A 72089-nucleotide genomic window follows, 5' to 3' on the forward strand; every position below is an offset into this window, starting at 1 on the left:
CCTGCCTGCCTGCACCCGCAAGCCCCTAACAGAATGACAGCACCAAGTTTGGACCCAGCGGACGCTCTGTTTTTCCGTGAGTTGGAGGATTTGTTGGTGACGATAATCCTAGCTATGGATGGCTGGGAGAACATTCCCAGCAGGAAGGAGCAGGAGGCTGTGTTGGGGCGTATGTGCAGGGCTGTTGCGTCAAGGCCAGAGTTGGAGGACGCCTTACCCGAGTGGGCAGTCGAGCTGCTCAACCCCACAACCTTTTGGCCGGAGAGCTACATGCCACTGCCACCGGACTTTGGTGACCGGCCTAAGCCTCCACGCTCCTACTCTCAGCCTCTGCCCCCGGTTCCCCGCTACCAGCCTCTGCCTCCGGTTCCCCGCTACCAGCCTCTGCCCCCGGTTCCCTGCTCTCAGCCTCTGATCCCCAGCTACCTGCCTCTGCCCCCGGTTCCCCGCTACCAGCCTCTGCCCCCGGTTCCCAGCTACCAGCCTCCTCCCTTACGGACAATCAGAGTGGGGGTGGTGAGTTTGGGGTACCACCCGGTTCCTCCTGGCACTCCAGCTCCCGCACTGACTCTGGTCCCTGAGCCCTGTCCGGTTCCTGAGCCCACTCCTAGCCTTCCAGAGGGGGACCGGCCTCTTCGCCTGCTTGAGGTGGTCCGCCCCCCGCTCCTGCCTGAGGGGGACCGGCCTCCGCACCTGCCTGAGGGGGCCCGCCCCCTGCTCCTTCCAGAGGGGGACCGGTCTCTGCTCCTGCCTGAGGGGGCCCGCCCCCTGCTCCTTCCAGAGGGGGACCGGTCTCTGCTCCTGCCTGAGGGGGCCCGCCCCCTGCTCCTTCCAGAGGGGGACCGGCCTCTGCTCCTGCCTGAGGGGGCCCGCCCCCTGCTCCTTCCTGAGGGAGACCGGCCTCTGCTCCTGCCGGAGGGGGTCCGCCCTCCAGACCGTCCAGGGGAGGCACGCCCTCCGTTCCTGCCTGTGGGGGCCCTCCTCCACACCTTGCCGAGGGGGGGTCCCCTTCAAGGCCTTCCACCAGAGGGGACCCGCCCTCTGCCTGGCCTTCCACCAGAGGGGACCCGCCCTCTACCTTGCCTTCCTGAGGGGTCCCGCCTTCCAGAGGGGGTCCGCCCTCTACCTGGCCTTCCTCCAGAGGGGACCCGCCCTCTACCTGGCCTTCCTCCTGAGGGGACCCGCCCTCTACCTGGCCTGCCTCCTGTGGGGACCCGCCCTCTACCTGGCCTTCCTCCTGTGGGGACCCGCCCTCTACCTGGCCTGCCTCCTGAGGGGACCCGCCCTCTACCTGGCCTTCCTCCTGAGGGGACCCGCCCTCTACCTGGCCTCCCTCTTGAGGGGACCCGCCCTCTACCTCGCCTTCGCCGGCCTCCTGAAGGGTTCCGCCTTCACCGCTGCCAGCCTTCTGAGGGGGTTCTGTGCCACTGCAGGTCTCCTGAGGGACTGAGCCCTCTTCGTCCTTGCCGCCGGCCTCCTGAAGGGTTCCGCCTTCACTCTGCCTCTGCTTGCCCCCCAGGCCGTCCGCCTGAGGCTCCCTGCCTTGCCCTGGGGCAGTTTTCTGGCCGCCCGCCTGACGTCCCTCGGCTCTGCCCCAGTCCATTTTTTTTTTTGATTCCCCCCTCCTGGCGCCCCTCCACCCACCCGTTTTGGGTTTGACTTTCTTTGTTTTTTGCTTGTCGTGGGTCGCCTGGGAGTCGACCCTTAAGGGGGGGGTACTGTCAGGGTGTGTGTGTTTCCCTGTGTTTCCCTCCTGTGTTGATTACTGTTCCCTCCCCTAATGTGTCTCAGCTGTTCCTCGTTCCTCGTTCATCGTTATTTAAGCCCTCGTCTTTCCATTGTTCCTTGCTGTCATTGTGGTTGCTTGTGGTTTGCTGTGGTTGTTAGTTGTGGTTTGCTGTGGTTAGTTGTGGTTGTTAGTCCTGCGTGTTCCGTGTTCCCTGTCGTCTCCCGAGTTCCTTGTTCCCTCTCGAGTTCCCTGTTGTCTCCCGAGTTCCCTGATTCCTGTGCCTTAGCCTTTAGGCGTGAATAAAGTGCCGTTTCCTCAATACCGTCTGCGTTTGGGTCCTACCTGCCTGCCTGCACCCGCAAGCCCCTAACACTAATAACACAAAAAGATCCTTCTGTCCCTTCATTCACAAATAACTTTTCACTTTATTATATATAACTTAATACTGCTCCCCCTTTCCAAATTTCTATATACACAAAACTAGAAGCTGACCACCGAAATTGGTACAGGCCTCGTCAGGCCGAACCAAAACACCCTCACAGGTTCTAACTTCCATACAATTCTAGGGAGGGGAACTACAACATGAGGTGGAGTAGAGGACTTCAAATATGGTGGACGGGGACCTCAAATGGGAGGACTACACATATGGGAAAGGGGATTACACTCTGGGCCTGAAAACCATACAGAGTCCCTTCTCTTGGTCCTGAAACAACCGTTCATTGTTAGAAAAACACGCACTCTATCGCTACCTCCAACTGTCTAGAGGGAAAATGGTCCCTCTCGATCGTCCTCCGACTTTAGCTCTCCTTGCTATCTCTCCTCCTTGAGGGTGTTCTTTCACCACGCAACGAGCCTAGTTTATCTTATTCTCTCTGTGTGTCACTCATGCCCGAGGCATACCGTTTCCTCTGCAAAGGGACTCTAACCCTGATAAAGGACTCTAACCTTCTTACCACATAGAATTATTTAATACACAAACGCCGGTGGGGATCACAACCCTCTTTAAAACGCCGGTGGGGATACTAAACCCTCTTTAACACGCCGGTGGGGATATTAAACCCTCTTTAACACGCCGGTGGGGATCCTAAACCCTCTTTCACAAGCCGGTGGGGATACTAAACCCTCTTTAACACGCCGGTGGGGATACTAACTTCTTTAAAACGCCGGTGGGGATACTAAACCCTCTTTAACACGCCGGTGGGGATCCTAAACCCTCTTTCACAAGCCGGTGGGGATACTAAACCCTCTTTAACATGCCGGTGGGGATACTAACTTCTTTAAAACGCCGGTGGGGATACTAAACCCTCTTTAACACGCCGGTGGGGATCCTAAACCCTCTTTCACAAGCCGGTGGGGATACTAAACCCTCTTTAACACGCCGGTGGGGATACTAACTTCTTTAAAACGCCGGTGGGGATACTAAACCCTCTTTAACACGCCGGTGGGGATCCTAAACCCTCTTTCACAAGCCGGTGGGGATACTAAACCCTCTTTAACACGCCAGTGGGGATACTAACTTCTTTAAAACGCCGGTGGGGATACTAAACCCTCTTTAACACGCCGGTGGGGATCCTAAACCCTCTTTCACAAGCCGGTGGGGATACTAAACCCTCTTTAACACGCCGGTGGGGATACTAACTTCTTTAAAACGCCGGTGGGGATACTAAACCCTCTTTAACACGCCGGTGGGGATCCTAAACCCTCTTTCACAAGCCGGTGGGGATACTAAACCCTCTTTAACACGCCGGTGGGGATACTAACTTCTTTAAAACGCCGGTGGGGATACTAAACCCTCTTTAACACGCCGGTGGGGATCCTAAACCCTCTTTCACAAGCCGGTGGGGATACTAAACCCTCTTTAACACGCCGGTGGGGATACTAACTTCTTTAAAACGCCGGTGGGGATACTAAACCCTCTTTAACACGCCGGTGGGGATACTAAACCCTCTTTCACAAGCCGGTGGGGATACTAAACCCTCTTTAACACGCCGGTGGGGATCACAACCTTCTTTAAAACGCCGGTGGGGATACTAAACCCTCTTTAACACGCCGGTGGGGATCCTAAACCCTCTTTCACAAGCCGGTGGGGATACTAAACCCTCTTTAACACGCCGGTGGGGATCACAAACTTCTTTAAAACGCCGGTGGGGATACTAAACCCTCTTTAACACGCCGGTGGGGATCCTAAACCCTCTTTCACAAGCCGGTGGGGATACTAAACCCTCTTTAACACGCCGGTGGGGATACTAACTTCTTTAAAACGCCGGTGGGGATACTAAACCCTCTTTAACACGCCGGTGGGGATACTAAACCCTCTTTCACAAGCCGGTGGGGATACTAAACCCTCTTTAACACGCCGGTGGGGATCACAACCTTCTTTAAAACGCCGGTGGGGATACTAAACCCTCTTTAACACGCCGGTGGGGATACTAAACCCTATTTCACAAGCCGGTGGGGATACTAAACCCTCTTTAACACGCCGGTGGGGATCTCATACACATCCATTACTTGGCCATCGGTAGTCTTGTATCACTATGCCCGATTCTTATAGGCCCTATGGTCTCGTGGGTATTCTTTCACCATGCAACGAGCCGATATTCGATGTGTCACGCGTTCAGGGTCAATCGGGTTTATGGGGAAATGCTGGGATACAGTCCTATTCGTCCCCACGAGATATCCCGTAGCGAACCGCTCCCACAGTCTCACCTCCTAATGTGGTTCCTATATAACTATGCAGAGTTTGGATTTTATCAACAGGTTCTGCCTACCTTTTGTTGGGCGATCGCGAGGTGAGACTGCAGGAATCGGTCCGGTGCTCCGGGGTCCCGAGGTCGTGCCGCTCTCCGTCTCTCGTTTCCCAGTTGCGGTTCAATTCAACGAAAGATCACGTCCGGGGTCACCAAATTGTTGGGAAAAACGGTCTGTCTAGTTACTGGACCAGATGAAATGAGACGGAGAGGTAATAAAGTCTGTCGGCACGAGGACCTTGGATTTATTAAGTAAAGTGGCAACGGTTATACAGAGTCATAAAGCGTGAGAGATCGAATATGTCTAAGTCCCTAATCAGCGCTGATGGTTCGTCCGGAGCTTCGCCTCCGTGGAAGGTCTGCTTCAGAAGAAGGTGAAGAGTCCCTGTGTGATGCAGTCTTATGCTGTATCCTCCTCACGATGAGGTGTGTGCGTTTGAGGTGTGTGCGGTTCTGTGTGTTTTGGCTCCCAGGCCCTGAGAGAGCTTCGTAACGGGGAGAGTTCCTCGTGTCTCCGGTGTGATAAATTAAAACAGGGAGTGCCCCCCTGAAATGTCTCGTGTGTGATAATTTAATGTGGCTCTCAGGCCCCTGGTGTGGGCAGAGGTATCTCTTGGTTCCTCCTAACGGGGAAGAGCTCTCAAAATGTCTCCTGTGTGATAAATTAATGTGGCTCTCCCGTTCTGGAGATGATACTGGTGCATTGTCTGAGTGTCCACCATCTGCCTGCCTGGGAGATGGGGCCTTCAGCTCCGGCCTTGACCTGACTATATATTATCATGTTTGTGTTGTTGGGTTAGAGCAAGAGTTGACTATATTATAATGTGTCCATGTGATGTGCTCATCAGGCTAGGGTAGGAGTTAGCTATATTTATAATGTACATGTGATGTACTCAGCAGGTTATTTTTCCCAACACAAGTGCATCTAAAACAAATGTAATATCATAATACCATTCAAAAAGTGAAACTTTTATTTATTCTATATTAATTTCATTATTCTTGACACTATCTGTCATGCATCTAGAATATGAATTGTAATTTATAACTTAACAATGATCCGGACCATAACCCCAGTAAAGGTTTTAGCCCAGCATAGACCTTTTAAGATGGCTCTTTTAAATGTAAGATCTCTCTCTAATAAGACTTATTTTAAATGATTTTATTTTTTTTATTTCATGTTTTTAACCGAATCCTGGTTACAACCCGGTGATCACTGCAAGCTCGTTGAACTGTGCCCCCCAGACTTTGACTGTATTAGCCAGCCTAGGGTTTGTGGCCGTGGTGGCGGCCTTGTAACAGTCTATAAAAAACAACATAAATGCACTCAAATTCCTTGGAATGATTTTTCCTCTTTTGAGGTGCTGTTGTGATATATTTGTATATGTTAGGCTATATATTGAGATGGCAGTGTGCGAAATACCCGACAATATTCGGGGATGTCCTCATCCCCAGATTGTTCTCGATATGCAGTAGCCAGCTAGGCCATAACATTACATAACATGAACATGAACTGAATAAATGCCAGGTATATAGCATATCAGAGACGGGCACACAATCAGTGCATTTGCAAATGAGAGCCTGCAGTATGACCGATCTTGTGACATGTGGTCGGAGAGAGTCGTGCGTGTGTGTGTGTGTGTGTGTGTGTGTGTGTGTGTGTGTGTGTGTGTGTGTGTGTGTGTGTGTGTGTGTGTAGAGCAAGTTGTTGAAGGAAGTGTTTCTATTTGACGTTACAATATTTCATGGATGCAAGCAAGCCAAGACAATCAATCTATATCTATAGCCTACATGACAACACACACACACACACACACACACACACACACACACACACACACACACACACACACACACACACACACACACACACACACACACACACACACACACACACACACACACACACGACACGCACACACTTTAAACACACTGGTAAAGCAATAGGAGCCTGCATTGGCTAAAGTTGTTGCGATGCGCGTTATTTTATAACAGGGAGGGGCAAAGTTGTGCATTACAATGCAAACACGACAATAATTGGCACCGTTCTTGCGCACTCAGAAGAACATGAACTGAATAAATGCCAGGTATATAGCATATCGGAGACGGGCACACAATCAGTGCATTTGCAAATGAGAGCCTGCAGTATGACCGATCTTGTGACATTATTTAACCATCCATCTACAGCTAATACGATCAGACAGATACATCATTGATCACATATAAGCCCATTACAAGCCCAACATCACCACGGCAGCGCTCTCTCTCGCACATTCACACAATCACTCCAACTTCTCCAACTCCAAGGCAAGACTGTTTCACTAAGACCACAAACAACCACAACTAAACAGCCTACATATCCACAACAATGCACAAAAATCAGTTCATTGCGTCGATCTTCTGTTTGCCGCACATGGCTAATTTGCATACTTGCACATGACTGTCGGCTCCGCTTGTCAAAAAAATAGAACGTATTTGTGAATAAATGCTTTTCATTCTTAATATTGGACTTGGTGAGCTTAAATATGCTACATTTAAGTGACCTTTAGTGAGATGGCCTAAAACGGAAATTCATTATTCTAGGACATAGGCTTTCAGGATCAATGTAATGCACAACTTTGCCCCTCCCTGTTAAAATAACGCGCATCGCAACAACTTTAGCCAATGCAGGCTCCTATTGCTTTACCAGTGTGTGTGTGTGTGTGTGTGTGTGTGTGTGTGTGTGTGTGTGTGTGTGTGTGTGTGTGTGTGTGTGTGTGTGTGTGTGTGTGTGTGTGTGTGTGTGTGTGTGTTGTCATGTAGGCTATAGATATAGATTGATTGTCTTGGCTCGCTTGCATCCATGAAATATTGTAACGTCAAGTAGAAACACTTCCTTCAACAACTTGCTCTACCCACACACACACACACACACACACACACACACACACACACACACACACACACACACACACACACACACACACACACACACACACACACACACACACACACACACACACACACACACACACACACACACACACACGACTCTCTCCGACCACATGTCACAAGATCGGTCATACTGCAGGCTCTCATTTGCAAATGCACTGATTGTGTGCCAGTCTCCGATATGCACCTGGCATTTATTCAGTTCATGTTCATGTTATGTAATGTTATGGCCTAGCTGGCTACTGCATATCGAGAACAATCTGGGGATGAGGACATCCCCGAATATTGTCGGGTATTTCGCACACTGCCATCTCAATATATAGCCTAACACAGTGGTTCCCAAACTTTTTTGCAGGGGACCCCCTTTTGGACTTGAGACTGTTTTCGCGACCCCCCGCCCCGCGCGACAGCACCCCCCCCCCCCCCCCCAACTTAGTGCACTATGTAGTAACTAACTATGTAACTATGTGTTACTATGCATAATAATAATATTCAAAATCATTATTATTATTGTTGTTATTATTATCATTATTATTATGCAGTAGTAATCATCACCATTATTATTATTATTATTATTATTTATTTATTTTTCAAAGGTGGATTTCTCTCTGCAAAGTGGCTGTGCATTAAAAGCCTATTCTGACGCCAGTATTTTATTATAATGTTTCATATAATTATTCGTATATATATATACATATATTATTATTATTATTATTTTATTTTTTTTTAATATGCAAACTGGCCCATCTCTCCGCGACCCCCAGTTTGGGAACCGCTGGCCTAACATATACAAATATATCGCTGTACTAGACACAAATGTATTTTCCACTAGCTAGTGGTGGTCATTACATTGTAGTGAAACTAGTAAAGACAACACAGCTTTATGTTACAGCGAAACATCGAGGCACTGCAGCTCTGATTGGTTAGACAGCCTTCAAACTTAGTGGTCAAGCAAAGAAGAGGGAGGGGCTCGTTCTGCATACCTAATAGCCGGAGTGAATAACTAATAGCCGGAGTGAATGACTAATAGCCGGAGTGAATGACTAATAGCCGCGGCTATTAGTCATTCAAAACCGTACGGAATTCTTGCCAAACCGTACGGATTCCGTGCGGTTTTGCACTTTTACCGCGCCATTCTAGGTCCGGATTGTGGCCTTCTTGGCTTTCCATACGCAGACGGAGCCCACATGGAGGGGGCGGGCACTCAGTCCACATGGAGGGGGCCGGCACTCCGCCCACATGGAGGGGGCGGACACTCAGTCCACATCGAGGGGGCGGGCACTCCGACCACATTGACGATTGAGCAGATTTCCGCTGCTCTTGTTAATGCAAGAGTAAACGGTAATAGCCTACTATGTTAAGCTAGCGGGAGCCCATGCTGTTAATTAAATTATGCAAACAGATGGTACGGGAGTATTGTGACTGGGTATCTTTCTTGCTGCGTACCATGGAACTATTATAAAGTTAAGCATAGCCTAAACGACTTGCAATTACATTTACTCTTGTTTTTTTTTTTTTTTCGCTTAGCTGTTCCACTCATGGACCTATTTAGGTTCCACTTAAGAGTTCACGTTACAACCGTTTGCCGTTGCTCCATGTTTAAATCACAGTGCCTTGTTCGTGACCAGTCTCAAATTCACTAACTGAAATAGTGCCCCCTAGTGATCTTTTTTTTTTTTTTTTACTCAGTATTAATAGGCCTACTATTGCTGTTTTCGCTTGAATTTTTGTATTTCTCTACTGATTGCTTCGACAATGCAACATTAAAAGTGACTTCACACAGAAGCTCTGGCTTAGGGCCCCCCACCGCCCTTGGGCCCCTGGGCATGTGCCCGGTGTGCCCGTGCGGTAATCCACCCTTGCCTGTAAACAATGCAACGTGTGCGAACTCCTGTACCCGTCTGTCTGTGAGAGTTACAGGCCCAGTAAGAGCCAAAATAAGATTGGAGGAACTATGAAGAATGGGACCCAAAGGTATGACCTTAACAGATGTAATGTGAGGAATAACGAAGTGACCACATCTAAGGGCAAAAAATTTACCTCAATAGACATAATGAAAAGCTACATGTGTGAAGCACATTCATTTACACCAATCACAGGAGCACTAACAACAGTCTTTTTATTCAACAAAACAATTAAAAAATAACAACTACAAAAAATAGATTGTAAACTATTAACATAAAAGATAAATCAATAAAGAGTAGAACAAACAAAGTCTCAACGGGGGGGGGGGGGGAACACACTGACGCCTTCCTCAGTGAGGTGGACGCCACTCTCGCTTCACGCTCTGTCGCCCGACATCGCCGTCACCGCTGCCAAGCGCCGCCATTATGCTGCATCATCAGACTACATTGGAGTCGTGTGGCGCAGGCGTCACGGGGAGGGGGACGGGGAGGGGGTACGGGGAGAGGTGTTTGACTCAAAAGAGGCAAACACCTTCAGGTTTCTCCTGTCCATCATCTCCACACAGAACAGTTCATAGTCAGTATGTAATCTGAATGAGAATTGGAATGGTTTCCACGTTTCTTCCTCATCCCCGCCGTCATGGGATTTGCGCTGTGTTGATGCTGCCATCTGCTCCCAACCTTCCATCCCAATGACCTCTGGGAGAGAAACGCTGTCCTTGAAAGACTGTAACTGGCACCATGCTGCTGCCTGAATTGTGTCCTTCAGGACAACATCATCTTCCTTGAAGAAGAAAGAAAAATTATTTGTGTCTGTACTTGACACCCTACTCTCCCAAAACCACAAAATGGTATGCAAACAAAGGCTACTACTACTGATGAGTTTTCAGTGATAAAAAACACTATTCAACTAGTCATCAGACAATTTCATCTGGCTATACATACAACCTCCAGCATTACACACATATTACATACCAGGTTCCCAGGTTCCAGTTCCTGGTCTTCAGTTTTGTCTGGAAATAAAACGGAATTTTTGCCAAACCGTACGGATTCCGTACGGTTTCCGTACGGATTCCGTACGGATTCCGTGCGGTTTTGCACTTTTACCGCGCCATTCTAGGTCCGGATTGTGGCCTTCTTGGCTTTCCATATCTGCGGGCTGCAGTCAGGGGTACTTGGAATGAGCAGCACGCGAGTACATTCTCGCGAGCGAGGCAAAACTAAACTAAGGCACGTAGGGTGCGATACCAGGGTACACCAGTAGGTGTCCTTCTTTTACAAGTTTAAAAAGCAAAGAGGAGCAAATTGATTATGTCAGAACAGCGGGGATTACACATTTTTCAGTGCTACGGCCCTACGGCTCACGCCTAGGGAAAACCCAAGAGCGATAGCCTTAAAAGGCGAAGACTATACGATATAGAACAGAAATATCAACTTTCCCAGTTTTTATGAGTGCAAATTGCTTTTCAGAGGGACAGAATCACTTTTTGACCAACCATGTGATTCTGACTCTAAAATGTTGATTGTGCTCCAAACTAATGTACTTCACTTCCAAATGGTGGCTGCTGAAATTAATGGACTTAAAGGCCCACTATGCAACTTCGGGCATTTCTTCGCTGTTTTCTTGGTTTTGGCACGCACATTTCTCTACACAGCGCCCCCTACAGCTTCGTAGTAGATATTTCACAACACTGTCGTAACAACTCGTTGACGACCCTTCCCCATGCACTTCTACGCGAGCCATGTTCATTTGTTTTCAAAGAAGCTGGCAAATGCGTGGAGCCATGTCCGAAGTAGATGTTCATAAAGTGTAGGCAAGGTTATACATTTTTAAAAGGGTGTATTTGTATTGCAATAAACATAAATCCATCCTTTTTTATAGTTGACGGGGAGAATTTATATCCTAGATTATAATTGTTTTATCTTAGGTTGAACAGAACAATCAGTGTAAGAGGTTTGGCCAACATAATAATCTAAATAAACAAGAACCTGGATTCGGGGATTCAGTCTGTATCTGGGGGACGAGACAGACGAACAGCAAAACACCCATGGAAACAAAGGTGTTTATATGGTTGCAACCAAGCAAGCTAGAAACATACAGGGCTCACAACAAAACGGTCGAGAAAACAATTTTTACAGGGCTCACAACAAAATGGTTGAGCAAACACATTTGTACAGAGACTATCAACATCAAGAATACCACGAAGACAAAGGCCACCCAAGGGTACTTTCAATTTCAAAAGCAACACGGCCGAGTCGGCGTCTGATTTGCAGTCTTCTTTTTCTTTCAGTTCACGCTATTCCTGAACAGCTTGCCCAACGTTTACTCGTGTCTGGCCTCTCTGCCGGTCAGTCTCCCTTTTCTCTTCTTCTGTTCCTCCGACATTGGGTTTCTCTGTCTCTTTTTAGTCGGCTGATCTATGATAAATATAACAATCCCTTAGTGACTTGTGTTTATATCGAGCCGGTTCCGTGTTTGGGGGTCTGTGCCGTAAAGCAATTCGTTACTTCGCGAGACCCAAGACTCCCGCGAGAGTGGGCGGCGGGTCGCCGGCAGAAACATATTCCTTTTCTCCGCCAAGATGCGCAAGGGTGAGTCGAAACAACGAACAATCTAACAAAAATGTATAATAGAACCATCGCAATGACTCGTTCCCCTTTCACTCGTGTCTGATCTCTTTTCTGGTCCATTCTTCTTTTGTTCCACTGACGGTCGCCTCTTGGGTCCCTTATCAGTCGATTGATCCATGATGAATGCAACAATTGCCTCGCAACTGGCTGTTTATATCTAGCCAGTGCCATGTTTGGGTGTGTGTCTGTGCCGTAAAGCATTTTCGAAACTACAATCTGACTACATTTTCAAGGATACTTCCGCTGCGTCACATCCGGATTGTGTCGGTCCGAACAGAGCAAGTTGCATATGCGCTTTTTCACTGGAGAGGCGACATGGGTAAATGACACACCCACCAATCGACCCAGAAATGGATGCAGAACCTGCATACTTAATGTAATTTTGGCTAAAAAAGTTGCATAGTGGGCCTTTAACTTTCAAATGGGGGCATATGGCTTATACAACCCTTTTGTAAGCCTGGTAAACACGTTTGCATTGAAAGGAACAGAAATATCAACGTTTCTAATTTGTATGTGGGCAAAATGCTTTTCAGGGCGAGAGAATCACTTTTTGACCACCAATGTTTCTGACCTTAAAATGTTGATTGAGCTCAAAACTAATATATTTCACTTCAAAATTGTGGTTGCTGAAGACTAATGGACTTCAATTCCAAATGGTGGTATATGGCTTAAACAACGCTTTGTAAGCCTAATAATGCGTTTGCATTGAAAAGAACATGCAACTTTCCTAATATTTATTTATTAGAGCTGTCAGTTAAACGCGTTATTAACGGCGTTAACGCAAACCAATTTTAACGGCGTTAAAAATTTTATCGCGCGATTAACGCAATTATTTTATTTAAATATATTTATTTATAATAATCTTTGGCTCAAAACAAAGAAGCAGTAGCCTGACTGCTATGTTCAAATGACATTTGTTCAAAGCAGTCGTTTAATTGCACTATAGAATTTTTTTTTTATATCGTCCTGTTTTGATCAGTATATGCCAATGTTGTTATCAATAAAAAATCATTTGCACAAGGCAAGCCGATGCACTTCACCATGTTGATAAGAGAATTAAAATGAGAAGAATTATGGGACAAAGAAATCAAGGGATATTTAGCATAGAAAAAGAATTTGCGATTAATCGTGAGTTAACTATGACGTCAATGCGATTAATCACGATTAAATATTTTAATCGCTTGACAGCTCTAGTTTTTACCAAAGAGCAGGCTTCTGACCATTCTTCCTCTGATACATTTTCATCTAAATCCATATTCCATGCCCGTAAAATATTATTTGAAGACTCCTTAGATTCACTAACAAACAAAGTGACAAGTTCCAAGTGACATCTTCCAAAATGGACAAGGGGGGGGGGGGGGGGGGGGGGCGCCAGGCTATTACACTGCTTGGATAGAACAAAATTTCTGATTTGAAGATATTTAAAGAAATGTTTTGTAGGAATGCCATATTTGGATTTAAGATCTTCAAATGACATAAATACAGTTCCATTGTACAAATCAGATATTTTAGCTAGACCTTTGGAGGACCAAAGTTTAAAACCCGGGTCTGCCCTACCTGGGTGAAAGTCATCATTACCAAAAATGGGTGAGAATTTGGAAAGCCTTTTTGTCATACCCCAGTAATCAATGGCAATATGCCACATCTTTATCGTATTTTTCCAAAAAATTGTTTTGGTATTTTGAAGAAGCCTTTTTTTATCTGCCGAATACATGTATAAATGCAATGGCACTGTGATATTCTGGGATTCCATTGCAACCCAAGCTGGGGGGTGGTCATTCACAAAATAAAACATACCAGCCCTAATTTGCGCTGCCCAAAAGTACCAAAGGAAATTCGGAAATTGCAGCCCACCTCTGTCATATGGCAAATACAACAAGGAAAGTCTGAGTCTAGGCCGTTTGTTATTCCAAATGAAGTTTGTGAAAATTTTGTTAAGCAATTTAAAGAAGGAAGGAGCAGGAGAGAGTGGAATTGACTGGAAGAGGAATAAAAATTTACTCAAAATCGAAATCTTCAGTACATTAATGCGTCTGATTAAGGATATGGGTAATTTTGTCCATCTATTTATCAATTGTGTGACGTGATCCACAAGGGGGTTATAATTAGCTGAAATAATTTTGTCAATAGTAGGACTAATTTTGACACCTAAATAAGTAAATGCCTGTTTTGACACAGTAAATGGTGTAGCGATCGGAGGACTATTTCTCTCATTTTCTGTCAAAAACATTATCACTGATTTACTATTGTTTATTTTATAGCCTGAAAAGGTACCAAATGTTCTCATCAAATCCAGCAGGCTAGGTAGTGTTTTCTCCAATCTGGAACAAAATAAAATTACGTCATCCGCGTACAACGAGATACGATGTTCTATGTCTCCAACTTTAATTCCTGTAATGTCAGCTTGCCAATTGCCATGGCAAGTGGCTCAATAGCCAGGACGAAGAGTAAGGGAGAGAGGGGGCAGCCCTGTCTCGTTCCACGGTTAAGCCTAAATGGCGTTGACACAAGTCTATGGCAAGCCGAATTGACATTTATTAACTAAGTTTGACTATCCGGAATTTACATTGTAGATATCAACAACTTCATTCAAGATATCTGTTACGTAGTTGTGACTAGTCGAAACGACAGTTAGAGATATCTGTGACGTAGTTTTGACTAGTCGAAACGATAGTTAGAGATATCTGTAATTCAGTTTTGACTAGGCGAAACTGAATTACAGATATCTGCAATGACTTCACGGAAAACGACATTCAACTCGTCACACATCTTAAATGACAATTGCAGATATCTGTAATTCAGTTTCGCCTAGGCAGAATGAAAGTTAAAGATATCTCAAACGTCATTTGAGTGTTGGGCATTACGTTTTAGATATCCAGAAATACGTAATTTCCCCTTGCCGCCATAATCAAAGAAGAAGTGGGTTCATTTCCGAATGGAATAAGAAAGGAGCAGTCATGGCGTTGGCTGTGATCGAAAAGATCACGAGAAAATGCCATGAAATTGAACAAGCCCACACACAGGGGATGTGTGGAGAGAGAGAACGTCGTTCTATTGAAAGCTGTCAAAGAAATCTCAGAAGAATTGAATATTTGATATCACCGGAGACCAACAACGAACTCAAACGCTGTTTGGCTGAAGTGAAAAATCTAGTTGGCACACATTTCCAGGCTGGGGAAGACCGAAGTTTCTCTGTCGGTCGCATTCGTTCAGGTATGTCCGTTTTTCACTGCATCCATAGGCCTATATGTAAGGGAACGCCGGTCATTATCGGGAAAATAAGCCCCGACAGGGCAAACAGGACACCGACGCGCAGCAGAGATAATTGCTTCGCCCTGAGGCCCAGTGCTCTTACTGTCTTGTCGAATAAAGGCAACTTGTTTAAAATAAAATAAATAAGTTGCCTCCAATTCTTATGAAAGTATACTAAATATAGCCTATATTAAAGCTAAAGCTATAATGTCATATTGTCATAATGTCATATTACAGTGATAAAACGATATTTTACCTAGGCTAACTAAAACGCTATAACTATGAAAAGCCTGTCTGTTGCAAGATGTATATCCTCACACAAATGTATTAACCTATGTTTAGCAATAATTGTTTATATTTATTAATTTACTGTATGTATCCATGTGCTTATTAGAGCAATCATTAAATGTATTGGTCTTACTGTTATGTCCACTGGTCACAGCAATAAATACAGTATTTTTGCAAACCCTAAAGCCTCTCCACACCCAGGGTAGCCTATTGGCCTATTCATTAACAATATGCAATTTCAATGCATGTTTGAGAATTGGTATGCTGATATATAGGCCTACTTTAAATTACAATTAATAAACAGTCCAATGCTGCCTCAACCCTTAAACCTTGTTGACTTTTTATTTTGTGTAGGGAGAGCAGGCCGTCCAGCCATTGATGTTACCAGAGAACAGATAGAATTTCTGCTAGCGCAAGGCCATACAATTGCAAAAACTGCTGAAATACTTGGATTTTCCTCATAATTTCTGTACAAGAAGTCAAAGTTGATGGGTATACCTGTCAGAAGTATGCGGCCTGCAATAGATGATGGTGAACTAGAACAACATGTGAGGCAACTTCAGGGCCAATATCCTAATTCTGGAAATGAGGTAATTGGTGGTCTTAATTTTTAGCCTGTATTTAATTCACATTTGTGTGCCATTGTTTTTTGATTTTTTTTTTACTTTTCCAAAATCTGTTTCAGATTATTCGAGCCCTGTTGCGCACACAGGGTGTCTTTGTTACACGGTCCAGAGTGCGTGAGATGTTGACACGGGTGAATCCTACTGCTGCTGCAAGGAGATGGAGCAGGACAGTTGCAAGACGTGTTTATCATGTACCTTACCCCAACAGTTTGTGGCACATTGATGGGAACATGCGTCTGATAAGGTTATTATTACCAGACTTGTCATACTTACTACCAGACTTGTCAATATATTCTTTTATATTTTTAAAAGAACTTCAGCAAGTGAAAAACTGGAGTTCACAGCTATATTGTTTCAAGACTACTGTCAATAGTATTAGAATTTCAAGTAATCATTTTATTTGTTTTTCAACCTTTCTAGATGGGGCTTTGTGACTCATGGTGCAATTGATGGATACTCCCGTCTGATTACTTACCTCAGCTGCAGCACAGACAATCGTTCCACAACAGTGCTTTCTCAGTTTTTGAAAGCAACATGCCTCTACGCCCTACCATCAAGAGTCAGATCTGATCATGGTGGTGAAAACATCCTTGTGGCTTTGTTCATGCATCTAGTTCAAGGACTTGAACACAGAGGTTTCATAACCGGACGATCAGTTCACAATCAGAGAATTGAACGCCTTTGGCGTGATGTATTTTTGCATGTGTTGCAGCACTTTTACCTAATGTTCTACTCCTTAGAGGATTCAGAGGTTCTAAACCCAGATAATGATGTCCACAGACTATCACTGCATATTGTTTATCTTCCGGAGATTCAAAACAGACTGGAGCAGTTTAGACAGGCCTGGAACCTCCATCCGTTGCGAACAGAAAATAATCGCACACCAACTCAACTCTGGACAGAGGGCATGCTCAGAAATATTGCCACAGACAGCACAGCGGTCAACAATGTGTTTGGGGAGAATCCCTACAGCGACCAAAACATTGAGGCCATCCTAGCGCAGTACGGAATTCAAACACTGCCTACACTTGATGAGGAAGAGTTCCCAGCTGTAAGGGTAGAGCCACCTCAACTCATCCTCACTCAGCAACAACAGACATCTGTGCACAATGCAATCCAACACATTTCTGATTTGAAGATAAGATATCAGGCTTGCTGTACCGCAATTGTCAGTATTTTGCAAACTGATCAGGTATAGTCCAATTCCAAGCCCAGAGACAACATTTTATTGGTTGCATATATTATCCAGGCTTCAAGAAAGGACTCCACCCCCTCCTCCCTTGGAGACTGGACTCCACCCCCTCTCCTCCCTTGGAGACAGGACTCCACCCCCTCTCCTCCCTTGGAGACAGGACTCCACCCCTCCTCCCTTGGAGACAGGACTCCACCCCCTCTCCTCCCGTGGAGACAGGACTCCACCCCCTCTCCTCCCTTGGAGACAGGACTCCACCCCCTCTCCTCCCTTGGAGACAGGACTCCACCCCCTCTCCTCCCTTGGAGACAGGACTACACATATTATATTGACATTTTATCGTATTTGTCTAAATGCATACTTGACTGTAGATAGATTTATGAGTGAAGTTACCAACACAATCCATTGGCCAAATCAGGCCTCAACTGTGTGCGTATTTGAAAATGTGTCGCAGGGACTACAGTCAACAGCTATGCAATTATCTTTTCTGTTCCCTTTTCTCATATTTGTTGTGTGTGTGTGTGTGTGTGTGTGTGTGTGTGTGTGTGTGTGTGTGTGTGTGTGTGTGTGTGTGTGTGTGTGTGTGTGTGTGTGTGAGAGAGAGAGGGTGGTTCATTCTGTGTAATTCAGAAGGTAGAGACAGGTAAATTGCATGTTTCCTATTTTACTCTAGTACATGATGACCACTGTAGGAATGTAATTCATGCACTCTAACTTTGTCGTTGTAATGGCCACCCAGGTGGCGTGGCCAGCCTAATCTAATAAGCAGAGCCTATTGACACCTCAGAGTCAAAGACAAAGAAGTTATAGTTGTGATACTGAAATTATCTGCAAGTGTATTTATGAATGTAGCATACTGATATTTGGTCTTGAATTAATCCTTGTGGACAGTAGTCTTATGGTTGTTCTGGCAATCTTAAGCATATGCATAGTTGTGGCCTATGTATTATGTACATTGTGTTAAATTGAACTTCACACCTCAGTCACACATCTGAGGCCTGTTTCAGGTAGCTGGTTTAACAATACATACTCTGAGTTTAATCCTGCGCTCTGAGTTGGTTGACACAGAGTTCAGGGTTGAAAAGCAACTCTGGGTTTTCGGTTTCAGAACAGGTGATCAGCGTTGGGTTAATCAACTCTGAGTATGTTCACTCTGGGTTGAGGGCGTGCCTGTTGACTATGAAGAGCCATCATCATTGGATCTCTGATAACATGATCAAACATGGACCAAAAGCGTATATCCACTTACTTTTCCCCCACGGAATTGGAAATTCTAATGAACGTGTATGCCGAGCAGTTACCCATTTTAACAAAAAAAAGCAATACCGCCGCGGCAGCGAGAGCGCGAGAGAGCTTGGCAGGAAATAGCTGAACAAGTCAATGCGTGAGTCAAATAAATTAGTAAAATAAAATAAGAGGAAAGTTTAATATCTTCCACTTATTCAATATGTAAATTGTGTGTGTGTGTGTGTGTGTGTGTCTCAATTTACGCAACCCTGAGTTGCCCCACGAGGACTTGGCAGCAAATGAAGTACAAAAATATAGTTTAAACAGGTAAACTAATGTTTAATTGAAATCAAATCAATTGTGCTGTTTTGCCTGCTCTACCTAATTTAACAGCTATGTTCAACATGTATTATATATATGTATACTATATTTAAGCAGTAAATGTAAGTAGTACATTTCCCAGCCACCCCAACACTGCCAATATGTAATAGGATTTAGAAGGCTACACCTAGGCAAAAATGCATTATAAATATATATGTGTCTTCAAAATAGCGCTTACTGAATATTAGGGTAACATTTTCCTCCATGTTAGCAAATCGAAAAAATGCAGAGGCCCGGCAGACTGGAGGGGGTCCACCACCTGTAGCCCTCACAGAGGCTGAGGAGATGGCCCTCAGCCAACAGAGTATGCGTCCTGTGGCTGAGGGCATCCCTGGGGGGAGCTCCTCTGATCCCCCCCACCCCCCAAGATAGAAGTGCCTTTACAGTATAAGAGGTTGGTTATTCAAAATAATTAAATATGTACACGCAACCCAGCGCGTTGCAAATTAGATGGGGCAATATTCTGGCTCAAGTACTAATTGCACTGTCTAATCATCTTCTTCCAGTTACTGATGGCGTCATCGCCCTACTTGAACCAGATGCCCTCACCAACCTCCATGCAATTGTAACAATTCAAAAGATGTAAAAGGATGCTTTGGAGATCCAAATTTTGGAACATAAGTTAAAGGTGGGTGAGGTGCAAACTGGGATACTGTTCCCTGCTCTAAAAACATACCCAATAATAATGACTTTTTTTTTTTGTGCTTTCAGGAAATAAAAAAATCCTCATAATAAGTAGATTGTCTTTATTAGAACACGGGCTGTGGTGGGACAAGTTATTTTGTTGAACAGTTTACTCAAAGGGTTTTACTTCAGTGAACAATGCAGACGATTATGCTGAGCATGTGCATGTAGAGAAGAACAGCATCTGGTTAAAAGCAGTACCAGGGTCTCTTCTGCCTTGCATTCTTAAAATGAGTTTCTTGACTTGCAGCAGTTATAGGTCCGTGGTTAGTCAGCTACTCTGATCATGGGAAAGCCACAACGTTGAAGTGACTAGTAGGCCTACAGAGCGGGTGGGATGCACGGGGCGGATCATTCTGCACATTTTGCGATAAAAAATAAAACTTAAAGCATGCCCCCGGTGCGTTTGACAGTTAACATGGGGGCTGAGAAGGTGGTCTAAATAAATGATAGATTGCACTGAAAAACGATAGCGCTCGTGAAGAAAATTATCAGGAAAATAAAGTAGGCCTATATCCAACCGGGGTCTTAATAATCGTTCCTCACGGAGATTCCTTCTGAGGATCGCAGCCTCTACGTCCACAGGCTCTCGTAGAAAAGGACAGGCCATTTCTAACACTTCCTTCTGTCGGAGAGCTGCCTTCAGCCTTATAGACAACAAACTCAGAGTAGGTCTAACCACCTCCCGAGCAGGTTAGACCCACGGCGTATGTTGCCGCAGCAACTAACTCTCGGTTGCGCTGAACCTGCTACCTGAAACGGAAAACCCAGAGTTTCCACTAACTCAGAGCGAACAAACTCGAACAAACCTCATTATTGTATGGATGGACAACTTTTGAGGTCCGTGTCACAAATGTTAAGCTTGCTGGTAGTTCTACCAGGAGGACTCAAATCACGCGCGGCTGGCCGCCAATCACCAGCTACCAATCACCTGCCTACACCTGCTCTATAAAGAGTAGTCTAACATATGTCTTTGCTGCTCAGGTCTTCGTTCGACGCATGCTGCTGCTTTACTGTGCTTCTGATTATCTCGCATATCTCGTCGCTTAGTTGCTACGTCGGTTAATACACACCAAGAAGTCATAACTTCGGATTCGTGCTGGTCGGCCTACTACTTCTGGTCCCGGCAAGCGAGCGCAGAAAGCCGTTCTTTTCGGTCCCCGGTATCCTCAACAACACCACCAACAAGTTCCCAACACGGACATCCGCCTGGTTCTACAAACCCTCGCCGAGTTGGTGCAAAGCATTGGCGCCAGGATGGACGCCGTCGTAACGCCATGCGGAACTCCCGGACGGGTCCAGGCCCCCAACCCGCTGTCGTCGGTCGCCACGGCGCCTTTCTACTTCCAGCAACCATCAGGCTCGGCTTCCTCCGCCTTCACAGGCTACGCACCTGGCACGTGCCCTGCTACCATGGCTACTGCAGTCCCCGCGTTAGCCCCCGCAGCGTATTTTCTCTCACAGCTCTACCAGTCCAGCTTCAGGATGCGGCTCCCTCGGTTGGGTTAGGGGGTTTCTTCCAAGGGCAATGGTTTGCTGAGGGATGGCCAGTCGAAGCTGGTACGTTCGCCCTCGGGTCAGAGTCGTCTGCGCTGTTCGAGCTTTACCCTATCGCAGCAGCTAGCGTTCTGTGGGGCAAAGCATGGCGGCGTTAACGTATAACCATGTTTTGCGATAACAAAGCAGCGTCAAAACGGCTGGGAAGGTGGTCTTCCACAGCATACGGATTTTACATCCGGTTGAATTCGTTGAATTCGTTGCACACGTCGGTGTGGTACAACACAGAACTCTACGTTCGCAATCAAAGGTTCATAATTATCTTTATACCGTGCACTGTTTGGTTAACTCCTTGTGTCTGAGGTTTTTCCCTTCACTTTAACATGAATGAAGTTGATGGGTTTTAGGCACTGTGGTAACTGATTATTACTAAAAGGTTTTTATTGACGAAGGGCCTTTTAGATTGGTTCAGCTGCTGCTCACCAACTCTCACGTTCCTCTGCTCGCAATGCGATTCACATATCGTTCAATTTATTCAAAAGATCCAAAGACAAAGAACAGGTACATTATGGTATCATTTTATATGATTATTTATAGTCTTATTGTTAATAGCTTCAGTCGCGTTGGTATTTAATTTTTCATTTGCACGTTTAGCTACGTATGACAGTTAACAATGTTGGTGTAGGCCTATTACAATCATTTACGCGTGTAGGCCACTCCAACTCGCTCGATATTTCAAAAAGATTAGTGTGCTCTCAGAGCTGGGAGATTTCATCCTTATTTTAACATATTACTCGAGACGGTGTTTTCTCACAGTTCTACGGGTTCATGCGTTCTCGGGTTCATGCGTTCATGCGTCCACGTCTCCTACTCAGACTTTTCCCCTACACGGGGTATTTAATTTTTCATTTGCTTGTTTAGCCATGTATGTCAGTTAACAATTTTGGTGTATTACAATTATTTATGTGTGTTGGCCACTCCAACTCACTCGATATTTTGAATAGATTAGTGTGCTCTCTCTGGGAGTTTTCATCCTTATTTTAACATATTACTCGAGTCAGTGTTTCTCACAGCGTTCTACGGGTTCATGTGTTCTACGGGGTCATGCGTTCTACGGGTTCATGCGTTCTACGGGTTCATGCGTTTTACGGGTTTATGCGTTCTCGGGTTTATGCGTTGGGTTTATGCGTACACGTCTCCTACTCAGACTTTTTTCCCTACACGGGGCCTGACTTTCGCTGATGTCACCTCCTCTGCAAGGCATTTTTTCATCTAAAAGCGATAGCCTAGGAGCAGCTGTTACTATTATCATTTCAAGAATCAACAACTCTCTGTCCTTACGCTTCCATGTTCCTTTATCTCAAGCTTCGGCACGCACGTCCCCGAATCACCTGTTTATTTGCGGCCTGCCAATGACTAAAGGGTGGATCAGAGTCAATCTCGCGACGGTGGTAGAAGGGTGCGGCCCACCATCTCCCCCCTACATTGGCCACTCCTTCCGGATTGGAGCGGCAACCACAGCCGCTTAACAAGGGTTGCCGGTCGCGTCTATCAAACGGCTGGGAAGGCGGTCTTCCACAGCTTACGAATCCTACATCCGGTCGAATTCATGGTTCTTCCTTCAAGCGCACACGATGCTCTAACGTCGGTTAAGGCAGGTTTATCACGTTTGCTACTACAGCTGTTTTTGGCGGCCTGTTTCCATTCTAGTTTTAGTCTTTGTGTCAAGGTGTCACTTTTGTTTTTATTAGTTTTGTTTTTATTAGTTCATACTCTTTCTAGTGATGATTTCTAGTGAAGTATTTTAAGGAGCTGCATTTCCCTCACATAGCCACAAGGGGAGCAAGACCTTATTGAAGGCTGCTCCACCACAGAAGGAGCCGAAGCCTTTACGTCACCCCGGCCACGCCCACTAGGCCACGCCCACTTGACGTCCTCTCTAGCGGGTGGTTTCGAACTCGAGAGGCCAGAGATCAATAGGTAGACGGCAGAGAGCCACCCCGGGCCTAAGCCCGGGGGCTCGAAGTAGATCATGGTATTTTCCTCTCACACGCGTTAGATACAATTCCCTCCGTTAAGCTTCAGTTACCATACCGAAACATGCCGACTTTATAATAAATGAAGTCAGTTAAAAGCATCCCGGGATTGGACAACTTTCTTCAAGAATATGCAACATATTGAAATTCCGTTTAGGTATTATCAAAGATACAAGTGCGTAGATTTGTTAAATAAGGTAAACGGTCGAAAATTGATGTTGTTATGTCTTAAAGCTAGGGTGGGTAATTTCTTTACTGTAATATTTGGCAAAACTGTCCTAATAGCCAGTCAGCTATATGTAGGTGAAGTTCTCTGAGAATATCTGCTCATAACTTTGCTCTCCCCTGCCTCTGTGGGCCGCACCCAATAATTGCCACCGCTCATGTACACTTTGACCAATCAGAGCGAGGCTCCGATTCTCCGTTCTTATTGGCTGTGGGACTGTCCGGTCACCTTGGCAACGACGTTGGTGCGTCCCTGCGTGAGCGTTCACGAGCCTAGCGGTCTGACAGTTTTGTACTACTACGGCGGACAACAAATGAATAGCCGTGTCTTCATCAACGGCCCATAAATTTCCCATTCCCCGGATACCATCAACTAACACCACTAAGACAGAGAAAAAAAGAGGAAAGACACTTGTTGAAAGGACAGCTACTAAAAGGGAGGCGGAGAGAGCTCGAAATAAAACCAGAGTAAACATCGGCGTGGCTTATGAGCGATGGAGAGAGTTACGTGACCGGAGAAACTTAAAATCGGACGCTGAGATGGCTATATTTCTTATAGACAGGTAAGGAATTGTGCTATCCCTCCATGGTATATTGCGATGAATATGTAAAGTGTCGGCTGGTATGGTTTTTTACTAAGCAAAGCCACGATAACCGTTACATTACGGTTCTGTAATGTAACCATTTCAATACGGTTCTGTAGGATGTCTTGCATCAGCCGATGGTTCTTTTCCCGGTCCGTTTTATAGGTTAGTTATGGTCACACCAACCGTGGCTGTCGGAATAACACAGAGATTGTGCTAACACGTGGCCTAGGCTTCAACTCAACTGTGGATAATGTCCGAGTCACGTTTGTATAAAAGCTACGTTGACACAACTGCCAAGATAAGCACTGCGAGGGAAGTCTAGCATATGCTATTCCATGTATTGTTATAACGTTGTTGCAAGCTAGCAGCAGCCTAGCTCAGTTTCGCGATCGCTTTGAAGTGACGGTTTCCTTGTGTGTAATCTGGCTTTCTGTGTTATTTTATCAAATGTATATATTTTTTCAGCACAGTACTGTACATACACAATGATGGACAACGACAGTAAAGAGATCATATCGATTGTCAATATTGATAAGAGGGAGACCTAGAAGAATTCTGTTATCATGGAGAAGGAGGTTTTGTTTTTGTTTTTTGTTTTTTTTTGCTTTTGTTCTTATGCTAACGAACTACAGTTGCAATTAGTTTGCTATCTTGCTTGGCTGATACAGCTACCTTTCTTAGGCCTACCAGCGCAATGGCAATGATTTTAAGATAACATACATGGTATGTCTGTGAGTAAGATGTTGATGCTATATATGTACTTATGTAGCAATCAGCACTAATGTTTAATTACCTCGGAATCGGACATGGTGTTTCGTCTTCCTATCAATGTAACTGAATTCACATGAACGCGCATAACTGACGTTCGGTGGGAGGAGCTACAGCAGGTAGCGTGGCAGGGACGGGCCAGAGAGCACGCGACGGAATCTCAACGGCTGTTTTCTCCAAAATCGCCCACCCTAGCTTTAAACAGTTGAAGTTCCGTTTGGACAAAACGTTATTACAGTTTATCGCCTAGTTTAGGTCAACGGAAATGAAGACATTTTAGCAGTCTTATTTCGTAAAACACTTTCAGTCTCGTTTGTATTCGCCAACAACATCGCACTACGCATTTAATTATAGTTATTGTCATATGACCAGCATTGTTTTCCTCACGCGATAAAGGTTTGTCGATGACGACATTTAGTCATAATTTTCGGTGTCAAAAGCAACACTATTTGCAACTACTGGTGGTGGTGGTTATCAGGTACTAAACTCATAAAGCAAAATTCGGCTATATAACTCAAGGTTAACCTGCAGCAACTCCGGCAAGTTCGACCACGTCGGTGGATCATCTAGAAAACACTCTTTGAGTTTGGTGTCACGTTGGTGGCATATCATGGAAAAAATAAAACTCAAGGTTCGCTGCGGCGACCCCGGTGAGTGCGTTGACCAAAGCGCAGCGGTAACAACTCGGGCACTCGTGACTATGACCACGTCGGCGGCACGTTATCTATTACTCATGGTTGACTGCAGTAACCCCGGTGAGTGCGTTGACCACGTCAACGCACAACTGGGGCACAACTCAGGCACTAGTCGTGAGTTTGTTGCACACGTCTGTGCGGTACAACACAGAACTCGACGTCCTACATCCGGTCGAATTCAAGGTTCTTTCTTCAAGCGCACACGATGCTCTCTAACGTCGGTTAAGACAGGTTTTACACGTTTGCAACCATAGCTGTTTTTGGTGGCCTGTTTCCTTTCTAGTGTTGGTCTAGTCTTGTGTCAAGCTGTCATTTTAGTTTTTTTTAGTTTTAGTTACATTCATACTCTTTCCAGTGTTATCGTAATTCCATTTAGATATTATCGAAGTTACAAGTGCGTAGTTTTGTTAAATAAGGTAAATGGTTGAAAATTGATGTTATGTCTGGAACAGTTGAAGTTCCAGTCAAACAAAATAACGTTATAAGTCTTTATCGCCTAGTTTAGGTCAACGAAAATGAAGAGACATTTTAGCAGTCTTATTTTCGTAAAACACTTTTTAGTCTTGGTTTATTCGCCAACTATATTGTACTATGCATTTAATCACTGCTATTGTCACATGACCAGCATCCACGTTGCGTCCAGTCTCGTTTTTCTCACGCGATAAAGGTTTGTTGATGACGACTTAGTCATAATTTTCATTGCCAAAAGCAACACTATTTGCAACTACCGGCGGTGGTGGTTATCAGGTACTAAATTCATAAAGCAAAATTCGGTTTCATAACTCAGGTTAACCTGCAGCAACCCCGGCGAGTGTGACCACGTCGGTGGATCATCTAGAAAACACTCTTGAGTTCGCTGTCACGTCAGTGGCGTACATAGGAAAATAAAACTCAAGGTTGCAGCGGCAACCCCGGTGAGTGCGTTGACCACGTCGGTGGTAACAACTCGGGCACTCGTGAGTATGACCACGTCGGTGGCACGTTATCTAATACTCATGGTTTGACTGCAGTAACCCCGGTGAGTGCGTTGCTCACGTCGGTGGGAACAACTCAAGCACTCGTGAGTTCGTTGCGCACGTCGGTGCAGTACAACTCAGAACTCTAGTTCGTTGCAGTAACCCCGGTGAGTGCGTTGCCCACGTCGGTGGGAACAACTCAAGCACTCGTGAGTTCGTTGCGCACGTCGGTGCGGTACAACACAGAACTCCACGTTCGCTGCAGCAACCCTGGTAGTGCGTTGACCACGTCGGTGGGCACAACTCGGGCACATGCAAATTTAATTACCACGTCGGTGGCATAATATCAAACACTCAAGTGCAGGGCACTCGGAGTTCATTGAACACGTCGGTGTTCAACACGGAAGTACACAATATTTGCTGCAGCAACACCGGTGAGTGCGTGACCACGTCGGTGGCACATCAAGGGCACTCGTGATTTCGTTGACCACGTCGGTGTTCAACATGGAAGTTCACAATACTTGCTGCAACAACACCGGTGAGTGCGTGACCACGTCGGTGGCACATCAAGGGCACTCGTGAGTTCGTTGACCACGTCGGTGGTTCAACGCGAAAGCACTCAGGTCACGCAGCGACCCCGGAGAGTGAATCGACCACGGCAGTTGGTACAGCACGAAAGCACTCGTGGCTCACTGCGTAACAGCTGCAGAGTGCTCTAAATTTTAATTGATCTCGTTGAGGTATTTCATGTCAACTGCTTTTACGTGATTCATCGATCTCGCTGACGGTTTTAAGCTTATCGTTTTACGGTATGTATGATTGACTCTTAATATGTCGTATATTGGGTATGCCTTTTATCTTCCAGAAGCAGTATAGATCCTTGTCCACTTCTTCTACGCAGGTATGTATGGTCTCATTACCCCCTTTCGCTATTCTATTTTTGGGGTTGGCTCCGCCCCTGCCAGTCCCGGCAGGACATGCCGAGTTATCACCTATTTCAGGCGTAGGCCTACGTCCTCTCTTTTGGGGAAGGCTCCGCCCCTGCTAGTCCTGGCAGGATACGCCGAGTCCGCACGTCACCCTGGATCAGTGACGGGGCTCATGCCAAAGATTTACCATGCAAAATATTCCCATGTCGTTATTTAAATAAATCCTGTTCATACTTATCAGTGATTGAGTCTTTATGGGAGAAATGTTAAGCTTGCTGGTAGTTCTACCAGGAGGACTCAAATCACGCGCGGCTGGCCGCCAATCACCAGCTACCAATCACCTGCCTACACCTGCTCTATAAAGAGTAGTCTAACATATGTCTTTGCTGCTCAGGTCTTCGTTCGACGCACCTCCATCCACCCCACCACCACCAGGTTGGCCTCAGTCTACTTGTCCAGGGGAAGGCTCCGCCCCTGCTAGTCCTGGCAGGATACGCCGAGTCCGCACGTCACCCTGGATCAGTGACGGGGCTCATGCCAAAGATTTACCATGCAAAATATTCCCATGTCGTTATTTAAATAAATCCTGTTCATACTTATCAGTGATTGAGTCTTTATGGGAGAAATGTATCCATCTTGTGTTAATGTCCACACCAGCCTGCTAACCATCCCAACCATTGTTGCTAAGCAACGTCAATGTGTTTGGCGGACTATTTCATAAACCCAGACTAACAATGGTTGTACGCAAGAGACATACGCACGTATGCTTACCACTCTTGTAATTTCCATATAGTACATTCAGATTGCATGTTAGGAATAGATCTTTTCCGATTAGAAATCAATTCGGAGAAGTAAAGCCTCGATGTAAACACAGCTAGTGAAATTTCCTCCCGTTTGTCGCGCCCCACCTGTCACGTCTCTATTCCCCACCAATGGGGCGCGCCCCACACTTTGAGAACCGCTGATCTAAAGTGATAGTCTACTTCTGTTAATCTGAGTTTTGATCAAAAGTCCATGTTTGTTTGATAATATCTATTCTGCCTAGATCCCATTTGTTCTTATGGTTCTTCTGCTATTGAGAGGCTGATTTAATGGATTTGTTCAATTATAGGCCCTGCATATAAATACACTCAACAACTCACTTTATTGAGAGTGCAGCAAGTGGGGATGACCACAGTGGAGAACAAAAAGTGCCACAGAGCACTTGAACATAGAAAATATTTAAAAGTGCATGAAATTGGACATAACAGATTACCAGTACCACATCATTAAAAGTGAAGGTCAACTTAAAAGACCTGAACAAAGCCATTTGTCAAGTTGGGCAATACTAGAGCTAAATAAGATATTCAAAACCTAAATAAAATCTTTTCAAAATAATTTAACACATTTTAAACAAATTTAAAGAATGGATCAACGTTTCCCTGAGTGAGTGTGTACGAGTATGTGAGAGCGTATGTGAGAGAGTGTGTGAGAGAGTATGTATGAGTGTGAGCGTATGAGTGTGAGAGAGAGTGTGTATGAGTGAGAGCGTATGAATGTGTGAGAGAGTATGTATGAGTGAGAGCGTACAAGTGTGAGAGAGAGTGTGTATGAGTGAGAGCGTATGAGTGAGAGCGTATGAGTGTGAGAGAGAGAGTGTATGAGTGAGAGCGTATGAATGTGTGAGAGAGTATGTATGAGTGAGAGCGTACAAGTGTGAGAGAGAGAGTGTGTATGAGTGAGAGCGTATGAGTGAGAGCGTATGAGTGTGAGAGAGAGAGTGTGTATATATGTGAGAGCGTATGAGTGTGAGAGAGTATGTATGAGTGAGAGCGTATGAGTGTGAGAGAGAGAGTGTATGAGTGAGAGCGTATGAGTGTGTATGAGTTGATCAATTGGAACAATAGAGGCATGCCCTCCAACAACCTGCAATGAATGAAAAACAAACAACATTATGCAAGACCAAAGGTCGGCGCTTGCAGAATTCCCTCCATCATGTATTTTTTAAAACATTCATAGGAAGAATGCAGCGGCAGGCGTAATATAATAATACAGGTGTTTGCTTCAGGGAAGATTCAGTTGTCTTCATGAATGAACTGGATTTGAGGAGGGTATGGAAATCCCAGTGGAGGGACTTTAGAGGCTCCAGATGAAAATTCCAATACCCTCTCAAGGGTGACTGGACTGCATTCTCCTTCTGTAACACAAGAAAGTGGTGAGAAACAGTGATTAAGTGATGCCTTTCACACCTTGATGGAATTGGAGAAAAGTTCTTAATTTAAAATAAATAAATGTTTTCACATACAATATTGTAACTGGTAGAATAATTTGTATACCTTCTACGTCAATCAACCAGTCACGCCAGAAGCAGATGGTTGCATTTTCACGGTTTCTGCGGTTGCTGCCTTGCACTGAGAAGTCTACAACAAATAGCTTGCACAGGTCCTTTGCCTGAAGGGGAAATTCCTCATTTACAAAGAAATGGAAGAATACTGCCGGATTCTCCCTAATCTCTTGGAGTAATCCAAGGGTTTGTAACCCATCAGCAAACCTATGAAAACATGTGCCATAGTGTGAGTTGTCCTGGGCTATTGACAGTTTAATTTTTCGGACAGATAAGACAGGTGAGGCAATTACTTACTGGTCCAGGGCAGTCGCCAATCTGCCGTTTACAAAGAAGTCAGCAGCTGACTTGACAAGGGAGTCCTTCTCTTCAAGGGTGGACACATGTCTCAAGGCCCCTACAATATTGAGACTATCTGCTGCCTCTGTAATTGTGTCGTTTGCCTCTCCGACTGTTGTTGCTTCCTGTATCTAAAAAGAAAAGAAAGACAAATAGACAGAAAGAAGACAAAAATACAGAATGAAAGATAGTGAGTGGCACATAAATACAAGGATAATTAAAATGTGCAGGAGTCTACAATCCAAAATTGTCTTATAAGGACACCTTGCCTATATAAATTAAATGTCAATAGTTGTACGCTATGAAAGGAAGTGTTTCATAAATAGAAAGTTAATAGAAAGCAACTGGAGGGTTGTGTCACAGTAGACTGTACATTCAATGTATAACACCTTCCTCCTGCTTACTTTCATCAACTGCTGCCTAAAAGTATGGTCGCCAACTTCATCGACCGTGGCCGGGGTCGTTTCTACTCCACAGATTTGCTGGAAAAGCCTTTCCGAGAAGAAATGTGGACCAACTCCTCAATGACGCACACAGCAATCATTTTCCCCACCCAGGTGTACAGTTTACTCTGTAAAGCTAAAATGAACACAAAAAAAACAAACAGAGTAAACACAATAAATCAAGACCGGAGAAATAAGTGAGTGCAATAATTTTTAAATGGGTTACCGTGTATACATTTCTAGAATTCTGCCAGTTGAATGAAGACAGCCCTAAGAATTTGGGCTTCCTTACCTTGAGTATCAAGACGCAACTGCCGGTCTTTCTCATGTCCATCAAAGATGTTTGATTGGTGGACGGCCCTCATCAACAGCCTTAGGTACTCTCTGGTCGGGCCGCCTTCGTCAACTGCCCCTTCACCATTGTCATCTTCATCCACAAAGACAACATCCAGTTTTGCTTCAGGGTCGAAGGACTTCCGTTTAAACGCCCGCAGGCTGCATAGTAAAACATTGTCCCGGCACACATTTATTTGGTTGCTTGTTGGAGAGAAGTTGTGATCTACTTTGTTGACCAGTTTTTGCAATATGGTCTGTAGATCAATCCTGCAACCAAAGAAGTTCATACATTTTATTCATATGCCAAATATATACCATATTTTATAACAGTTTTAACCACCTGATTAAATGTTATAGGATATAAGCATCACACTGACTTTGGTTTAGTGCTAGTCCTTTATATGGTATAGAAAATGTAATATTTACATACACCAAAATCATCAATGTCAAGTTAATGCGAAAAACATACTCATCCACAGGTCCTCCAAGGTGATGTGTCGATACAGGAGACTGATTTTGTGAAACGGTCTCTTGTTCGTCAAGATGAATGATTGGTTCCTGGACAGGTGAAGGAGGGAGTGATGGTTCTTCAACAGTCAGGATTTCTTGCGGTTGTGAGATCAGAGTGAGCGATGGCTGGATAGAGTTCTCAGATGGCAGTGGCTGGAGAGAGGGCTCAGACAGCAGTGAGTGGGTGGAGGACACAGAGAGACTTGGCTGGGTGGAGGGCTCAGACAGCGACGACTGACCAGGAGATGTGTGGTTTAGGGCATGAGCGCCATCATTTCGTTGTCCCGAGAGAATTTCCTGAAGACAAACATGCATGAGCTTGCACAAAACAAAAACACAATCTTTTTCTCCGTATGAGACAAGAAATACAATATACATTTACCTGTACATGCTGAATTGAAAACCAAAGTACGTATAGCGTTGAGGATGGTTTTATGCCATGATCGATTATTGACCCGGCAGAACTGCTCTCAATTGATCTTGATGATGTGGCTTCTTGTACCACAAAGATTTCACTGGCACCATCATCTTGTCCCACAAAGTCAAACACGGCCTAAAAAGATGTGAAACAGTGTTACACCAGTGACATTTTACAACCCACTGCGAAGACACATATTTTCTCAAGCTGAACACACATCACCTGAATTGGCTCAGACAAGCTGAATTTCCTCAAGCTGATGTGTCCATCTGGATATTTAAATTTGATCCACACCCCATCAGAGGGTACCTCAGATGGGGATTCAGATAGACGCTGACGTCTTGCTTCAATAGCCTGAAATGTTATTGCTCTCATTAAAAAGAAAAATCAAATGAATCTTTGGCTAGCTCATTTATCAAACTAATATTACAAAAAAACCTTTTGACGCCTTTCCTCACAGGCCTGATAGGCTAGTTTCTTCCTCTCCTATTAAAAGACCACATTAAAAGTATTTATGCATTCTGTAATAGCATGTAAAACATACCAAATAATAACTTGGAATTATTACCCTCTCCTGATCCAACAACAGATTTTCATTATATTCCTGGTCTTGCTGGGAACGTATTGCTCGCCATTCTTGAAGAGTCTAAAGTAAAACATCAAAAATGGCATTTCTCACAAATCACCATCAAATAGTACATATTGAACAAATTCAACAAATACTTAGAATAGATTCTATAATGTCAAAATTTGTTACCTGATTTGCAACCACACTTTGAGCTTGGGTACTCTCAGCCAAAGGGGCGGTCTCATCTTGTACTGGAGCAATTGAGAGTGGTGGGAATGAATCCATGGATATGGCAGAGGATGTGGATGCCACCTGGTAGTACACAGAAAATCCAAATGATTTCTCCTTCAACACACACTTAGTGGAAACAAAATACATCATTACAAAAATATCCACAAGTAAAAAAAAATACATCAGTACAAAAACTGTTCGCCTAGGGAATGTAACTGCTCAAACATCACAATATAAATAAATACATTTTAATACATATTAGAAAAAGACAAAAAAACACTGTTTATATTTGACACTCATCACTACAAAGTGCATAGTGAACTTAGATGTGCAATCATTTAAATACGGAACTGATCTGAAACCACTTTTTCCTTAGTCACCTGTGTGGTCTCATCTGCTGCTGGAGCTGCAGAGAGTGGTGGGAATGAATTCTGGGACATGGCTGAGGGTGGTGAGGTTTCCTGAGGTCAGAGAGGGTAACTTCAGTTACAGGCAGACATTACAGTTAACACATTTGATTGTAGTATATTATTATTATAACTGTCGAGGTCAAAATCACAAACAGCCTATTTACAAGAACCTCCAAATAATAGGTTACGAACGTGAAACTAACTTCAGCACTGTAGTGTAGTATGATAAATCCCTGTGTATATAATTCCATACCTGAAAGACAGTGGCTCGTGGCACGATGTAAAGTCTGCTTTTGCCAACAGCTGTTTTTAGTTCCCTCACAGAACTAACATTCAATATCTGGATTTTGCGTCCTTTGCCTGTTCTTGCCAATTCAAACCCAACCAAATTTAAGCTTATGTGAGGGTAGCGACGACAAACAAAGCTGTTTAATTCCGCTAGACTCCAGTTTAACCCAATCTTCAAGTTTGTGCCGCTGTCTGCTGAATCGTGCACAGGTTCTCCTAAAAATGTAAATGTAAACATCAGTATAATCCGTTTCTAGTGGCAAAATAACAGCCATTCGTTGCCAATAATATACACAAGATATTTCAGGAATCCCAGCAAACTGTCCTTCGAGATCTTGCCCAGACTCCTACAATGTTCGAGAAGACAGTTTCAAAGACGATAAATTCCACAAACCAAGGCTTCCAAACTGTGTTGTCATATTTTCAGAGATAATCATAGTGTTCCCAACCACCAACATAGACCTGTATGACTGCCACAGTTAACCTATGATAAGTTGTGCTTCTACAAAGTTTAAAGCTAAACAAAATGTATACATGAAAAGAAAGCCTGGTTTCACTCCCAAGGGCATCACACAGCCTCTGAGCATAATATGTGAAAGAACATTAACATATGATGTAGCTGAGCCTCTGAATGCACCACCCAGATCCTCACACTAAGCATAACCACCATTGACTAACTTTAGATAGCAGATGCAAAATGATTCATTGGGTGATATTCCTAGACACTTTCAAAATGATGCCTTGGCATGAGAAAGTGTTGGAAGGGCATAGGTGTATATATTAAAATGGCTACATGGAAACTTTTATGAAAATGCATTAAAGAGTAAACAGCTCTACAATATTTCTTTAAAACAAATTAATGCTAAATGTATTTTAACAGTTCAATGTTTCCCAATGCATAGACAGTGTAACAAATGGGACCAGACAGGCTAAATATAAAATAGAATTCAAAAAAGCTTGTTCCATAGTTTTCTTGGCAAGAAGGTTGGATAATAAGGTGTTAAAGTAAATAACACTCAATTCTTATGTGCTTCAATCTTATATTACCTAATCCAAGTTCAGTCAGTTCAGCAAGTGTTTTTGTTGGGGGCAGAAGATCACTATCTGGCCCTGGAAGGAGGAAAAGTTTTGATTTCCAAAAAAGATTTTCCCTGCGGCCACCAGATCCTGTAAACACAAATACATAACTGTCATCAGTCACTCTTGGCTAAATTCGACATGAATAATATGGACAATAATATACTAAATAAAAATATCCACATGAATGTACTGAGGGGTGTATAGGCATGCAGGCAGGGAGGGACTGACCTGTGATTCATCAAAAGCCCGGGCCGGGTCGGGCCGGGCCTTTGATCGAGCATTTGTGTTTTTATTTTTTATCATTGCTTTATTGGCCTAATCTGAGGAGAAATCTATGCCTTAAACAGAAATATTATAGGCCTTTATTACACGGGTCTTCTCAATTGCGTTGAACGCTCCGTTCACTTGCATGGGTCCAGTAACCCCAGCGTCTTTGGTTGCTAAGCAACTACGAATGCTGGTAACGAATTATAAATTAAAAAAAAAGACACATCGTGTGGTTATTTTTCGTTTTGGCAAGTAGCCGTGTAATAAGCGGGAGAATGTATAGAACGTCGCCGGTCATAATCGAAAATAAGCCCCTTATAAAATAAAATAATTAAAAAAAAGACAGTTGATCGCTGCGAGTCGGTGTCCTGTTCGCCCTGTCGGGGCTTATTTTCCCGATAATGACCGGCGTTCTATAGATTATGCCTTACATATATATTTAGCAGAAAAGGCCTAAGTAACAAATGTGTACAAAGTTACACATGTATTAAAAATACATGTGGCGGGTTGAAATCGGGCTCGGGCTCATAATTAGTTTATGTGTCGGGCCGGGCTCGGACAGAACGTACGCGGACTTGGGCCGGGTCGGGCTTGATTTTCTGGGCCCGATCTAAACTCTAAGCTGAATTAACGTTACACTTACATAATGTATGAGGCTGTAGTCAACCCAGAAAAACAAAAGATAGGTTAATATATTTAACAGCTACCCAAACTTCACAGCTACCCCGAAATGGCCAAACTTACCCCGAACTCCAGGAACTTGACGGCGAAATAGTCTTCTTGTTGAAGAGAGTAATCGGGAATCCTCATTGCTCGCTGCCAGCTCCTGCCTGGCACGGGCCGCAGCGTTAAAAAGACGGTTAAAAACCCAGACTCCCTCGACCTCCGGCTGCTCTGACATGGTGCTATATGGAGCGATGTAATCAGTGGGAATGATGATTGAACGAGGAGATGCTCCGCTCCCTCTTAAAGTAAACGGTCCTATAATTTGTCATTACAGATATCTGAAACGTCATTACAGATATCTCAAACGTCATTAGAGATATCTGAAACGTAATTTCGCCTAGTCAAAACTCGAATTCAAGATATCTTTAATTCAGTTTCGCCTAGGCAGAATGAAAGTTAAAGATATCTTTGTAGATATCTCTAATCAAAATTCCTTTCAAGATATCTATAACTTGATATTAGATATCTACAACGTCATTTCGCCTAGTCGTAACTCCAGTTAGAGATATCTACAACGTCATTTTGACTAGTCGTAACTCCAGTTAGAGATATCTACAACTTCATTTCGCCTAGTCAAAACTTAATTTAAGATATCTGAAAAGGGACACGTAGATATCTTGAATTGAGGTGAATTAAAGATATCTTGAACTGGAATTATGACTAGTCAGAATCAAATTGTAGATATCTCAAACTGGAATTACAGATATCTACAATTCAGTTGCAGATATCCGTAATTCACAAAGTGGATATCCGCAACTGAATTGTAGATATCCGCAATGAGAAACCCCATAGACATGAATGGCAAAAATGACGTCATTTCGCCTAGGAGGAATGTCTTTGTGGATATCTGAAATGACAATTGCGGATAGGAGGAATGTAGTTGCGGATATCCGAAATGTTAGTTTTGACTAGGCGAAACTGAATTGCAGATATCTGCAATGTAAATTCCGGATAGTCAAACTTAGTTAATAAATGACAATTCGGCTTGCCATACAAGTCCATTAGTTAGAACTTCAGCTTGTGGGTTGGAGTACAAAAGCTGAACCCATCTGAGAAAATGTACACCCACTCCAAATCTTTGCAGGACATCAAATAGGTATTGCCACTCTATCCTGTCAAAGGCCTTCTCTGCGTCCAATGACAGGACAGAGAGGTCAAGGAGGCCAGCCTTTTCAAATAGAATATTAAGCAACCGCCTTGAATTGTGGAAGCCCTGTCTACCCTGTACAAATCCACTCTGGTCCATATGGACCATTCGAGGTAAGACTTGTTCCAGCCTCCTTGCCAGCACTTTGCACAGAATCTTAAGGTCATTATTTAGAAGTGAGATCGGTCTATAAGACCCACACTGGGTTGGTGTCTTTCCAGGCTTCAGTAATAATGAAATTATTGCTGTGTTTAGCGAAGGAGGGAGGGATCCCCCATCAAATGATTCCTTGTACATGTCAAGTAGGGGCGGTATTAATTTGGATTTAAATATTTTATATATTTCAATTGGAATTGCATCTGGCCCTGGTGTTTTACCACCCCCCAAGCCAGATATGGCCTCAGATATTTCCCCAGTCTCAAGGTTGCGGTCTAAAGGGCCCAAAAATTCTTTATCTACTAGGTCAAACTTTTGCGTATCCAAAAAGTATTTTTGCACACCTGGGGCCGAACCTGAGTATTCAGAGCCATATAAGTTTTGGTAGAAACATTGAAAAGTGTCATTTATCTCCTTTGGGTCTGAAGTTGTATCTCCTTTATCTGTCAAGATGGAGTTTATTGCCCTCTCGGCTTGCATCTGCTTTATGCGCCAGGCAAGTAACTTACCCGCCCTCTCTCCCTGTTCATAATACGATTGTTTTAATCTCATCAAGTTTTTTGTCGCCTTATTTGTGGACAAAACATTATACTTTGCTTTCAGTTTGTTAAGTTCCATAATGAGTAGACGGTCAGGATTTTCAAAACTTTTGCCCTCAGTTTCTTTAATTGTTTTTTCAAGTTTCTCCATTTCTAATCTCAGATATTTATATTTAAAGCTGGTGAAACTAATCATTTGGCCTCTCAGGAAGGCTTTAAATGCTTTAAAAAGTCAGTGTTGATATCAAAATATAAATCTATTTGTCTTTCAATATACAGTACTCTATAAAGCTTGGGTCCCTAACCTCTTAAGCCCCATTCGCCCACCGGTGGGCGATTTTGGTTTGTTGACGATATGTTTCCACTACGGAGCGACATAACCCGCTTCAACTTTCATCATTACAGACATTCTATACGTCGTTAGAAAGGGTAGAATCTCCACAATTTATTCATCCGGTTGTTTTTTCTATAAATCATGAGCACAAAACCATCAATCATTGATATTTACCAGCATGGTAAACCGTAAATGCCAAAAAACAGAGCGACTCCCTACCTTTGAAGCAATCTGAGAACCGTAATATGTGTCCATTCCTCAATTATTTATATTCCAATTGTCCGTGAGAATCCACTGATCAAAAGCATCCAAATGGTTTTTCATAAAATTATTCCAGCTTGTGAATATCGTCGTGTAAAGTCCATTTGTTTACCATCTCCAAACTTTGTTCGTCAACTAACATCCAGACGTTCGCACTCGTATCGATATTTTCTCTACCGCCAGTATGGAGTTGTTGGGTATGCTTGTTTTCATCACTTTGCTGGCTACAAAATAAAAGTGTCCCCGTCTTTTTCTGTTCAGTTTTCACCCCGGTACAGCCCGTGAAGTAGATGGAGCGCTCCCAGTTCGAAGGGCCAATGGGCTTTGTTTACTTTGTTACGCGGCTTTAGTATAGGGACACCGTATTGGCTATTGATATATCAATCACTTGGGCTTCTAGCCAATGAGTTTACCTCTCCAACGCTGCCAGGCGTGTCCAGGTGTGATACGTATGAGCCGAGATATAAAGCTGCGTCAATACTGCGTCAAGCTAGCAATACAATCATTCTGTTTATGTACAGTGTCTCATCACATGACAATATCTCAATATGGCCATATCAAATGAATGTGTGAAAAAATTATGTTTTGAATCACGGAGAAAGGTTTTATAGTCACCAAAATGCTTCAGTAATGTTTCCAGTGTCACAGAAGTGAGTAAATGCATTTGGCACAATTTGGCCGCCATTTGGAGACATTTTGGAGAGGTTTGTGCCGCCAGTGACAACACACCATAGAAACTCCATTAACTCCCAAAGGTTTAGGCCTAGAACTCCGAAATTTCTTCCAGGTGTAGTTGGCATGATGTAGAAGGTATTTGGCATATTGCCATATGCCTTACATAAAGCACATCCTAGTTATTGTAGTTCAATTATTACCTATTATTTTCGAAGACAAAGAAATTGCTTTAGAGCCATGTTTGAACTGATGTCGTTTAGGTTGTGTGTATGATACATGCCAAATAAACATATCTACAGACACTAGAGCTTGTCAGCTTTCAAATGAAGTATCATACATCCATCTAGGACTTAGGGTTACTGTGTTATAAGCTTTTCCATTTGGGTATGTGTATAGGCGGAAAAAAAACAAAATACTGCCGGGGCTATCATTTGGCCTCTCAGGAAGGCTTTAAATGCTTTAAAAAGTCAGTGTTGATATCAAAATATAAATCTATTTGTCTTTCAATATACAGTACTCTATAAAGCTTGGGTCCCTAAGCCATATTGATTGTAAGCGCCACCTAGAGGGGGCGGTGCCACATTCTAAAATTTAATAAGAAGCGAGGTTGGGGCGTGATCCGAGATTAGGATGCTATCATACCAGCATTTTGAAATTTTTGGAATCAACTCTGCTGAGACCAGATAATAATAAATTCTAGAAAAGTTCTGATGAGTGCCAGAGTAACAAGAAAATGTTCTCTGGTTAGAATATTTATTTCTCCATACATCCACCAGATTAAAATCTTTTATGCACTGAAGCAGTTCTTTACTAGTCAAGGGGTGAGCGGTGTCAACACTGGTGGATTTATCTAATTCCGGTTGGAGAGTACAATTAAAGTCTCCACCTATAATATTTTGGCCAGGCAAAGGAGCCAACATCAAGAAAAGCTGTCGAAAGAAGGTTGGATTATCTATATTTGTCCCATATACATTAACTAAATTTACTTTGACTGAAAGAAGTTTACATTCGATAATAAGGTATCTGCCAAGTCTGTCTTCAGTGACACGTATAAGCTTAAAGGGCACAGATTTGTGTATAAGAGTTATTACCCCTCTTGAGTTTGAGCTAAAAGAGGCTGAAAACACCTGACCAGGCCATCTTCTCCTCACCCTTATCACATCCTCTGAAGTCAAGTGAGTCTCCTGTAGGAAAATTATTTTTGCTTTAAGCTGCCCGAGCCTGTTCATAACCTGTTTAAGCTTGACAATCTTATTTAGTCCTCTCACATTCCAGGACGTGAACTGAAGATCAGAGGCCATATCTGAGAATGTTCAACACATTAATGCCCTGACAGGTATATGCAAAGTGGCTGCAAACATAAAAAAAGAAAATAAAAAAAACAACAAGAGAAAACAAAACCCCACACAATATCAAAGAGAAAATGAAAACACAACAGACATCCCCAACGGAAATACACCCACCCATCCCAAAGTACACACTTCCAAAGGAGCTCTAACCTGAGCTCAATCATGGAACTGCGCTGGTCTACCCGAGCAAGCGTCATAGGAGGAACAACAACATACCGGGCGATCAGCGTGGAACCCCCCCGTTAGCCTCCGTACTGCAATATTGCAGGCAGTAACAGCCAAGCAGTCAAAGTTTAACCTGAACCGTAAATACGTAGCACCACATGAAAAAGAGAAAAGTAAAATGCTAATAATGCATAATACTATATGTCCTAATCAGCAGAACTAGTCATGTGGCCAACGTGATAATGACCTATTCAATAATATGCCTATTACCCACATTCTCCATGTTGCTGGCCCCTCAGTTCCTTCACAAAATCCTCCGCCGTCCTCACCGCGTCAAAAGTATGGCGTTTCCCCTTGTAGGTGATCAATAGTGTAGCCGGGTGAGCGACTCCGTATCACAGGCTCGGGATGGAGAGGGCAGCCAAGTCTTTCTTCACTTGGTCGAAGGCTTTCCTAAGTTTGAGAAGGTCAGCGGAGACGTCGGGAAAGAACATTATTCGCTGGTTGTCCAGCAGTATGGCTCCCTGCCGAGGACAGAGAGGGATGGAGAGAGCTGGTCAACAGATCGTCTGTGGTGCCCCAACGACCCTCCGGGGTTATGGGATAGGTGAAGGTGATGGGTCCCTTCAGCCTGGCCACTCTCATGATTCGCGTCTTGTTGGCGTAGTTCAGTAACTTCATTACCACCACCCTGGGTCGTGCCGATTGCCGCGCTCTGTTAGCCAAGCTGGCCTTGTTAGCTGTACCGAGCCTGTGGGCTCGCTCAATTATCAGGGGTCCAGGAAAAGTATCGGCACCAAGCACCTTCGGCAGCCATCCCTCAAGGAACATGCACATGTCAGTCCCTTCACTACCTTCGGGAACGCCCACCAGGCGCAGGTTGGACCGTCGACTGCGTTTTTCCATATCGTCGACCTTGACCGCTAGCTCCTTAATAGTAGCCTTCATGGCCACGTTGTCCGCTAGCAGCGACGTGATGTCGTCTTGGTTGGTGCTAATTCTGTCCTCAGCCCCCGTTACACGGACTGTAATCGCCTTCACGTCAGCCTTCAGCCCTTGCATCGCATTTAGGAGCCCATCAAACCTCGCCACGAAGTCATCCTTCAACGCCCGAATTGCAGTCAGAACCCCGCTAGAATCAGTTGTGACGTTAGTCCCCAAGGCTGCTTCGCTAGCATTGCTAGTTTCCTCGTTAGCTTGTTTCAAGGGGCTCAGCGTGGCGTCAAACTACAAAAGTTTTTGCGTCTGCTTAGGTGTTTTTGGTGCCATTGGAGCAGTCGTTATGTTTATGAAACTTTAGGTAAATGCACGAGCTAATTAAGACTGCTTAGCTGCCCACTTTGAACAAATTCACCAGGGGCTCCGAAACACGACCGCTCAGCACCGTGCCATAACCGTTTTCATCTGTTTTCAAAGCAAACGCATTATTAGGCTTACAAAGGGTTGTATAAGCCATATACCACCATTTGGAAGTGAAGTCCATTAGTTTTGAGCAACCACCATTTGAAAGTGAAGTACATTAGTTTTGAGCACAATCAACATTTTAAGGTCAGAAACACATTGTTGGTCAAAAAGTGATTCTCTCTCTCTAAAAAGCATTTTGCACACATAAAAATTAGGAAAGATTATATATCTGTTATTTTCAAAGCAAACTTATTATTAGGCTTACAAAGGGTTGTATAAGCCATATACCACCATTTGGAAGTGAAGTCCATTAGTTTTCAGCAAACACCATTTGGAAGTGAAATATATTAGTTTTGAGCTCAATCAACATTTGAAGGTCAGAAACATTGTCGGTCAAAAGTGATTCCCTCACTCTTTGAAAAACTTTGCACACATAAAAATTAGAAAAGTTTATATATCTCTTCCGTTCAATGCAAACGTGTTGCTCGGCTTATAAAAGGGTTGTATGAGCCATATACCACCTTTTGGAAGTGATGTCCATTGGTCTTCGGCAACCACCATTTGGATGTGAAATACATTAGTTTTGAGCACAATCAACATTTTAAGGTCAGAAACATCATTGGTCAAAAAGTGATTCTCTCGCTCTGAAAAGCATTTTGCAAACATAAAATGAGAAAAGTTAATTCATGTGTTCCTTTCAATGCAAACGTGTTACTAGGCTTAAAAAAGGCTGGTAAACGCCATATATCACCATTTGGAAGTGAAGTCCATTTGTTTTGAGCAACAACCATTTGGAAGTGAAATATATTCGTTTTGAGCACAATCAACATTATATGGTCAGTTACATTGATGGTCAAAAAGTGATTCTCTCTCTTTGAATAGCATCATCTCTCATCTCATCGTCATCCGCTTATCCGGGGTCGGGTCGCGGGGGGAGCAGCTCAAGCAGGGGGCCCCAGAATTCCCTTTCCCGGGCCACATTGACCAGCTCTGACGGGGGGATCCCGAGGCGTTCCCAGGCCAGTGTTGAGATATAATCTCTCCACCTAGTCCTGGGTCTTCCCCGAGGTCTCCTCCGCACTGGACGTGCCTGAAACACCTCCCAAGGGAGGCGCCCAGTGGGCATCTTTGCCAGATGCCCGAACCACCTCAGCTGACTCCTTTCTTAGTAAAGGAGCAGCGGCTCTAATCCGAGTTCCTCACGGATGGCTGAGCTTCTCACCCTATCCCTAAGGGAGACGCCAGCCACCCTTCTGAGAAAACTCATCTCGGCCGCTTGTACCCGCGATCTCGTCCTTTCGGTCATCACCCAACCCTCATGACCATAGGTGAGGATAGGAACGAAGATCGACTGGTAGATCGAGAGCTTTGCCTTGCAGCTCAGCTCTCTTTTCGTAACAACGGTGCGGTAAAGCGAACGCAATACCGCCCCCGCTGCTCCGATTCTCCGGCCAATCTCACGCTCCATAGTACCCTCACTCGCGAACAAGACCCCGAGGTACTTGAACTCCTTCACTTGGGCTAAGGACTCATTTCCTACCCGGAGTAAGCAATCCACCGGTTTCCTGCTAAGAGTCATGGCCTCAGATTTAGCGGTGCTGATCCTCATCCCAGCCGCTTCACACTCGGCCGCCAGCCGATCCAGTGAGTCCTGAAGGTCACAGGCCGATGATCCAATGAGGACCACATCATCTTCAAAAAGCAGTGACGAGATCCTCAGACCACCGAACTGCAACCCCTCCCCACCACGACTACGCCTCGATATCCTGTCCATGTATATCACAAACAGGATTGGTGACAAGGCGCAGCCCTGGCGACCAGCACCCACTGAGAACGAAACTGACTGGCTATCGATGACGCAAACTAAGCTCTCGCTTTGGGAGTACAGAGATTGGATGGCCCTGAGGAGAGACCCCCTTACCCCATACTCCCGCAGCACCTCCCACAGTTTCTCCCGGGTGACCCGGTCATACGCCTTCTCCAGATCCACAAAACACATGTAGACCGGATGGGCATACTCCCAGGCCCCCTCCAGGATCCTTGCGAGAGTGAAGAGCTGGTCCGTAGTTCCACGTCCGGGGCGAAAACCGCATTGTTCCTCTTCAATCTGAGGTTCGACGATCGGCCGAACCCTCCTTTCCAGCACCTTGGAGTAGACTTTACCAGGGAGGCTGAGAAGTGTGATACCCCGGTAATTGGCACACACTCTCTGGTCCCCCTTTGAAAAGCATTTTGCATAAATAATAGAGCCGTCAAGCGATTAAAATATTTAATCGTGATTAATCACATTAACGTCATAGTTAACTCACGATTAATCGCAAATTATTTTGCTATGCTAAATATCCCTTGATTTCTTTGTCCCATAATTCTTCTCATTTTAATTCTCTTATCAACATGGTGAAGTGCATCGGCTTGCCTTGTACAAATGATTTTTTATTGATAACAACATTGGCATATACTGATCAAAACAGGACGATATAAAAAATTCTATAGTGCAATTAAACGACTGCTTTGAAGAACAAATCTAATTTGAACATAGCAGTCAGGCTACTGCTTCTTTGTTTTGAGCCAAAGAATTGTTTTTTTTTTTAAATAAAATAATTACGTTAATCGCGCGATAAAATTTGTAAAGCCGTTAAAATTGGTTTGCGTTAACGCCGTTAATAACGCGTTTAACTGACAGCTCTAGTAAAAACCCAATCTGTTAACACACATTCTACACCAGAGGCCTGTTTCAGGTAGCTGGTTTTGAGGCAACCCCGAGTTTGTTCGCTCCGAGTTAGTGGAAACTCTGGGTTTTCCGTTTCAGGTAGCAGGTTCAGCGCAACCGAGAGTTAGTTGCTGCGGCAACATACGCCGTGGACCTAACCTGCTCGGGAGGTGGTTAGACCTACTCTGAGTTTGTTGTCTATAGGCTGAAGGCAGCTCTCCGACAGAAGGAAGTGTTAGAAATGGCATGTCCTTTTCTACGAGAGCCTGTGGATGTAGAGGCTGCGATCCTCAGAAGGAATCTCCGTGAGGAACAATTATTAAGAACCCGGTTGGATATACTTTCTTTTCCTGATAATTTTCTTCACGAGCGCTATCGTTTTTTAGCGCAATCTATCATTTATTTAGTCCACCTTCTCAGTCCCCATGTTAACTGTCAAACGCACCGGGGGCATGCTTTAAGTTTAAGGTTTTTTTTTTTACGCAATTAACACATATGCAGAATGATCCGCCCCGTGCTTCCCGCCCGCTCTGTACTACATTCACTTTAACGTTGTGGCTTTCCCATGATCAGAGTAGCTGACTAACCACGGACCTATTACTGCTGCAAGTCAAGAAACTAATTTTAAGAATGCAAGGCAGAAAAGACCCTGGTACTGCTTTTAACCAGATGCTGTTCTTCTCTACATGCACATGCTCCGCATAATCGTCTGCATTGTTCACTGAAGTAAAACCCTTTGAGTAAACTGTTCAACAAAATAACTTTTCCCACCACAGCCCGTGTTCTAATAAATACACTCTACTTTTTATGAGGATTTCTTTATTTCCTGAAAGCACAAAAAGTCAATCATATCGGGTATGTTTTTAGAGCAGGGAACAGTATCCCAGTTTGCACCTCACTCACCTTTAACTTGTGTTCCAAAATTTGGATCTCCAAAGCATCCTTTTGCATATTTTGAATTGTTACAATTGCATGGAGGTTGGTGAGGGCATCTGGTTCAAGTAGGGCGATGACGCCATGGAAGAAGATGATTAGACAGTGAAATTATTACTTGAGCGCAGAATATTGCCCCATCCAATTTGCAACATGCTGAGTTGCGTGTACATATTTAATTATTTTGAATAACCAACCTTGTGATGTTCACATAATAATCAGTGTCTGTTATCAAACATAGAGGCTGGAAAAGAGCCATATAGGCTCATAGGCAGTTGACATATGAGAGCTGGAAATAATACATTGTCTGGCCATATGCTATGTTTACGGTATATTATCCCACTGACTAAAATATGTATGGGACAGCATTTTTAGCGATCACTTAGCCTCCTTATGTGTAGGCCTATCCCTTTAAATAGGTACGCACCTGGGTTGTAGAGGGGGGTGAACGCACAAAACGGGGGTGTGTGTTTTTTCTCACGGGGGGAGTTTGAATGAGGAAGTGGCGGCAAGCTAAGTTAGATATATCAATACGACTTAGACAGCAAATGCCAGTTGTTATAGCGATCTTTTGTTTATATGTATTTTGTTTATTTAATACTTTCCACCAACTGCTTTTCTCTGGACCGATCCACAAAGTGAGACATATATAGGAGTAGCCTACCAGAATTGGGAAGGATTTACTCAGCTCGGGATCTGGTGAGCGAAGCGGTAATTTTGTTCCTGTTTTTTTCTGCGCAATGGATTGCTGTTTTTGATTTGGATTACGATCAGAGACTGTTTTGTTGGATACATTGTAAAGACAATCGCGGAAACAGGCCGACACTGCGGCCGTGCGAGACTCTGGTTCACTTTGGACTTGATCACGGATCATTATTGTTTGTTAATTTGTTGTATAAATAACCACACACGCATGACATCGAAAACAGACAATATATGTATTATATGATTGCGGTGTATGTGTTTCTGTTGTGTCTCTTTAGCCTATTGGCGTTTAACATTGATTTCCCGATAAAAAGAATAACAACAGAATGTGACGAGTTTCTGTTTTAATTAACGGAATTTGTTATATATGGTGGCCAGTACGGGGGATCGGGTGTTAACAACGCAAAATATTTAGGCTAAGAAACTGCAGTAATTGTGGTTATTTATCTGTTTTCTAAATCCAGGCTGCTGGTGTTTTTTTTGTTTGTTTGAAGCACTCGTTGTTTCCTGGGTTTAAACCCAGAGTGAGGTTTGTTCCAAATAATGGAGTTAGACTCTCGAAGTTCTGTTATTTGTTTAATCTTGTATATTGATGAAATGCCATGTTGGGAACAAGCACGGTGTATATTTGTTTGGTGAAATCTTTTTCATTTGAGTTTTTTGTATTGGGGAAATTATTGAAAACATAGCTAACATTTATTTAGGTTGGTGTGTAGGCTATAGTAAATTACTTTAGTAAACATGAGTCAGGAGGAAGCAGGGATACTTGACGGGTATAACCCTCCTACCCCTGCCCGAGGAGATTTTATTACATTTAGAGATCCTATAGCGGAGGTGGCCTCTTTGATAAGTGAACTCTATGTGGATGATGACGAAGAGGACATTTATGATGAGGAAGAAGTGGTTGCGGAGAAGATGCATGATACACTGCTGGAAGGATTGCAAGCGAACTTAACTGAAACTGGGGAAAAGATTATATCCTTGGAGGCAGAGTTTAGAGGATCAGTAGAGGGCGCTCTAACAAGAGAAGAAGGTTTCAGGCACTATGTAGACACCAGGTTTCTTGAGATGGAAAGCAATGTACAAAAGTCAATGGTTGCACTTGAGAAAGCAATTGTGAATTGTTTCCAACGACGAGATGTGCACTGGGAAGCACAACTCAGCAAGATGAAAACCTGCTCCATTCGGCATAGCTCTCCTCTAACTCGTTCCGCTTTTGATCGAGCATCTGTCTCCAGTGTAGCACAGAGACTTCCTGTTAAAATTGATTTCCCCAGATTTAAAGATTCAAGGGACACAGGTGATGTGTTAAACTTCATTGAGAAGTGCGAGAACTTTTTGACCTTAAGACCCATGACCGATGCTGAACTGACAGGCACACTAGGCACTATCTTAGAAGGGCCTGCACATAGTTGGTGGATGGCGGAAAGAAAGAAAGTGTCCAACTGGGCTGAATTCAGGGAAGCCTTTCTTGGTGCATTTCTCTCTGGGGATTACCAATCGGAAATAGAAGAGAAACTCAGAACCATGGTCCAAGACCCAGAACAATGTTTGAGAGATTTTGCCTATGACTATCGAGCATTATGTCTAAAGTGGAAGCCAAACATTGATGAGAGGGATGTGGTCAGAAGAATACTTAACAACTGCAATCCCAAGCTAGCCACTAGTCTGAGAGGTACAGTCTCCACGGTAGACCAATTAGTTAGAGTTGGATCTATGGTGGAAAAAGACTGGGCGTCGACCAAAGGCTACTGGAAGAAGGTGCAGGAGCAGCCATCCTCAGAAAGGACACAGAGAAAAGGTCCTACACCCAAGGTCAGCCTGCAGATGTCAGCAGTGGACAATAAAGTTAGGCTTAAGATGACTAAAGGGGAGGGTCTTACAATACTGGCAGTTTCCATTGAGGTGCGCGGCTTAAAGGGTGAAGCAATTTTTGACACTGGCTGTACTTACTCTTTAATGACTCAACAGCTCTGGAAACAGATTGTGCGGGAAAGAGAGGCGCTTGAACCCTGTTCTAATCAGTCCTTTGTGCTTGCAGATGGAAAGGTGCATGCTCCACTGGGGAAAGCTAAATTAACGTATGTCTGGCATGATACTTGCTGGTCACTGGAGACCTATATCATGGATGACAAAAACCTAGCTTTTGCCTTGATTTTGGGGCTAGACTTCCTAACCAAAACCCACACACACCTTCATCTGGGAGAAAATGAGTACGGAGTGCGGGACGTGGTTCACAACAGGTACCAATACTTTCCCTTCCTACCCCACAATAAAGAAACCCTCACCTGGAAAAAGGCCAACACTGGATTATATATGGCTGTGTCAATCCAAAAGCCTGTAATGCCTGAGTCTCAAGGATCTTCCCATGAGCGGGACGAGAGGAATCTACCAGCTGAGATGCTTCCTCTAGCCAGGAAGTGGGCAACAGTGTGTTCAAGCCAGCTGGGAAGAACTACCATGGAAGAGCACCGGATTCCAACCACAGACCAAATGCCGGTGCGGAGTCCGGCTTACAGGGTTTCACCTTTTAAGAAGGATATCATTCAACAGCACATTAAAAAAATGTTAAAAGACCAAATCATTGAACCATCCTCATCAGCTTGGGCATCACCAGTAGTTCTAGTGGCTAAACCAACAGGAGAATATAGGTTCTGTGTTGACTATCGGCGTCTGAATGCCAAGACTCTGCAAGATGCCTACCCAATGCCTCTGATTCACGAGATCATTGAATCCTTGCATGGCGCCACCTGCTTTAGCTCACTTGATCTTCAATCAGGATACTGGCAAGTGGCAATGGCAGAAGAAGACAAGGCGAAAACTGCTGTCGTCACCCCTTTGGGGCTATTCCAGTTTCGCTCCATGCCTTTCGGTTTGCGGAATGCTGGTGCCACTTTCCAGCGTCTGATGGAGCGTGTGTTAGGCAACTTAAGAGGTTCTAATTGTTTTGTCTACATTGATGACATAATTATATTCTCTCCAAGCCGTGAACAGCACCTGAAGGACCTTGAGGCCGTCTTTTCAAGGCTCCATGCTGCCAACCTTTCCTTGAACATGGCCAAGTGTCATTTCTTTCAAGACCAGATTACCTTCTTGGGCCATGTGATCTCTTCAAAAGGAGTGGAGATTGATCCAGCAAAGACATCGGCTGTGACGGATTACCCCACACCAACTAATCTTAAGTCTTTGCAGAGATTCCTTGGTCTTGCAGGATGGTACCATAAGTTCATTCCAAACTTTGCAAACCTTGCAGCACCATTAAATAAGTTGAAACGGAAAGGGGTGGAATGGAAATGGACACCTGAATGCGAAACAGCCGTGGAGCAACTGAAGAATGCTTTGAGAATGCCTCCTGTACTTGCTCAGCCAGACCACCGTATAACCTTCCAGGTGCATACAGATGCCAGTGACCTAGGATTGGGAGCTGTCCTGACACAGAGAAGACCAGAGGGAGAAAAAGTGATTGCATACGCCTCTAGAGGTATCCGAGGGGCAGAATGCAACTACTCCACCTCTGAGAAGGAATGTCTCGCTGTTGTCTGGGCTGTGGAGAAGTGGAGGCATTACCTGGAGGGAGTAAAGTTTGAGGTCTATACTGACCATGCTGCTCTCTCCTGGGCCTTCAATTGCCCGAAAACAAGTTCTCGGCTTACCAGATGGATCTTGCGGTTGCAACAGTTCAATTTCACCGTCTTCTATAGGAAGGGATGTTTGAACATGGTCCCAGATGCCTTATCCCGGGCGATAACACCTCCACCAGGCTTAATGGCACCATGTGTGTCCGTCACCAAGGCGAAGATCTGGGCTGACATCCCAAGATCTATGGGGGAGATTTCCCAAGCCCAAGCCAAGGATGATGACCTCACAAGCCTCAGGCCAGTGACTGACTCCGATGACAGAACTGATCGGATTGGTTTTGAAGAACACCAGGGTGTATTATATCGACGACTTCCCAGTGCCGAGGGTGGAGCCAAATACCAATTAGCTGTGCCTAAATCTATGGTGAATGACTTCCTTGGATATTACCATGACAATCCATTAGGAGGGCATTTGGGCCGGATGAAGACATTGCTGAAAATCATGGACGTTGCTTGGTGGCCCTCCATCCGCAAAGATGTGTGGTCCTACATTAAGAATTGCCAAACTTGTCAGCAATATAAACCATCCAACCAGAAGCCAGCAGGACTTCTTCAAACCACAGTCGTAGAAGAGCCAAACTACATGCTGGGGATTGATTACATGGGACCCTTGCCAATCACCAAGCAACGGAACACTTTCCTTTTAGTAATAGTGGATTACTATACCAAGTGGGTGGAATTGTTCCCTTTGAGAGACAGTACATCTACCAAGCTGTGCCGGATCATCAAAGATGATGTGTTTCTGCGTTGGGGCGTACCCAAATACTTACTGTCAGACAGAGGACCCCAGTTCACCAGTAATCTGCTGGCAGATCTCTGTAAGAATTGGGGTGTCACTCAGAAATTGACCACCAGCTACCATCCACAGACCAATTTAACAGAGCGGGTCAATAGGACCCTTAAGACAATGATGGCCTCGTATGTTGGCAATAATCACCGAGAGTGGGATCGCTGGTTGCCCGAGTTTAGGTTTGCAATAAACACGGCCGTCCATGACACCACCGGGACAACACCAGCTCAACTGGCGATTGGGAGGAGCCTGAAAGGACCACTGGAAAGGCTCATCACCAAATCCCCGATGCCATCTCCAGAACAACCAGGCTACTCTGTGATGGAAAGACAGCAGAAGCTAGCAGAAGAGGTCAGTAGGAGAGTGAATGCGGCCAAAGCCAGACAAGCCAGGTATTACAATATCCACAGGAGAAATGCGCAATTCTCCGATGGAGACCTGGTCTGGGTCAAAGCGCATCATCTCTCCAATGCAGCAGCAAAATTTTCATCCAAGCTTGCGCCAAAATGGTCTGGTCCAGCTGTAGTGATGAAAAAGTTAGGGCCCATTAACTACAAAGTCAGATGGGAAGACCAATCTAGGAGGGAAGACACAGTGAATGTTGTAAATCTCAAGCCATATTTCAGCTCCCGCTAGGCATAGACTGGGGGGGGGGAACTATGTGATGTTCACATAATAATCAGTGTCTGTTATCAAACATAGAGGCTGGAAAAGAGCCATATAGGCTCATAGGCAGTTGACATATGAGAGCTGGAAATAATACATTGTCTGGCCATATGCTATGTTTACGGTATATTATCCCACTGACTAAAATATGTATGGGACAGCATTTTTAGCGATCACTTAGCCTCCTTATGTGTAGGCCTATCCCTTTAAATAGGTACGCACCTGGGTTGTAGAGGGGGGTGAACGCACAAAACGGGGGTGTGTGTTTTTTCTCACGGGGGGAGTTTGAATGAGGAAGTGGCGGCAAGCTAAGTTAGATATATCAATACGACTTAGACAGCAAATGCCAGTTGTTATAGCGATCTTTTGTTTATATGTATTTTGTTTATTTAATACTTTCCACCAACTGCTTTTCTCTGGACCGATCCACAAAGTGAGACATATATAGGAGTAGCCTACCAGAATTGGGAAGGATTTACTCAGCTCGGGATCTGGTGAGCGAAGCGGTAATTTTGTTCCTGTTTTTTTCTGCGCAATGGATTGCTGTTTTTGATTTGGATTACGATCAGAGACTGTTTTGTTGGATACATTGTAAAGACAATCGCGGAAACAGGCCGACACTGCGGCCGTGCGAGACTCTGGTTCACTTTGGACTTGATCACGGATCATTATTGTTTGTTAATTTGTTGTATAAATAACCACACACGCATGACATCGAAAACAGACAATATATGTATTATATGATTGCGGTGTATGTGTTTCTGTTGTGTCTCTTTAGCCTATTGGCGTTTAACATTGATTTCCCGATAAAAAGAATAACAACAGAATGTGACGAGTTTCTGTTTTAATTAACGGAATTTGTTATAACCTCTTATAAAGGCACTTCTATCCTGGGGGGTGGGGGGGGGATCAGAGGAGCTCTCCCCAGGGATGCCCTCAGCCACAGGACGCATACTCTGTTGTCTGAGGGCCATCTCCTCAGCCTCTGTGAGGGCTGCAGAGGTGGCCTCTGCTTTTTTTTCGATTTGCTAACATGGAGGAAAATGTTACCCTAATATTCAGTAAGCGCTATTTTGAAGACAATAGGCAGTGTTGGGGGTGGCTGGGAAATGTACTACTTACATTTACTGCTTAAATATAGGCCCATCACATGTTGAATATAGCTGTTAAATTAGGTACAGCAGGCAAAACCGCACAATTGATTTGATTTCAATTCAACATTAGTTTACCTGTTTGAACTATATTTTTGTACTTCATCTTCATTTGCTGCCAAGTCCTCTTGGGGCAACTCGGGGTTGCGTAAATTGACACACACACACACACACACACACACACACACACACACACACACACACACACACACACACACACACACACACACACACACACACACACACACACACACACACACACACACATACACACCATTTACATATTGAATAAGTGGAAGATATTAAACTTTCCTCTTATTTTTTTTTATTTTACTAATTTATTTTACTCACGCATTGACTTGTTCAGCTATTTCAGGCCAAGCTCTCTCTGGGTAACTGCTCGGCATACGCGTTCATTAGAATTTCCAATTCCGTGGGAGAAAGTAAGTGGATCTACGCTTTTGGTCCATGTTTGATCATGTTATCAGAGATCCATTGATGATGGCTCTTTAGAGTCAACAGTCACGCCCTCAACCCAGAGTGAACATACTCTGAGTTGATTAACCCAACGCTGATCACCTGTTCTGAAACCGAAAACACCGAGTTTCTTTTCAACCCTGAACTCTGAGTCAACCAACTCAGAGCGCAGGATTAAACTCAGAGTATGTTAAACCAGCTACCTGAAACAGGCCTCAGGGGTGCCCAACCAGTCGATCGCGGTCTACCGAGTAGCTGATGTGACATTTTCCTGGTCACTGCTATGGCGACACATTAGTGCCATAATTCACTAATGTGATAAAAGATGCATTCGGGCGTATTATATTATTCCACACGCGTAGATATTAACTGCGAGCGCGCAAATGATCTCTGCGCGCGCGCAAATTACCTCTGCGCGCGCAAAACAGCCTCTCGCGCGCGCAAATTACCTCAGCGTGCGCAAAACAGCCTCTCGCGAAAGATGTTTTTACGCTCGCTCGAATTTAATTTTGGCACTATGGGGGAGGGAACCAAGGCAGGGCGGGCTTTCCTATGATTGGCCGTTTCTGAAGCGCGATATTTGATTGACAGCCCTCCTCAGCCCTCCTCTCATTCAATTCTGAATTGTTCAGTAAATGGCTGAAACGAGTTACGTATTGTAACTCCAGATTCTATGAGTATAGGCGCAGCCTTTTAAGTGTCGGCCTCATTGTCCTTTAAATAGCTGAAGAAAAGCTGTTTATTGGGAGCAGAACGTCCGCCGGCGCCCGACTATATCTGCGAAATGCGGACGTCGTTGAGGCACGCCGCACGCGGACGTAATTGAGGCCCACGCTGTTGGTGGTCGGGGATTACACATTTTTCAGTGCTACGGCTCACGCCTAGGGATAACCCAATAGCAATAGCCTTAAAAGGCTGTGCCTATACTCATAGAATCTAGAGTTACAATACGTAACTATCGTTTCAGCCATTTACTGTACAATTCAGATTGGAATTGAATGAGAGGAAGGCTGAGGAGGGCTGTCAATCAAATATCGCGCTTCAGAAACGGCCAATCATAGGAAAGCCCGCCCTGCCTTGGTTCCCTCCCCCATAGTGCCAAAATTAAATTCGAGCGAGCGTAAAAAGATCTTGCGCGAGAGGCTGTTTTGCGCGCGCTGAGGTAATTTGCGCGCGCGAGAGGCTGTTTTGCGCGCGCAGAGGTAATTTGCGTGCGCGCAGAGATCATTTGCGCGCTCGCAGTTAATATCTACGCGTGTGGAATAATATAATACGCCCGAATGCATCTTTTATCACATCAGTGAATTATGGCACTAATGTGTCGCCATAACTGCTGGCGTTTTTTTCGGTGATCCTGGTGAGGAATATGCCCTGGTCAACCTGCTAAGCTGTCTCTACTGTCTCGTGGATTTTCTGCACTGCCTCCCAGCTCTTCCCCAGATGCGTCGGGTCCGTACCTAGCTACAAACAGGCAAACATCACTCAACATCAGGTTCGATGTTGACATAGGCGTCGATTACGCCGGGGACGCCGGGGACGCGTCCCCACCAGTTTTCGTAAAGACTCATTTTGTCCCCACCAGAAAAAAAAAAAAAAAAAAAAAAAAATTTGAATGCAGTTTTTTAAAAATGAATGTTAATAGCGCGAGACAGATGCGAACCAATCCATCTGGATACGGCACACAGCCGTCAACAATTTGCAACAATTATAACATTTGGATGAGTAGTTCTAGAATGGGGGAGGGGTGGGTGGTACGGTGGGCGGCTCCTTCTCTGTGTAATCTGAACCTGACAGCTTCCTGCGCACTTCCAATCTGCTGCGGTTGCAGCCTCATGCATTTGAGGAGAAGAGGTCCGGAGGAGGTAACGTAACGTATCTATATTTATTCATGATGATGACAATCTGTACAAACTCCTTTGTCGTAGTTTGACCGAGGGCAGCGAACGATTTATCTTGATCGTTTCTAAGTTCTATCATTGACGTTGAAGCTATAGCCAACATTAGCTTCACTAAGTTCTGATTGACTTAGTTCCTCTCCCTGATCAAATGTAAACAAAGACAGAAGATTGATAACTTAATTGATTTAGCTCTGTCTTATTTATTTATTTTAAAATGCAGTGTTTTCTCCTTTTAGGAACTTGTTTCTGCCAACTCGCCTCTTCATTGCCATCTACCAGTTCCTGCCTTTCATTAAGCTCTGATGCACTTGGTTCCTGTTCCTTATAAATAAATAAAAATGTGTTAACTCAATTGATTATGCCCTCTATTTTATGAGATTTATGTGGTGTGCAAACAAAAGTCTTGTAACCTTTATTGTAATGTTATGACCACTGTATGTTGGTTGTGGTATATGTTATCAATATTGTAATTGGTTTTTGACAAAATATAGGTTTGGAGTGTGCGGTTGCCTGGTACCATGGTTGTTACTTGGTACAAATAATATGGATGATTTACGACCATCTAGTGGGGAGTCTGAAAACTGCTAACGAAACGTCATTGAAGTGAAAATAAAATAAATAATTCGTACTGTTGTAAATTCAAAATTAATTTAAATAGGAAAGCTAAACGTTAAAGCACATAGGGCAAAACACTCCAGTAGCACCAGGCATGCTAGCCAACAGTGTGTCGCTCTGGTAGAGGCTAGCTAGCTAAAAAAAAACCTCAATAATTACAATATATTTCTAGAATAAATATTAATTTAGCTGAGCTCATAAGACACTAGCACACTTACTGTGCATGTCAGCTTCAATTGCTTGGCTTTAAAAAAAGCTCTGATGTCCTGTCCACTCCTTTTTGACATTTTGCTGTATTATTAACTAGGTAGGATCAGAGAATGTCGGGCTTTGGTTGTATCGCTATCTCGCCTTTTTTCAGTCGTGACTAGATGTCCCCTCTGCGGCACCGTAGTGGATTATTTTTGTATGAGGTGCCAGCCTGACTTGGACAATGAATGAGATATTAATACTAATACTCTATGGCTGGTATGCAATGATGAGGCACCAGACAGTCAATTAATTTTAGCCTGAATACATAGGTAAAAAGCACCAGACCGCTAGTACCATGGATGGACAGTGTCAGAGCGAAAACCTGTTGAACTAAATGGATGTGGTTAGGCAGCAGGCACGCAGGCTACACAGCGGGATACATCTGCAGACCACTGGCACATTAATAAAGGTAAGATGCGATATTTATTGCTTAAGATTTGCTGGTACTTTGGCGAGATCTTTTGTGTTTTTTGCCCTCATGTGGTCAGCTGTTTGAACTTGAAAAGCCATAGCCTCCAAGTAGCCTAACTTAAATCATCCAGTGTTAGCCTTCTTACGGTGTTGGGTATAGCCTGGGCGAGATTGTGATAGTGGAGTCGGTGGAGTCAGTCTCTTGTTGCCTCAAAGTGACTTTTGGTCATTCGCTTTGCTTGAATTATGGAATAATTGTGTGCGTGTGTGTGTGGGGGGGGAGTGCATGGGTTTTGGTGAGAATGCCATGTAGATTGGATGGATGTGTTGTGAATTGAGAACAGCCAGCTCATGATGTGATATAAAGCGTTCAGCTATAATTATTTTTAGCTTTTTCGATCTTGACATTTGTAGTGCTGTGTGTATACGTTTGCCCCTTGTGAACTTAAACACGTAGGTAATAAGCCCCTCTTTGTTTATTTTGGTATAGCTCATGTCATGTCACGTCAACATTGAGTGCATCATGGAGCAGAACATTGTGGGTCATTCATATCCAATGCTTTTTGAAAACGCTTTCTTCATAAAACGTGTCAGACATCATTTTTTTGTAAAAATCTTATTAATTAGTAAGCTACACAGGTATCCCGTCTTCAGAACCTTTCATGACCTGCGCTAAAGAAAAATAAGGTGCATCCTTATTGTGCAGCACTTCTAAAAATGCATTCCAGATTGCGTCTCTGTCCCCACCACATTTCAAACCAAACTGACGCCAATGGATGTTGACGTACTTCGCCCCACAGCTGCTGAAGTACAACAATCGCTCCATCCCACCCTGTATTTCCACCATTAAGCAGCTAGGACTATTGCGTAGACCTCGATATATCCACAGAGGCTCAGGGAGAAACTTTATTTATGGTCAGCCTGCCGGCTTCATCACATCCATTAGGTCCGCTGAGACGGCTGAGGGCAAAAGACGTAACATCGCGAGATCCCCGCACTCCCGGCTGGATAGATTTCATGGAGTGGATTCCAACCTGCGCGGAGTGGATTTTAAGGCTCTGCGACCTGTACAGAGAATAACTCCACAGTCACTGGTTAAATTTGAACTTTTCAACACTCAATCCTTAAATAATAAATCCAGCTTGATTGAAGAGCATATCAGGGAAAAAGGACTTGACTTCATGTGTCTAACAGAAACCTGGCACCAGCCAGAGGTTTACTCTGCCCTAAACGAAGCCTGTCCCCCAGGCTACAGTTACTTGGAGGCAGCCCGCAGAACTGGACACGGTGGTGGCCTAGCTGTCATCCACAAACAGGACCTGGAGTTGTCCCCCATGGTGCTGCCTACAACTTCCTCCTTTGAATGTCTTGCATTCACATGCAAGCCCCCCCATCCCATGACTGTTCTACTCATATACAGGCCCCCAAAACCCAACTCTGCTTTCATCCCGGAAATGTCTCACAACACTCTGTACTACCTCTGCCAATACCATCATTCTGGGTGATTTAAATATTCATGTTGACACCCCCTCATGCCAGCCCGCTGCTGATTTTCTTCAGCTGCTAGACTCCCTCAACCTACAACAACATGTTGATGCCCCCACACACTCCAGAGGACACACAATTGACCTGGTCATCTCAAACTCCGCCCCCATCAGCAACCTACAGGTCTATGATCTTGGCGTCTCGGATCACAGAGTTGTGTCAATGGAGCTCCCTTTTCCTTCCTCCCACACCAGACCAAAGCGGCAGATCCACTTCAGGAATGTGAAAAATATCAACATGGATGCCCTGGCCCTGGACCTTCAACATCTCTCCTCTGGCTCAACTGACTCCCTCTCTGTTGCTGACTCAGTGGACTTATACAACCAGTCCCTGAGATTTGTTACTCCGGGGTTGAGTTGTGTTGCACTGGGGGTGAGTTGTGTTGCACAGGGGATGAGTTGTGTTGCAACGGGGTTGAATTGTGCTGCAGGGGGGGTTGAGTTGTGTTGCACAGGGGGTGAGTTGTTTTGCACTCGGGTGAGTTATGTTGCAGCGGGGGTGATTTGTTTTGCGGCGGGTTTGAGTTGTGTTGCACCGGGGGTGAGTTACGTTGCACCGGTGTTGAGTTGTGCTGCAGGGGAGGTGAGTTGTGTTGTGGCAGGGGTGAGTTGTGTTGCACAGGGGGTGAGTTGTGTAAAAAAAATAAACAAGCAATAAGAAATAAATAAAACAAAAACAAGACAAAACAAAACAAAACAATCAAAACAGTGATCAGTTAGACGTTGTGTGCGAGTTTGAACAGGTGAGTTTTGAGTTGTGACTTGAAGGTTGTAATGGTGTCTGACTGTTTTATGTGTGGGGGGAGGGAGTTCCAGAGCCTGGGTGCTGAACAGCTGAATGACCGGGCACCCATTGTAGTGAGTCGTGATATGGGGATACATAGTAGTCCAGCAGAGGTTGAGCGGAGGGAGCGGGAGGGAGTGTATTCTTGGAGGAGGTCGCAGAGATAACTGGGGGCTAGGTTGTGGAGAGCTTTGTAGGTGAGGAGTAGGGTTTTGTATTGGATACGGTAGTGTACTGTGTACTGATATGAACCAAAGACGCTCACTCCCACATTCACAAGGTGAAGAGAACTCACAAATCGATTTACAATATAACCTTTGAATGGATGAAGAAGAGTCAAACAAAGATCATCAAGGCTTTATGTGGATCAAATCGGTGAACAACACAATAAACGTACAGTAACACACAATAGAAGGAGAGCAGAGAGACGCTGTTCAGGCGCTTCACTCCCAACCGGCCCTCAAAGCCTCCTGAAGACAACAGCTACTGTCTGGTGTCTCCGCATACACAGCCTTAAAGAATCCTGCTGAGCAAGGCCCTCGTCTAGAGCTCTGCAGGCTCATTCAAACACTGGTTTCACACTGAGTTAGCAAATCAAGTATCCTTCTGAAAGGGATTTGAGCCTGGGGTTGGTTAAAAATGTTATTCATTTCTATCTCATGATACTCCCCTCATCTCATAACAGTGTACTGGATCATTTAAACTCTAGAATGTATGTATATTTTTTCTATATATTATATCTATATGCTCTGTCAAGGGCTGCCTTTGTTATGAAGGAAGGCTAGTGTGGAGGGGTTCCATGGTGGCAGTAGACCAGGGGTCAGGGGTCAACATGGTGCTGGGGTCCCCCAGGCGAGGCCCCCCAGGGAGACTAGACAGAGAGCCTCTTCTTCAGAAACTAAATCATTGAATCCTGAAGGACGCCAACGCTATTTAATACACAAAGGTCATGCTCCACCAGCACTAGCTACACCCCAAGGGTGGAGGCTGGGGGGTCTAGCTGACGGAGCAGGGGTCCTCCCTGCAGGGCTTGAGCTCTCCCTGCAGCAGCTGGACGATGACGGCCTTGCTGAGGTAGGAGGAGGTGCCCCTCTGCCCCATGGGCTGGCTGTTGTAGAACGCCTCCATGCTGTCCTGAATGCAAACAGAGACAGCACCACCGTACATTAGCCTTCAGGTCCCGCCTCAGGGGTTAGAGAGCGGTACAGAGCCCTGTTTCAGGTAGCTGGTTTTGAGGCAACCCCGAGTTTGTTCGCTCTGAGTTAGTGGAAACTCTGGGTTTTCCGTTTCAGGTAGCAGGTTCAGCGCAACCGAGAGTTAGTTGCTGCGGCAACATACGCCGTGGGTCTAACCTGCTCGGGAGGTGGTTAGACCTACTCTGAGTTTGTTGTCTATAAGGCTGAAGGCAGCTCTCCGACAGAAGGAAGTGTTAGAAATGGCATGTCCTTTTCTACGAGAGCCTGTGGACGTAGAGGCTGCGATCCTCAGAAGGAATCTCCGTGAGGAACGATTATTAAAGGGGTAGTTCGGAATTTTGGACATAGGGCCTGATTCCCAAGTGAGCTTTGGTATTCTTTATCACTGGAGACAGTTTTCAACCCATTTCATTCAGTCTTTCTAGTTGCAGAGTTCGCTCGTGCTAGGCTAGCGCACGTCAACGGGCAATGCTAGCCTGCTATTAAAAACAGTGTTACCCACTCCACAGTACACCCCGAGGTAAATCAATTATAACGACAGACTATAAATTTAAATGTCTGTTTATAGAGTAATGTTAGAAATAAAACCAACCTTGCATTGCATTGCATTTTGAGGGAATTGCTGGGTCACAGCAGCAGTGTTATATTCCTGGTAGTAGGCTACGGCAGCGGCGGACTGATACCTAGGTTACCGGTGTTGTGTCGAGATCTGTTTCCCCGTCGAGATGTGTTTCCCCTAGTCCCCGCCCCCGTCCGAAATTACCCGAAAAGGCCCTCTGTTCCATAGGAAAGGAGGCTCACACATCTTTCAAATTCATACTGCTGACTTATTTCCCCACAAGAGATAAGTGCTGTGATTTTCAGGCTGATATCATTCAATTTGACCATTTAGAACAGGGGGAACGCATCCTGACAGCTTGGAATATTACTGTCAGATACTGTTCCCCCTCTGTTCCATAGGAAAGGAGGCTCACACATCTTTCAAATTCATACTGCTGACTTATTTCCCCACAACAGATAAGTGCTGTGATTTTCAGGCTGATATCATTCAATTTGACCATTTAGAACAGGGGGAACGCATCCTGACAGTCATTATCTGGGACTAGGGGAAACACATCTCGACGGGGAAACAGATCTCGACACAACACAGCAGCAACAAGCCACAGTTGAGTCCTTTCTGGATCTCGCACTGGAAATTGGTGGAAACTTTGTGGTGCCCATCTGTAGCGTATATTTCTACAATTTCTAAAAGCACACTGAACCACCATGTTGCCTTGTCGTTCAATTGCGCTTCTGTCCCACGCTTCTCTGTTTACGTTCTTCTGTCGTGATTCGGTTACAAAACTAACCGGCGCATAGTAAAATTCCGCTTCTGCTGAGAAAGTAGTCCCTCGATGATTCATGCGATGCAAGGTTAGTTTTATTTCTAACATTATTCTATCAACACAGACATTTAAATCTATAGTCTGGCGTTATAATTGATTTACCTCGGGTGTACTGTGGAGTGGGTAACACTGTTTTTAATAGCAGGCTAGCATTGCCCGTTGACGTGCGCTAGCCTAGCACCAGCGAACTCTGCAACTAGAAAGACTGAATGAAATGGGTTGAAAACTGTCTCCAGTGATAAAGAATACCAAAGCTCACTTGGGAATCAGGCCCTATGTCCAAAATTCCGAACTACCCCTTTAAGACCCCGGTTGGATATAATTTATTTTCCTGATAATTTTCTTCCCGAGCGCTATCGTTTTTCAGCGCAATCTACCATTTATTTAGACCACCTTCTCAGCCCCCATGTTAACTGTCAAACGCACCGGGGGCATGCTTTAAGTTTAAGTTTTGTTTTTTTATCGCAATTAACGCATGTGCAGAATGATCCGCCCCGTGCATCCCACCCGCTCTGTACAGTCACTTCAACGTTGTGGCTTTCCCATGATCAGAGTAGCTGACTAACCACGGACCTATAACTGCTGCAAGTCAAGAAACTCATTTTAAGAATGCAAGGCAGAAAAGACCCTGGTACTGCTTTTAACCAGATGCTGTTCTTCTCTACATGCACATGCTCAGCATAATCGTCTGCATTGTTCACTGAAATAAAACCCTTTGAGTAAACTGTTCAACAAAATAACTTGTCCCACCACAGCCCGTGTTCTAATAAAGACAATCTACTTATGCCGCGTTTCCACTGCAGGGTGCGGAACGGATCGGATCGCAAAGGGGCGGTAGGGAGGGGGCAGTATAGCCCAGCTCAGTTCCGAGGTCGCGTTTCCACTGCCGACAGTACCCTTGGTGGTAGGCCGGATGTCAATCGCCGCGGCAACTACGTAAACAACGTCTTCCTCCGCAAGAATGCAGACGAACGTCTCCACCTCCTTGTTCGCCCAAGCAAGCTTTTTACGCGACATGTTAATTGTAAAGAATAATTCCTCGAGGCTACTGTTTGTTTGTTTTTATCACCGCGTCACCTGGAAGTGACGATTCTGTCGACCAATCAACGGAGGGGGGGTGTAGCTAGAATTCCAGGGTACCCTTTCAGGCGTCTGGTCTCATTTTGGGTACCGCAACGGAGGAGTCCCTAGAATGGGGTCGGAACGGGTACGGCAAAGTCCGGGTCACGCCCACTTTTGGCGGTGGAAACGCGATCCGACCCGCACCTTTGCGATCCGATCCGTTCCGCACCCTGCAGTGGAAATGCGCCATTATTATGAGGATTCCTTTATTTCCTGAAAGCACAAAAAAAATTAAGTAATTTATATTGGGTATGTTTTAAGAGCAGGGAACAGTATCCCAGTTTGCACCTCCCCCACCTTTAACTTATGTTCCAAAATTTGGATCTCCAAAGCATCCTTTTGCATCTTTTGAATTGTTACAATTGCATGGAAGTTGGTGAGGGCATCTGGTTCAAGTAGGGCGATGACGCCATCAGATGATTAGACAGTGCAATTATTACTTGAGCCAGAATATTGCCCCATCTAATTTGCAACGCGCTGCGTTGCGTGTACATATTTAATTATTTTGAATAACCAACCTCTTATAAAGGCACTTCTATCCTGGGGGGTGGGGGGATCAGAGGAGCTCCCCCCAGTGATGCCCTCATCCACAGGACGCATACTCTGTTGGCTGAGGGCCATCTCCTCAGCCTCTGAGGGCTGTAGAGGTGGACCCCCTCCAGTCTGCCGGGCCTCTGCTTTTTTTCGATTTGCTAACATGGAGGAAAATGTTACCCTAATATTCAGTAAGCGCTATTTTGAAGACATATATATATATATATATATATATATATATATATATATATATATAATGCATTTTGCCTAGGTGTAGCCTTCTAATATATCTAAATCCTATTCAATATTGGCAGTGTTGGGGTGGCTGGGAAATGTACTACTTATATTTACTGCTTAAATATAGGCCCATCACATGTTGAATATCTGTTAAATTAGGTAGAGCAGGCAAAACAGCACAATTGAACAATTAAACATTAGTTTACCTGTTTAAACTATATTTTTCTACTTCATCTTCATTTGCTGCCAAGTCCTCGTGGTGCAACTCGGGGTTGCGTAAATTGACACACACACACACACACACACACACACACACACACACACACACACACACACACACACACACACACACACACACACACACACACACACACACACACACACACACACACACACACACACACACACACACACTTTACATATTGAAGATATTAAACTTTCCTCTTATTTTATTTTACTAATTTATTTTACTGACGCATTGACTTGTTCAGCTATTTACTGCCAAGCGCTCTCGCTGCCGCGGCGGAATTGCTTTTTTTTTTGTTAAAATGGGTAACTGTTCGGCATACACGTTCATTAGAATTTCCAATTCCGTGGGGGAAAAGTAAGTGGATCTACGCTTTTGTTCCATGTTTGATCATGTTATCAGAGATCCATTGATGATGGCTCTTTATAGTCAACAGGCACGCCCTCAACCCAGAGTGAACATACTCAGAGTTGATTAACCCAACGCTGATCACCTGTTCTGAAACCGAAAACCCAGAGTTGCTTTTCAACCCTGAACTCTGAGTCAACCAACTCAGAGCGCAGGATTAAACTCAGAGTATGTTAAACCAGCTACCTGAAACAGGCCTCTGAGCTAGTGATATCTGTTTGGTTGTTGTTGTTGTTGTTTTTGTTGTTGCCAAGCTGTTAAAGTTCTCGCTCATGTTGTGTTAACGATGTTAACGTTGTAGACCGTTCATAGGAAGTGAGAGAAGGTAAATGGGGTGGACAGTAAGGTTAGTAAGTTAGGGGTAGTAAGGTTAGTAAGTTAGGGTTAGGGGTAGTAAGGTTAGTAAGTTTGGGGTACTAAAGTTAGTTAGGGTTAGTAAATTAGGTTTAGGGGTAGTAAGGTTAGTAAGTTAGGGGTAGTTAGGTTAGTAAGTTAGGGTTAGGGGTAGTAAGGTTAGTACGTTTTTGGTACTAAAGTTAGTAAGTTAGGGTTAGGGGTAGTAAGGTTAGTTAGTTAGTTAGGGGTAGTAGGGGTAGTAAGGTTAGTTAGTTAGTTAGGGGTAGTAAGGTTAGTAAGTTAGGGTTAGGGGTAGTAAGGTTAGTACGTTTTTGGTACTAAAGTTAGTAAGTTAGGGTTAGGGGTAGTAAGGTTAGTTAGTTAGGGGTAGTAAGGTTAGTAAGTTAGGGGTAGTAAGGTTAGTAAGTTAGGGTGAGGGGTAGTAAGGTTAATAAGATAGGGTGTTTCTTCCCTCCAAGATGATTTGTGACCATGCAGAGTCATAAAAAGCAATCATTCTCATACTTGAGAAGAACTTATTTTATTGCATAAGTAAATAGTTAATGCTATTGAAGCATATTTTTGAGGGTTAAGGGGAAAGTAAATAGCTGTAATAAAATGGCAAAAAGCAGTTCAATATTTCTTAATTGGTTCAATAGTACAACCCCAATGTCGTTGCCCCCCAGTGAAGGTATTAGAGAAGGAACATTAGCCGTCCACTGCCCTGATGAACGACTTCAGAGGACAGAGAGCTGTTATTGGATATCGTAAAATATAGTATATACTATATAGTACTATTAAATATTTATATAGTTAATAGTTTATAGACCTAATTTAGGGTTATGGAACCAAAATTATTCCAAAATCATTCCAATCAAATCTTAAAGGTGCAGTGTGTCATATACAGCCAGATTTTAATTGTGCAGTGTGTAGAATTGAGTGGCATATATCGGAACAGACGAGGCAGAAATGGTCTCGAATAGTAAGAAATATGTTTTAATTAGTGTACAAACCCATGAAAATAAGAATCCTTCTGTTTTCGTTACCTTACAAATAAGTCAACAAGATGGACGCCGCCCACCTGTTTCTCTTTGCCCTGCAGGCCACTGGCATCCCGCTGGAAGTCCATGAAGGCCTCCTTCACCAGCCCATCCAGGTCCACCTTCTCAGCAAACTCCAGCTCCGGGTTTCTCTCCAGCACGATGGACACCACCATCAGCAGCTAGCCATGACAGGAGAGACCTTCATCAGCGAGGAGATAACAGAATCTGGACCACACCACCAGCAGCAGCTAGCCATGACAGGAGAGACCTTCATCAGTGAGGAGATACCAGAATCTGGACCACACCACCATCAGCAGCTAGCCATGACAGGAGAGACCTTCATCAGCGAGGAGAGAACAGAATCTGGACCACACCACCAGCAGACTCCATGTTGATGTTGGCTCTTCTGTGGTTTGGCATGCTAATCTTTCAAAGCTTGAATAAGCGGAACGCAGGATCCATTGGTGCTGTTCCGACCAATCGAGAGCCAGAGTCCTACAAACCCTCCTCATGCCCTGCGAGGTCAACACTGTCTTGTTCTGTCTTGCTACATGATGCTTCTTTGATAACAACAAACTTCTTTCAAACTCAAGAATTAAATATGGTTTCATACTGAATTCAAATAATTTGACTGATCTGAATTGAATTGTATTGTATTGAATTGTATTTAATAATATTGAATTGTGTTGAAATATATTTAATTCAAATAATTTTGCATTTCAATGCAAAATGTTGTTTTAGCTGTTTAGTTGTTGTTTAGTTTAGTTGTGTTTTAGTTGTTGTTTAGTTTAGTTGTTTTAGTTGTGCTGCTATGCATGGTGGGGTTTTCTGTTGCAGATACCCTATGTATATTCTATGTATACATATGTATCAACATAAATGTAAATATATAGTGAAAATGCATAATACTGTATATAAAGGTTCCTACCTCCACGATGATCTGTCTGTACTCTGGGAGGACGATTCTCTGCAGCGTGTCTTCAACCAGCAGGGAGAAGTTCATCTCGTACATGGTCATGTCGGACAGGGTGGGTTGCTGAGGAGAGAAGCATGAGGAAACGTTACTCCATCACCTCTCCTCCCTCCTCAGTCGGCAGCCAACCACCCCCACCACCACCCCCCGCCCCCTCCACCTCCACCACCACCCCCTCATCCTCCACCCCTCCACCACCACCCCCCGCCCTCTCCACCTCCACCCCCAACACCACCCCTCCACCACCACCACCCCCCGCCCTCTCCACCTCCACCCCCCCACCACCCCCCGGCCCCTCCACCTCCACCCCCAACACCACCCCTCCACCACCACTACCCCCCGCCCCCTCCACCCCCCCACCACCCCCCGGCCCCTCCACCTCCACCTTACCACCACCCCCCGCCCCCTCCACGTCCACCCCCAACACCACCCCTCCACCCCACCACCACCCCCCTGCCCCCTCCACCTCCACCACCAACACCACCCCTCCACCTCCACCCCCAACACCACCCCTCCACCACCCCCCGCCCACTCCACCTCCCCACCACTCCTCCACCTCCACCACACCACCAACCCCTGCCCCCTCCACCTTCACCCCCAACACCACCCCCCCGCCCCCAACACCACCCCACCACCATCCCACCACCATCCCTCCACCACCCCCCCGCCCCCCTCCACCACCCCCCTGCCCCCAACACCACCCCTCCACCCCACCACCACCCCCCGCCCACTCCACCTCCACCCCCAACACCACCAACTCCACCATCCCCTCCACGTCCACCACCACCCCCACCAGCCCCTTCACCCCCTCATCCGCCACCAGCCCCTACCTGGGGCAGATGGGTCCCGGCCACCAGGATCCCGTGGGGGGTCCGCTCCAGGATCTGCCAGACGCGGTCGTAGAACCCCGGGGGGCTGCGGTTCAGAGAGCCGTCGATCTGACGCCGGTTCAGCCAGGACCTGCAGACAGACGGGCGGAGGACGACAGACACACGAGGGGAGACTGCTTGATTACAGCGAATACACGGGTCTCTAGGAGGGGGGGGGGGGGGGGGGGGGGGGGGGCGAAGGCTGGTTAGTCAGGGTTAGGCTTAACCCTGACCCGAGGGTTTAGTCGTGATCAACGTGTGTGAAGTGGTGTGTCCTGTAGGTGGTCCGTGGAAAAGCAAACTCAAATAAATCATAAAAAATCATAAAAAATTTAAGATATCTATGTATGATACAATTTTAATTAAATTGAAGGTATTGTGTGATTAATAAAATAGGCTAGTGCAAAGATTAGAACGTTCCAGAATATTTGGTCTAGTGGCTAGGAGGGAACAAGACCGGACTGTCTTGTGACAGTGCTTTGAAAATTGACTTTTCTGAAAGATGCCTGCCTGCTTTTTGGCTGAAAGGTGCCAAGGAATACCCCGAACTTTCCGACAAAGCCCTGAAGCTGCTTGTGCCTTTTCCAACCACTCACCTCTGTGAATCAGGATATTTATCCCTGGTCATGTTGAAGACAAAATATCGGAACAGACTTAAAGGGGTAGTTCGGAATTTTGGACATAGGGCCTGATTCCCAAGTGAGCATTGGTATTCTATATCACTGGAGACAGTTTTCAACACATTTCATTCAGTCCTTCTAGTTGCAGAGTTCGCTCGTGCTAGGCTAGCGCACGGCAACGGGCAATGCTAGCCTGCTATTAAAAACAGTCTTACCCACTCCACAGTACACCCGAGGTAAATCAATTATAACGCCAGACTATAGATTTAAATGTCTGTGTTGATAGAATAATGTTAGAAATAAAACTAACCTTGCATCGCATGAATCATCGAGGGACTACTTTCTCAGCAGAAGCGGAATTTTACTATGCGCTGGTTTGATGGGCACCACAAAGTTTCCACCAATTTCCAGTGCGAGATCCAGAAAGGACTCAACTGTGGCTTGTTGCTGCTGGCTTGGACATCAAAACACCGGCTCGTACATGTACGGTTCGTTGGATACAACAAATTCCTCATAATCGTCTTCAAAAGCAGATGCATCGCTAACTCCTCCAAACGTGGGCATATCTTGTTAATTGAATACGCTTATAGAATTCCTTCGTTCACTGTGCTCTGCGTTTGTAGCAATGACAGCGGCAGGTAACCTAGGTATCAGTCCGCCGCTGCCGTAGCCTACGTACAGGAATATAAACACTGCTGCTGAGACCCCGCAATTCCCTCAAAATGCAATGCAATGCAAGGTTGGTTTTATTTCTAACATTATTCTATAAACAGACATTTAGATTTAGAGTCTGTCGTTATAATTGATTTACCTCGGGTGTACTGTGGAGTGGGTAAGACTGTTTTTAATAGCAGGCTAGCATTGCCCGTTGACGTGCGCTAGCCTAGCACGAGCGAACTCTGCAACTAGAAGGACTGTATGAAATGTGTTGAAAACTGTCTCCAGTGATATAGAATACCAATGCTCACTTGGGAATCAGGCCCTATGTCCAAAATTCCGAACTACCCCTTTAATATTGAACCAGATCTCAGATTGAGGCTGTCATCACTGGAACCTGACATACAGAAATGAACGTCTGCAAAGCAAAATCATCCCTCTCATTAGCTGAGCATTTGTTTAGGCTAATTGTTCTTTAGTTTTTAATGTAGGCCTATATTTTTGTCAATTAATATTAACGAAATAAATCAGACTTTATTATTTTTATTATATTTAACCAGGAGTAGGCCTACTGTGTTTTCGTTAAATGTGAATAGGGCCAGAGTTTGTGATCACATCACATGCATAGCCTTTATATATAGCCAGTGTATATCTGAAACTATTTGTTTTATATTATAAATGGAAGAAATAAGCCCTATTGTTATTTGAATTTCCAGTATGTTTCTTGATCTCCCATTTCTGGAATGTTTTGCATATGTTACTTGGACAAACTCCCAGCCTGTTCGTTGAGGACTTTGAGAAGATTAGATATTTGACTTTATCCAGTTCAGTTCAGTTCAGTTCAGTTCAGTTCGTTTGTTATTACTGTACATATTTAATACTCCATTATCAATGCTATGGATATAAGCCTGGTGTTCTAATTAACCTGTTAATGCCCTCGGGCGCTTTAAATAAATACATTAATTATGTGGCAGCTGTTGTGTGCAGTAAACGTTCTTTTAACAAGCCTGTTATACTTATGCTATGTTACTTTTAGTGCAAATATATGCCTATTAAGATAATTCGGGGTAATTCAGGTAGGACTGTGTGTAGACATATTTATTATGTGTATTATAAGGTGGTCCGCGAAAATTCTTGATTATAAAAAGTAGAGCTGTCAGTTAAACGCGTTATTAACGGCGTTAACGCAAACCAATTTTAACGGCGTCAATTTTTTTATCGCGCGATTAACGCAAATCTTTTATTAAAAAAAAAATACGTTTTTTTTCTTTGCCTCAAAACAAAGAAGCAGTAGCCTGACTGCTATGTTCAAATGACATTTGTTCAAAGCAGTCTAAAGGACTGCTTAGATTTTGATTGCACTATAGGCTCTTTTTTTGTATCTTCCTGTTTTGATCAGTATATGCCAATGTTGTTATCAATAAAAAATCATTTGCACAAGGCAAGCCGATGCACTTCACCATGTTGATAAGAGAATTAAAACGAGAAGAATTAATGGGACACAGAAATCAAGGGATATTTAGCATAGAAAACGAATTAACTATGACATTAATGCGATTAATCACGATTAAATATTTTAATCGCTTGACAGCTCTAATAAAAAGTGGTCCACACACACTCAAAGTTTGGAAACCACTGCTGTAGGGTGTGGTGGTGTTAGTGGTGCGATCTGTAGGGTTTAGTGGTGTGTAGTCATGTGCAGTTGTGTGTTATGGAGGGTTTAGTGATTAACGAGTGTGTAGTGGTGTTAGTTGTGTGTTCTGCAGGGTTTAGTGGTGTTAGTACTGGTCCGAGCCGGTCTGTACCTGTTGCTGAGCTGGGGCTGGGGACCTTTCTGTAGGTCAGCTGCCAGCTGCTTAGTGGTGTTAGTGGTGTGTAGTGGTGTTAGTGGTGTGTAGTGGTGTGTAGTTGTGTGTAGTGGTGTTAGTGGTGTGTAGTCTGTGTCTTTGTTGCCATGGCGCTGTGCGAGACGGCAGCCTTTCCAGTTGCTCCGTAGTACTGTGTTGTTATTAACTTTATTTTCTTAATGTTTTGCTACTCCTGCAACCTTGGGCAGGAGTAGGGTGTTTTAATATATATCCATGGATATGACGCACTTTAAAGAGAAGCCACGCACCAGTTCTCTTGTTTATCCGAGAGAAGAGTTGTTGGCTCTGAAAACAAGCACACAAGCCGGCGTACGGCACTGTATACCGGCAGCGCTGAGGAGGAGATATCGGGGCTGTAAGGCTGGCGCTAAGCTAAAGGCTAGGCTAGCGGACAAAAGGCGTTTTAAGCCATCAATCCCCTCCATCACCTTGGGGAACGTGAACGCCTTGCCAAATAAGATTGATGAGCTAACGGCCTTAACTAACCAGCGGATCTTCCGGGAGAGCAGCCTGCTAATATTCACAGAGACGTGGCTTACCCCCCTCATCCCAGATACTAACGTGGACCTGCCGGGTTTCAGCGCGGTGAGAGCCAATAGAGACACAGAAGCCTGTGGTAAGAGCAAAGTTGGGGGGCTCATAATAAATGTCAACGATCGCTGGTGTAACCCAGGACATATCTCTGTGAAGAAGGCTTCATGCTGCCGGGAACTAGAGTTACTAGCTGTCAGCCTCCGGCCATACTATTTACCGAGGGAGTTTAGTCACGTGATCGCTGTTTGTGTTTACAATCCTCTGAGAGCAGATGCAGCCACTGCCTGTGACAAGATTCACACTATCACAGCAAGGCTTCAAACTCTACACCCAGAGGCTTTCTTCTTAATTTCCGGTGATTTTAACCATGCCACCCTGGATTCTACTCTGGCTGTTTTTTATCAGTTTGTGAACTGCCCCACTAGAAACAACAGGACAATTGACCTCCTGTATGCAAATGTTAGGGATGCATACAGGGTCACCCCCCTCCCCCCACTTGGGAAGTCGGACCACAACGAACCTGGTCTACCTGCAGCCACAATACACCCCCCTAGTGCAGAGGCAGTCTGTCACAACACGCTCCTTTAGGAGATGGTCTCCTGAAGCGGAGGATGCCCTCAGAGACTGCTTCCAAACTACAGACTGGAGTGTACTACAGAGCCCGCACGGTGAAGACATAGAGGGGCTGACAGACTATCTAAACTTTTGCACAGATGTAGTCGCCCCTACTCGGACTGTTCGCTGCTATCCAAACAACAAGCCTTGGGTGACGGGTGACTTTAAAACTGTCCTTAATAAGAAGAAGGCATCCTTCAGGAGCAGGGACAGGGGAGGTGATTAAGACAGCACAGCGTGAGCTGAAACAGTGTTTGAAGGTGGCGAAGGAGAGCTACAGGAGAAAGGTGGAGCACAAACTGCTGGAGAACAATATGAGGGAGGTCTGGGATGGTGGGAAAATCCTCACAGGCCACAAAGCTAAAAACAGTACAGAGGGGGGGACTGTGGAGAGGGCAAACCAGCTTAACATATTTTTCAACAGGTTTGACCAACCATCCCCCCTCCCACCCAGCCAAGGCACCAACATAATGGCACCCTCACTTTCACCACCGTCATGTGATACCCCCTTGCCCTCACCACTGGACACCGCTCTCCAACCCCCTCTTACCGATCTCTCCTCAAACACCCCAGTGGACCCTCCTCCCTGCATTATTACTGCTGACCAGGTCAGAGGAGAACTGAGGAAGCTTCGCCCAAAGAAAGCAGCGGGACCAGATAATGTGTGCTCACGCCTGTTGAAGACCTGCGCTGCTGAACTTGGGGAGCCGCTTCAGCACGTCTTCAACCTCAGCCTACAACAAGGGAGAGTGCCCACCCTCTGGAAGAAATCTTGCATAGTTCCAAAGAAAACCCGACCTAGTGAGCTGAATGACTTCCGACCGGTGGCACTCACATCACATCTGATGAAGACCCTGGAGCGGCTCCTTCTCAGACACCTCAGGCCTAAGGTGCTGCACGCTCAGGATCCACTACAGTTTGCCTACCGGACAGGGGCTGGTGTGGAGGATGCCATCCTGTATCTCCTACACCGGGCCCACTCACATCTGGACAAGGGGGCGGGCACAGTCAGGATTCTTTTCCTAGACTTCTCTAGTGCCTTCAACACAATCCTGCCCCTCATACTACAAAACAAACTGTCAGCTATGCAAGTGGACCCCCACCTGATAACTTGGATCACCAACTACCTCATAGATAGACCACAGTTTGTTCGATTAAAGGACACCACATCGGACATCTTAATCAGCAGCACTGGGGCGCCTCAGGGGACGGTGCTGGCCCCTCTTCTCTTCACCTTATACACCTCAGACTTCAGCCATAACTCTGAATCTCATTCAGAAGTATGCTGACGACACAGCCATCATGGGGTGTATAGGGGGGGACCAAGAGGAGGAGTACCGGACTCTAGTGAGAGACTTTGTCACCTGGAGCCATGCAAACAGCCTGCAGCTCAACACATCAAAAACCAAAGAGCTGGTGATAGACTTTGGGAAGTCAAGGCCACGCCCCCAAGCAGTGGACATCAATGGGGTAGGGGTGGAAACCGTGGGCAGCTACAAGTACCTAGGAGTGTGGCTTGACACAAAACTGGACTGGGCAATCAATACTGACCACCTCTACAAGAAAGGCCAAAGCAGACTGTATTTTTTAAGGAGGCTGCGATCTTTTAATATCTGTAGT

The 72089-nt window shown here is 44.7% G+C and overlaps 2 protein-coding genes and 3 long non-coding RNA genes across 8 annotated transcripts in view; 2 read left to right on the forward strand and 3 right to left on the reverse strand.

The window, feature by feature from the left end:
• Window positions 1-9506: 9506 nt before the first annotated feature.
• On the reverse strand, window positions 9507-10334 carry LOC132472333 (uncharacterized). The gene is made up of 2 exons (XR_009529058.1): window positions 10284-10334; window positions 9507-10092 (listed from the first exon to the last, which is right to left on the reverse strand). It is a non-coding gene; the product is annotated as an uncharacterized LOC132472333 (long non-coding RNA).
• Window positions 10335-14450: 4116 nt separating this feature from the next.
• Window positions 14451-17511, forward strand: LOC132472338 (uncharacterized). Its single transcript, XM_060071921.1, has 2 exons — window positions 14451-16349; window positions 16526-17511. The coding sequence occupies exons 1-2, from the start codon at window positions 16225-16227 to the stop codon at window positions 17301-17303; spliced, it is 903 nt and encodes a 300-aa protein (XP_059927904.1). The 5' UTR covers window positions 14451-16224; the 3' UTR covers window positions 17304-17511.
• Window positions 17512-18176: 665 nt separating this feature from the next.
• On the forward strand, window positions 18177-19534 carry LOC132472140 (uncharacterized). Its single transcript, XR_009529003.1, has 2 exons — window positions 18177-19299; window positions 19412-19534. It is a non-coding gene; the product is annotated as an uncharacterized LOC132472140 (long non-coding RNA).
• Window positions 19535-29799: 10265 nt separating this feature from the next.
• On the reverse strand, window positions 29800-30978 carry LOC132472092 (uncharacterized). Its single transcript, XR_009528992.1, has 3 exons — window positions 30680-30978; window positions 30349-30523; window positions 29800-30075 (listed from the first exon to the last, which is right to left on the reverse strand). It is a non-coding gene; the product is annotated as an uncharacterized LOC132472092 (long non-coding RNA).
• A 27192-nt stretch (window positions 30979-58170) lies between these two features.
• Window positions 58171-72089, reverse strand: part of phkb (phosphorylase kinase, beta) — a 71987-nt gene continuing 58068 nt past the window's right edge. For 3 of the 4 annotated variants that reach the window (XM_060072260.1, XM_060072259.1, XM_060072261.1), the window contains 4 exons: window positions 66137-66266; window positions 65262-65369; window positions 64372-64512; window positions 58171-58959 (listed from right to left, as the gene is read on the reverse strand). In XM_060072260.1, coding sequence (XP_059928243.1) covers window positions 58822-58959; window positions 64372-64512; window positions 65262-65369; window positions 66137-66266 — 517 coding nt within the window. In that variant the 3' untranslated portion in view covers window positions 58171-58821. Of the gene's footprint in view, window positions 58960-64371; window positions 64513-64566; window positions 64651-65261; window positions 65370-66136; window positions 66267-72089 lie in introns of those variants that run through there. The other variant, XM_060072262.1, reaches the window with a different exon arrangement.

Source organism: Gadus macrocephalus, chromosome 14, assembly GCF_031168955.1.
Source record: "Gadus macrocephalus chromosome 14, ASM3116895v1".
NCBI lineage: Eukaryota > Metazoa > Chordata > Actinopteri > Gadiformes > Gadidae > Gadus > Gadus macrocephalus.

Coding starts and splice junctions, on each gene's coding strand:
- LOC132472338 (XM_060071921.1), top strand. CDS start 16,225: ATGTTGACACGGGTGAATCCTACTGCTGCTGCAAGGAGATGGAGCAGG. Junction 16,350..16,525: donor GGGAACATGCGTCTGATAAG/GTTATTATTACC, acceptor CAACCTTTCTAG/ATGGGGCTTTGTGACTCATG.